The 72,089-nt window shown below is 43.3% G+C and overlaps 1 protein-coding gene across 11 annotated transcripts; it reads right to left on the reverse strand.

Annotated features, from left to right (window-relative positions):
- Nucleotides 1-449: 449 nt before the first annotated feature.
- LOC125449037 (gastrula zinc finger protein XlCGF71.1-like) lies at nt 450-34,312 on the reverse strand. 11 transcript variants are annotated; one of them, XR_009443141.1, is made up of 4 exons: nt 34,265-34,312; nt 26,320-26,479; nt 17,808-17,918; nt 5,015-7,776 (listed from the first exon to the last, which is right to left on the reverse strand). XR_009443141.1 is itself a non-coding variant. In XM_048524611.2 (3 exons), the coding sequence occupies exon 3, from the start codon at nt 1,282-1,284 to the stop codon at nt 580-582; it is 705 nt and encodes a 234-aa protein (XP_048380568.1). In that variant the 5' UTR covers nt 1,285-1,578; nt 26,320-26,479; nt 34,265-34,312; the 3' UTR covers nt 450-579. The 11 variants fall into 11 exon arrangements, 8 of the variants coding, with proteins under 8 accessions (XP_048380568.1, XP_048380571.1, XP_048380569.1 ...); XM_048524611.2 differs by lacking the exons at nt 5,015-7,776; nt 17,808-17,918 and adding an exon at nt 450-1,578; XM_048524614.2 differs by lacking the exons at nt 5,015-7,776; nt 17,808-17,918 and adding an exon at nt 450-1,578 and having other exon boundaries at nt 34,256-34,303.
- Between the last annotated feature and the right edge of the window lie 37,777 nt (nt 34,313-72,089).

The raw sequence follows: 72,089 nt of genomic DNA on the forward strand, positions 1-72,089 counted from the left end.
TGGGGCGGGGGGGGGGCGCGGTGAAAGGAGTTGCTGTAAGGAAAGACAGCTGCATAAGTTCTGTGTTGAAAGATCTGGTTTTAGCGAGTACTATAGTCACAACTCAAGGATGACACCAAGGTTATGAACAGAAATGTTCAGTGTCAGTTCTTAGGGAGAACAGAATTTATATAGTGACTCAAGCCAATAGCTTTAGTCATCCCCATTTTAATTGAAGGACATTTCTGTTCATCCAGTACTGAATGGGAGATAACCAGTTTGATAATTTAGTAGCAGTGGAGGAATGGAGTGGGATGGAGTGTGGAGGTAGAGGTGGGTGTTGTCGGTGTAGATGTGAAAACCTAATAGTGCTTTTGGAGGATGTCACCTCATGGCAGGATGCAGCTGAGAAAAAGGAGGGTCTAAGGGTAGATCCTTGACAGTCACCAATCTTATTAATGAACTGTATCTTTAACATAAAGCTGATTTATTTGCTTTTATCCAAACAAAAAAAAACACTGGACTGGAGTTTATGAACATCAGCAAAAACAGATCCCAGTGAGCATGCTTCAGTCTGAGATGTGATGACAGAAAATCCTATCACTGTAAATATTCATGAACTTGGCGGTGTCTCAGCAGAGCAGTTGAGTGAGTGAATCCCTTCCCACACTCTGAGCAAGTGAATGGTCTCTCTCCAGTGTGAACTTGCTGATGTGTCAGTAGGTTCGACGACTGAGTGAATCCCTTCCCACATTCAGGGCAGGTAAATGGCCTCTCCTGAGTGTGAACACGCTGATGTACAATGAGGTGAGATGACCACCTGAAGCCAGTCCCACAGTGACAGCACTTGAATGGTTTCTCGTCAGTGTGAACACGCTGATGGGACATCAGTTCACGGGAACTTTTATAGCACTTCATGCACTCTGGGCATTTAAAAGGTCTCTCGTCACTGTGAACTCGCTGGTGTTTCAGCAAATTGGATGAATCAGTGAATCGCTTTCCACATATGGAGCAGATGAATGGTCTCTCCCCAGTATGAACTCGCTGGTGTTTCAGCAAGTCAGATGATTGAGTAAACCCCTTCCCACACACTGAGCAGCTGAACAGTTTTTCTCCTGTCTGACTATATTGATGAGTTTCCAGCTCAGATGGGGCTCTGACTCCTTTGGCACATTCCCCACATTTTGATGTATTCTCATTGCCATGGCATTTGTGTCTCGATAGGTTGGATGACCCGGTGAAACCTTGTCCATGGGTACATGCATATGGTTCCTCTGCTCTGTGAACAGAGCTCTTGTCTTCCATATTTGAAAATCTGATGATTTCTAGTTATAATAATTTTACGACAGCTACTGACATGATGTTTGGTTTCAGCTGCCAACTCTAAGTCCAGCAGTTCTAACTGACCACACGATCAGCCAAAGACTTGTCTATACACCCGATAATGCGCCCTATTTCTCTTCACGGGGAATGGGAAGTTTTTCTTAGAAATGTTGAGAAACTTATTGTATTCAGGTTCTGACATCAAACTTCTTTCAGGTCCTTGGTGTGATGGTGGGTTAAATGTTCCCATGGTGGAAATCTTTCACTTCCAATCCCCTGAAAAATTAATGTTAAAACAGAGAGAAGGTATTGAGAGACAAACCAGAAAAATACAACAGCAAGTTGTGAAATGAAGCTGGATGAATATGGTCATTTGAGAGGCGGATGCTGGGGAAAGTGACCACGAAACTGGACTGTGTTTAAAAACTCAACAGATTGACTACTTTCCTTCAGGAAAAGGATCCTGCTGCCCAATCTGGACCCAAACAAAAAGGAAGCATGAGGAAAAAACAACAACACTGGCAGGTATAATAAAGAAAGCTCAAAGTATTTTACAAAGTATATTAGGAGTAAAAGGGTAACCAGGAAAGTACTGGGGCCCACGACTAACATAACTGGAAAATTGGAAATGGAGTTAGATGATTAGGTTTTATATTAATTTTTCAAGACGCATTCATAATAAGAAAGATGAAGTATGAGAAAAAAAATCAGGAAGGGGGCTAATATGCTCAAACAAATTGAAATTCAGAGGGAGGGTATATAGAGGTTTAAAGTACTTAGAATTGCATAAATCTCAGGCCCAGAGAAGATGTATCCTATTGCTGCAGAAGGCATGGAAGGAGATTGCAGAAATTCTCTCTAACACAAAAGATCCAGAGGAGTGGAGGACACAATACATGGTACTAGTGTTCCAAGACTGTTTGTAGGGATTAACCAGGGACTTGTAGTCCAGTGAGTCTAAACACCAATCACAAGGAAATAATTGGAAAAAAATTCTGTGGGAGAGAGTCATCTCCACTTGGAGAGGCAAGGCTAAACCAAGGATAGTCAGCATGGTAATATCAGGGGCAGGCCATGTCTAACAGGCTTAATTAGAATTTTCCAGGAGGTGACTCCATGTGTGGATAAGGATAATGCATTGGACGCCATCTACATTGACATCAGTAAGCCATTTGCAAGACCTCTCATGGCAGAATAGTTACAGAGTTATACAACACATAAACGACCCTTCGGTCCAACTTGTCCATGCTGACCAGACATCCTAAATGATTCTAGTCCTATTTGTTAGCATTTGGCCCATAATCCCTCTAAACCCTTCCTATACATGTACCCATTCAGATATCTTTTAATTGGTGTAATTGCACCCACCTCCACCACTTCCTCTGGCAGCTCATTTTATACACGCACCACCCTCTGTGTGAAAAAGGTGCCCTTCAAGTTCCTTTTGAATCTTTCTGCACTCAGATTAAACAAATCCTCTAGTTTTGGACTCCTCTACCCGGGGAAAAACATTTTGTTTATCCACCTCTGAACGTCCTTCACGTTTTTATAAGCTTCTGTAAGGTTATGCCTCAGCCTCCAAAACTCCCAAGGGAAAAAACCCCAACCTAGTCAGTCCCGCCCCACAGCTCAATCCCTCAAACCCTGGCAACATCCTTATAAATCTTTTCTGAACCCTTACATGTTTAACCACATCTTTCCTGTAGCAGGAAGACCAGAACTGAATACAGTAATCTGAAAGTAGCCTAACCAATGTGCTGTACAGCCACATGACATCCCAATTCCTATTCTCAATGCACTGACGAATAAAGGCAAGTGTGCCAAATGTCTTCTTCAAAACCCTAATCTATGAGAGATGCCACTTTCAAGGACCTTTGCACCTGCACCTCTTTGTTCAGCAATGCTCCCCAGGGCCCTACCGTTAACCGTACAAGTCTTGCTCTGATTTGCTCACCAAAATCAAGGGTGTGTGGGTTATAAGGGGATGGGTCTGGGTGGGATGCTCCAAGGGGCAGTGTGTACTTGTTGGGTCGAAGGGCCTGTTTCCACACTGTAGGGAATCCAATCTTTAAAAAAAAGCAACACCTCACATTTATCTGGGTTAAACTCCATCTCCATTCCTCAATCTATTCAAGAGAATAGTAAAACATTTTGTCATTATTTTAACAAAATCGTCAGTGCTAGAAGGCAGAGCATGATAGTCGAAGTTTGTTTCTGTAATTAGAAGCTTCTGTCCAGTGTCATATCAGTGTTTGGTCAGAGGTTCCTTGTTGTTTGTACGTATATTGATCTAGACATCAATACAGGAATTATGATCAGTAAATTAAGGATGACAAACAAATTATCTGCTGTGGTGATTAGTGAGGAGGAAAGCCTTAAAAGGCCAAAATAAGTTTATCCTTCCTTAGATATGACATTTAGACTTGAATGCTCCAGGGGTGGTCTCAGAGGGATTTTCAATATCTCCGTGCTTTCGCAGTCACACTCACACCTGAGATCCTTTCCAGAGGATAGACAAATCGTTATGATTCCGTGGGTCAAAGGCCAGTGATGTGTCCTTGTGAGTACAGTAACTGTGTCAGGTCTTGTTGTGATGTTTGTTTTGAGCTTCCCGTTTGTGAATCCTGCGAAAGGTGGTTACATTATATACATTGTCCGCCCGGCATAGAAATTGAAAAATCATTTCTGTAATTTCAATTTACGTTCAAGCCCTCGAGTTCTAAGCTACTGTCAAAGGAGTTTCCAAAAATCCCCCACTTTCAGCTCTGGATAGAAATTTAAAACGACAAAGCACAGTTTGAATTTATTCTGTGTATCAATCCTGTCCTGTCACTGTCTTCCCCACCCCAGATGTATAATACCCGAATAAAAATGGCGTTCCGAATAAGCCCCCCAAAAAGATGGCGGCGGTTCCCGGGACAGCTGTTGCCCAAGACCCGCGGCCTTTTACCATTTCCCTCAGCTGCGGTAACGGGAACATCGAATTCGAGTCGCGGCATACACCAGGCGCTTGTGAAAAGTCCCACTTCACGACGGCTCCAATTCTCCCCACTTACCGTCTCTTACTTTTCCTACATCCTGTAATCACGGCGATAAAGCGCTTGCGCGGAAGGGAGATCAATGTTGCAAACTAGCCCCACCCCCATTCAGTTCCGCTGGTCGTGTCTAGCTGTCCCCTCCCCTCCGATTGTGAGTCACAGAGTTCACTCAGAATGGAAAATGCCCTTTGGCCCATCGTGTGTGGGCTGTTCAAAGAAGTCTGCAGTACAGAAATAAAAGCTCTTCAGTTCATCGTATCTGCATTGGTCACAGAATTTTAACGCACTGACAAAAGCCTTTCAGCGTCTCTCTTGAGATCTTATATCATATGATTTGATTTTCACCTTTTTAATAGACAGTGGGGCGTATTTCTGTTTAATTTGATGGATTGTCAAGTGTACTTAAGTACAGCGAAGGCTTGGTTTGCGAACACTACAGGCAGATCATAGTCAGCAAAGGTACATATGGTGCTTGGACAGAGTGAGACACACAGGTTACACTGCACAGGAGGTGCGCGAAGCAAGATCAATATCATTAGAAGTTGGATAACTACTAACTCTCTAAGTCTAATAACTCTACCTTCTTTCTGGATTCTAAATTTGTAAGGACTACAACATAAATGTTGCAAATTTGGACCAGAAGCAGGTTTATTTCACACATTGAGATAGGAGTGATGATGACCTGCTAATTCACATTACCGAGATAGCAAAACTGCAGATGCTGGAGGCGGAGTCGACACAGCTTTGAGCTGGAGGAGCACAGGAGGACAGGCAGCATCACAGGAGTAGGCAAGTCGATGTTTCCGGTCAAGATCCTTAATCAGGACTGTCCACGTACTCCACACTGTATCAATTCACAACACAGACTTGCTCACAATCCCGCTATACTTAAAAATAACTAAGAAATTATCCATGTAGTGCACTTATGTTCTGAAACATTTGAGACACACTGTTTATTCCTGCCCTTGTTAAGGTGGAGTCCCGAAGTCCAAAGCTGCAAATGGCAGCCAAGAATTACTTTGCAGGGGTGATTGGCTATCCAGCAGTTCAGGAGTCATAAGCCGTTTCTTCTCTGTCAATATCCTTGAAACGTTGTCTGACGAATAGCTCAAAAATATAACTTCTATTTTGTGGTTTTGACAAAATAAAGTTGATAATTACATGCATGTTTGGGCGTGTTTTTTAAAATAGGCTCACAAGCATCACTTGTGCCCAAAGTCAATGTTTTGATATCATCGGTTAGTCAGTACGATCAGCAGTATTCAGGTCTTAACAAACTGATGTTTAAAAATTCTGTCATTTCAACTAAGTTAAGTTTCAAACAGGCAGTCTGTATTTGTGACTTTATTACACGATAGTTGAACATTCCACTCTAAGCAGGCAGTTTATGAAGTGTTGATTATCGAGTTGACATTGACTTTAGAAGAAGCTTCTGGCAGGTTGCTACTAAATCTGGTCACATTACTCTCGCAAGCAGCTTTATTGGTTTGGTCACAAGCTGTCACTAAACCTAGTTACTGGAATGTAGGAAAGGTAATTTAAAATTCCTTTGTGACAATGTATAACAGGAAAATCAAATGTTCGAAAAGTAACCCCCAAGGATCTTCACTACAAAATCTCCTCCAGCTTTTATGATATTGATTAATGACTACTCTCTGTTTCCTGCCAATCAGCCAATTCTACAATCAATGCTGCTACTATCGTTTTTTTTATTCCATGAGCTCTAACTTTGTTCACAAGGCTGCTGTGTGGCACACTATCAGAAATCATTTGAAAGTCAACGTACATCATATCAGCAGCATAGGGCGATCTCTGTTACTTCTTCAAAAACTCCATTAGTCTCCTTAAAGTTTTGTAAGCTATACTTAATTTGCTGGGAACTGTCCATGTGACTATTAACCTAAATTATTGTTTCTAAGTTTACCAACCACCAACACTAAAACTGATTTAACCATCGTACAATGTTTATAAATCTCCAGGTCTCTTGCACTTTTGCTAAGTGGAATGGCTGAAAAAATTTGACAATTGCCTCTGAAATTTCTACTCTCACTTCCTTCAGTGTCCTTCAATCCAACTTCTTTAGACCCAATGGCTCATTAACTTTAAAAACAGACATTTCTTATCTCTTCTATATCAATCACAAACAACTCCAATTGTCAAAAAAATTAACTGTTGTTACTTTACAAGTCGTTGATGTGTTGAAAGATAGGATAACTGAGGGAACCCAATCCCACACTGGGAACAGGTTACTGTTCTCGCCAGTGTGAACTTGCTAGTGTACATGGAGTTGAGATGATCACTTGAACCCAGACCTGCTGTGGAAACATCTAAAAGGTCTCTCATTAGTGTGAAAACATTGATGGCACATCAGATCCAGAACTTTCCACAGTTTGGACGTCGAAAAGGTCTCTCTTCAGTGTAAACATGCTGGTGACTCAGCTGGTCAATGAGACAATAAATTTCCCAAGCTCAACAGCTAACTGGTCTCTCCACTGTGGGGACTAGCTGGTGTGACAGCAGCATAACTGAGTGAATCCTTTTTCACAATCAGAGCAGGTGAAGGGTTTCTTCCCAGTGCAGACACGATGATGTTGAAATCATAGACTCCCTACAGTGCAAACTGAGCCCTATTGGCACATTGAGATGCTCTTTTGGGAGTCAGTGCAGACTCAATGTCTCCCTGTAGCTCCACATTTAACATAGCTAACCCACCAAGACTGCACATCTTTGGGCTGTGGGAAGACACTGGAGCACCTGGAGGAATCCCAGGCAGCCATGTGGAGAACGTGCAGATTCTTCACAGATGCTGTCCTGCGGCTGGAATACAACCTGGATCCCTGTGCGGGGAGGCAGCGGGGCTAAAAACTGTCACCCCACAGAACACTGGAACATTGTGGTGTTCCAGTGGGTGGGTTGACAGATTGAATCCCTTCCCACACTCAAAGCAAGTCAACGGCCTCTCCAGAGTATGAACTCACTGGTCTTTTAGCAGGCTGGGCAAGTGAATTAACCATTTAACACACTCAGAGCAGGTAAAACATCTCTCCTCAGTGTGAACACAGTGAAGTTCAGGCAGGTGGTTTCACTGAGTGAATCCTTTCCCACACTTGGAGCAGGCGAATGGCTTCTCCCAAGTGTGACTGCAACAATGCATTTCCAGCCTTGAAGGGGTGTAAATCCCTTCCCATGATCTCCATATTTCCCCGGATTCTCCCAGTGTGACTGCGCATGTTTCAATAGGCAAGATGATCAGGTGAAACCCCATCGACACACATGTACGGTTCGTTCCCACTGTGAACAGAGCTTTTTCCTTCCAGTTCAACATCTGATGATGTTCAGCTTTGATATATTAAACAACTTTGCCATATTTCGATGTGACGTTTGGTTTCAGTCTCCAGACTACAAAGTCGGTCCTTTTGGTATCCTTTGAAACAAACTTAAACAGAAAAAGTGAGTGAGATAGAAACAACAAAAAACATGAAAACAGGTTGCAAAGTTAAGCTGAATTAAACTGCAAATTGTGGGGCCAGCTCTTCGAAAGGGAAGATATGTAGGCAGATTATGGAAAGGCACAATAACAACAGGGTTGTCGTAGTAGGGGCCTTTAATTTCCCCAATCTTGACCGGGTCTCCCTTAGAGTGAGAGGCTCAGACAGGGTGGTATTTGTGAAGTACATCCAAAAGGGTATCTTGAATCAGCCTGTGGATCAACCAACTAGAGGAGGGGTCAGACTGGACCTTGTATTGGCTAATGAGCATTGCCAGATGATTGACATTTCAATGGGACAGTATTTTGTAAACAGTTTTAAGCTAGTTACGAATAGGGATAAGACAGGGCCTTGCGGGAGTGTATTAAATTAGAGAAGGGCAAATTATATCAGGATTAGGCAGCAGCAAGGGAGGTGCTGTTATTGGGCAAGTCCACATCTGACATGTGGAAATTGTTTAAAAATCTACTGATTGAAGTTTAGTACCAGCATGTACCAGTATGGAGGAATGCCAAGGATGACAAGGTAAGGGATCCTTAGATAACGAGAGAGATTGAGAATTTAGTTAAAAAGAAAAAAGAAGCATATGTCAGGTTCAGGAAGCTGCAATTGGACAGAGCCCATGAGGAATGTTAGGAAAGCGCGAAAGAACTCAAGTGAATTAGGAAAGCAAGAAGGGGCCATGAAATGACCTTGGCAAGTAGGCTTAAAGAGAATAATAAAGCAAACTTAAAAACACAAGGATAACAAAGGGAGAAAGTGGGACTACTCAAGGATAAAGGAGGGGACTTGTGCTTGGAGGCAGAGGATGTGGGTGAGATTCTACATGAGTACTTTGCATCGGTACTCATCCAGGAGAAGACAGGTGAGGACACCTGTAGGAGGACCTCCTGTAGAGGACAGTGAGACTAGTGTGGGGCATGCTAATTATGCTAGGGCACTTTGAAACCATAAAGTAGTGTGGGGTCTCTTGGGCAGCATTAAGGTGGATAACTCCCCAGGGCCCACTGGCATTTACCCAGGTTATTGAGAGGCAAGAGAGAAGATTTCTGGGGCCTTAAGCAAGATTTTTCTATCCTTGGTAGTCACCGAAAAGGTCTCAGAGGCCTAACATACTGATAATCCAGGAAACTATATTGTGGCGAATCTCACATCGGTGATTGGGAAGCTATTGGAGTGAAGTCTTAGGGATAGGATTTATATGCATTTGGAAAAGCATGGCCTAATCAGGGACAATTAGCATGGCTTTCTGAGGGGCAGGTCATGTCTTACTAACTTGATTGCATTTTTCGAGGAGGTGATGAAGGTGATCGATGAGTATCGAGGAATGTCTACATAGATCTTAGTAAGGCTTTAGACAAGGTCCCTCATGGTAGGCTCATCTAGAAGTTTAGGATGCTTGGAATCTATGGTACCTGGCTGTGTGGATTCAGAATTGCCGTGCCTCTAGAAGACAGAGGGTATGGTGGAAGAGAGTTGGTCTGGCTGCAGGCCCATGATTCGTGGCGTTCAGCAGGGATCCGTACTGGTGGTTATTTGTTTGTGATATATACAACTTGGATGAAAAAGAAGATGGGTGGGTTAGTAAGTTTGCAGATAATACAAAGATCGGTGGTGTTGTGGATAGTGTAGAAGACTGTCCAAAAGGTACATGGGATATAGATCAGTTGCAGATACAGATAGGCAAGTGGCAGATGGAGATTAATCCAGGTAAGAGTGGGGTGCTGCGCTTTGGGATATCAAATGTTAAGGAAAAGATGCAGTTAATGGCAGGACCTTGAACAGCACTGATGTACAGTGGGATCTTGAGGTTCAAGTCCATAGCTTCCTAAGTGGCCACACATGTAGGTAGGGTAGTAAAGAAGACATATGACATGCATGCCTTTATTGGTCAGGGAATTAAGTACAAGAGTCAGGATGTCATGTTGCAGCTCTATAAAACTTTGATTAAGCCACACTTTTTTTTTTAAAAGAGAATTGCATTCAATTCTGGTTGCCACATTTCAGGAAGGACATGGAGGCTTTGGAGGAGATGTTGCAGAGGAGTTTTACCAGGATGCTGCCTGGATACGAGGGTATGAGCTATAACGTGGACTAGAAAAACTCAGGTTGATTTCTCTGGAGTGGCAGAGGGTTGATCCAACTCTATAAAATTATGGGATGCAGAGATAGGGTTGACAGTCAGAATCCTTTTCCCTGAGTTGAAATTTATAATTCCGGGGGGCGTACATTAAGATGAGAGTGGGCGAGTTTAAAGGAGGTGTGAGGGGCATGTGGTTTTTGCAGAGAGTGGTAGAAATCTGGAATGTGCTACATGGGTTGGTGGTGGAGGCACCTACAGAAGAGACATTTAAGGGACTTGTGGACAAGCACATTAATCTGCAAGGAAAGGAGGGATATGGACAAAGGCAAGCAGAAACTATTCATTTAATTTGCCAACATGTTTGCCACATCATGGGCTGAAGTATCCATTCCTGAGCTGTACTCTTCTATGCTCTATAATCTAACAACCTAACTGGTTCACTAATTTACATCAGGGAATGGAACTTGCTACCCAGTCTGATCCTACACAAGACTCTGATTTGAATGGGAGAGATGTAGAGAGCGGGAAGAGGGAGGGTTTTATGCACCTACAACTTGATCAAAAAACTTACTACATGTAGCAACCAAAACTCCCAAAGTTAAGGCTCCCAACTCAACTTGGCTATTAGTCGAATTCTGGTGGAATTTAGCTATAATTCTAAAAGCAGCATCTGTCTCCAATATCCAGGGTATGATCCATGTGCAGTTTTGTCTTTCAAAGTTCTGCTAAAGAGAAGTTCTGGTATTGGATTCTTACACTTTTTTCTTCCTTTACGTCTATGATGTGATACTATTGATGGTTGTTTAGATTCAAACGATTGAATACTCTTCTGAAACTATCAAGTCTGCAACCTGCGTTCTTGTCAGAATTAGTTTGCCTGTCCCCTGTTGGATTTGACATTGACCGTCTGTTTGAAAATGTAGCTTTCCTGCAGTCAATTCCTTAAATTCTTCTGCCGGGTAATCAGTTGTCCTTGTGGTATAAGGTAGCCATTTGTCAAGCAGTTGTTAAAAAGTTTTATGAATGTAGCTTTGACTCCTTCTTCTCCCAGGCATAATAATTGCTTTCAATTCCTGTTTTAATTTCTCCTTGTTCTTTAATAGTTTATTCCAGACACAGCTATTGCTGCTTCTTTCCATTTGTAACAGTTTATCTTTGTTGATTGCTTCAATGCATGAAGAGTTGTTAAAGTTGTTGTGGTTGGTTTGCTCGCGGAGCTCGTTCATTGGTTCGTAGACATTTCATCACCCTGCTGGGTAACATCATCAGCGCCATCTCTGAAGCGCTGTTGTGTTTTCCTACTAGGAGGCTGCACTGATGATGCTACCCAGCAGAGTAATTAAGTGTCTACGAACTAACAAACCAGCTCGGCGAGCCAACGAACTACAGCATCCACAACCCGAGCTACAAATCTACTCAGGAACCTTGGTTAATAAAGTTCTGAAGTTTATAATATCACCAGCTCCAAGCCATATACTGTCGTGACTTGTCTGACATTCAATACAGGATAAACTGAAATTTCTTCCATTAAATATAATCTAGCTTGAGCCATTGATTTCTGTCTCCTCTCACTCGCTATGGACTACTTCAAGCAACTCTGAACCAGACTGTTCATAAGCCTGGTGAAATACTCCACCCCAATATGGGCTTCAAAAACAAACATATCCTCCTCATCATCATCAAGACTGCCTACATACTCCTCAATATCCACACTCAACTTCAGCCCAGTCACAGTTCATTTGCTGCTGAAATTCTCACATATTTATTACCTCTTGACTTAACTGTCTCAACACACTTCTAGCTGGCCTCGCACTTTCAACTTCCCTTTAATCTTGTGGTCATTGAATTTCATGCTGTCTGTGTGCAGACTCACACTAAGCTTTTAAAATTGTTCTTCCTATTTTCATTTCAGATCATGATTATCTGTTTCTATGAACTCTAGTCACAAAATCTTAAATATTTTGTCCTCAGAAAGTAATGGGGACTGTGCTGTTGAATTTATCAAGGCAGGATTAAATTTTTCTTTTGTAGACTTAGACATTAACTGATATGAAGGACAACAGACACAAAAGTGGGATAGAGACCACAACAAGATCAGGAATAATCTTATTGAAAGACAGAGCTGGTTTGATGGGCCAAATTGCCTGGCCCTGCTCAGAATTCTTTTGTTCCTATTTAACTGGAATTCAACTAATTCCAGCCTCTTCTCCGATCTCCAATTCATTAATACATGGATTATTGCTATTCTTTCATCTGTCAAGGCCATAAACGCTGGAATTTCCACCCAAAACTTTTCCTTCTCCCGACATCACATTCCTTCCTTAAAATATTTAGCAAAGAAACCTTTTGCATAGTTTTTTTTCCCAACTGCCTTAAAATCCGCTTCTGTTCCTGTGTCAAATGTTTCTTTATAATAAATCTGGGGATTGAGTTGTGATATTTTGTTACATGGACAGTGTATGACATGTATAAATTAGTAACATCGACCTAGACATAGCTGGAGTACACCTGTAATAAGAAACAGAGGAAGTTACACAATGGAAGTGAGATGATCAGAGCAGCAAGAGGTGAAACACAGCAAAGAATGGATGTGGATCTGAATCCACAGTCAAGAAGTCACACTTGCCTTAGACCATGAAATTTATCAAAGATAACAGACTACAGCACTAAAATTTGCATATTGCAGATAAATGGCCAAAAGTACACTGAACACTGAAACTTTTTAAATTTTAAAACCTCCCTCTGGAGACTGCAGCTGGAAAGATAACAGAAACAGCAGAGTCAGAGAAAAATCTCAGTTCTAGAAATCCTTGGGGAAAAGCTGATGTCACCATGCAATCGTCGGTACATGACGAAAGTACACAGTGAATGTTGGTCCCTTGGAGACTGAGGTGGGTGAGTAATAGTGGAGAAAAAAGAAATGACAGAGACACTAAATCAATATTTTGCCTGAGTTTCCACAGTGGGGGTTGATACTACTACTACTAAAAGGTAACGTGCATATTATAGAATGGAGAAATTTAGAAAAATCATCACCACGAGTGAAGAAGTGCTGATTTAAGGCAGTCAAGTAACCAGGACATCATGGCCTTTGGTCTAGGCTCTTAAAAGGAAGAAGAGTAGATCCATTGGTTATATTTTTTTCAAAATTCCCTGGCTATTGGAAAGGTTCAAGAGAATTGGAAAAATGTTAACATAACACCCTTATTCATTAAGGGGATGCAGCCAAAAGTAGACAGGTTAGTTTATCATGTGTCATTGGGAAATTTTTTGAATCCATTATTAACAAAATAATAACAGGAGACTTGGAAAATACAAATCCAATCCATCAGTGTCAGAATGGTTTTATGAAGGTTAAAATCATGTTTGACTAATTTACTACAGTTCCTTAAAAATATACCAAGCAAACTGGATAATGGGGTTTCTGGAGATGTGGTATAAGGGCTTCCACAAGGCATTTGATAAGGTGTCACTTAAAAGGTTAATGCACAAGATACGATTAGAAAGGGTAAGGGATAATTTATTAGTTTGTGTCGAAGATTGTGTAGAAATCTGGAACAAGAGGTCATGGTTGATCATCACACAATAAGAAATAGGAACAGGACAAAGCCATTCAGACCTTTGAGACTCCTCTGCCATTCAATAGGATCATTGATCCTGCATTGCTCATACCCGCTTTCTTGCATTTCACTCAAACCCTTGATTCACCTGCTGATCAACAATCTATTTCAGGGCTGCATGGTGGCTCAGTGGTTAGCACTGCTGCCTCACAACACCAAGGGCCGGAGTTCGATTCCAGCCTCTGGTGACTGTGTGTGTGGAGTTTGCACATTCTCCCTGTGTCTGCATGGGTTTCCTCCGGGTGCTCAGGTTTCCTCCCACAGTCCAGAGATATGCAGGCTAGGTGGATTGGCCATGCTCAATTGCCCGTAACGTTCAGGGATGTGGAGCTTAGGTGAGTTATAGAGCAATAGGTAGGTGTGAATGTCTTGAGCTGAAGGGCCTGTTTCTACACTGTATGATTCTATTTATCTCAGCCTTAAATATACAAAAGGACTCTACCCCTACAGAACTCTGCAGCAAGGAATTCCAGCCCTCTGAGAGACGACATTCCTCTTCATCTTAGTTTTAAATGGCCACCTCTTCCTTCCAAGATTATGTTTACACATAATCTTGGAATGTGGTGGGCATGTGGAATGCGCTGCCAGCAGTGGTAGTGGAGTCAGATACTTTAGAGACTTTTAAGCGACTCTTGCATAGGCACATGGAGAATAGTGAAATGTAGGGTATGCAGGGTAGTTTGATCTTAGTAGGATAACAGGTTGGCACAACATCGTGGGCCAAAGGGCCTGCACTGCTATATGTCCTTATGTCCTCTGATCCTTGACTCTCCCATGAGGGGAAACACCCTCTCAGCTTTTACCCTGTCAAGCCCCTTAAAAATGCAACATCTTGCAATGAGGTCACCTCTACTTCCTTTAAACTTCAATGAGTACAGTCCCCAACTTGTTCGACCTTTGCTCATAATGCAATTCCTCCATACAAGAGATCATCCAAGTGAACCTTCTCTGAATTGCGTCCATTGAGACAATATCTTTCCTTAAAACATCAAAACTGATCCCACTACTCAAATATGGTCTCATCAGTGTCTTGTACAGATGCAGCAAGACTTTCCTGTTTTTAATACTCCAACAATCTTGAAGTCCAACATTCCATTAATCTTCCTGATTACCTGCTGCACCTATGCTTTCACTCTGTTTCATGCACAAGTACTCCAAAGTTCATTTGCTGGAGCTTTTGGCAGTTACTTTTTTTTTTCCATTTAAATACTATTCAGTTCTTTTGTTTTGTCTTCCAAAATGAATAACTTCACATTTTCCCTCATTCTATTTGACAACTTTTTGCCCAGTCACTTAACCAATTAATATTTGTCTGCTCTCACAACCTGCCTTTCCATCCATTTTTCTGTCTGCAAATGTGTCAACAGTATATTCACTTCATTTCTCCTAGACATGAATATATATTGTAAATGCTTATAATCCCAGGACTGACCCCAATGGAATCCCACTTCTCACAGGTCATTAGGCTGAAAAAAAAAAGCTTCTCACCCCTTGCTGCTTCCTGCCCATTAGCCAATTCTCTATCTTTGCCAACATACTACCTTCAACACTATGAGCTCTTATCTTATAATTTAATCTTTTCTGAGGTATCGTGTTGAATGCCTTTTGGAAGTCTAAATATAACACATATGCTGGTTCTCCTCTATTCATTCTGATTGAGACTCCTTCTAAAACTCTAATAAATTGATCTGATATGATAGCCCTTTCATTAAGCCATGCTGACTCCTCTTGATTAAATTGATGTTCAAAATGTTCTGCTATTAATTCCTTAACAATTGATTCCAAAACGCTTCCAACAATAGACGTCAGGCTATAGTTAGCTGCTTTTTGCCTGCCTGCCTTTCTGAATAAGAAGATTCAGGTTAGGGCATAGCAGACTTAAAACAGATGAGGAGAAATTATCTCTGTCAAAATTTCACGAATCTGTGCAATTCACTACCCCAGAGTGTTTTAGATATTAGGACACTGAGCAAACTTATGGAGGAGTTCGACAGATTTTCAGTTTGTAATGAGTTGAAGGATTACGGAGCAGAAACAGGAAAGTGGAATCGATACTAATATGATCATTTGAATAGCAAAGCAGGATCAAGAGGCTAAATTTACCACTCGTGTTCTTGGATCTTATATTCCTTGCTGCAGTTACTGAGTCCAATTAATAATGTTTCACCAGAAAATCCTATATTCTGGAATGCTGATTTGTCAGTTCTGCTGCTCCCTTAACCAAGTCTCTGTAATGGCAACAATACGCATTACAACTCCATCTCGACTTTTTCCATCAATAGAGGGTCTAATAGCCAATGGGCCATAGATTTACGCTAAGATTGAGCAAACTAAGAGGACACTCGAGGAGACTGTTAGATAGTGGTGGGAGCCTGGAACTTGCTGCGCATAAAGGTGAATGTGACAGAACTTGCCATGTTGTGAAGCAGTATTTGGATATCCACTTGCACTGTCGTGGCTTCTGTGGCTAATGGCCAAGAGCTGAAAAATACCATTAGCACTGTCAGACCAGCCTGGTGATAATGGGCCAGAAGGTCTCCCACTGCTGCAAACATTTGACTGGAGAAACTGGGATCTTGTTGTGATTGATTTAGAAAAGGCAGATCAAGAAAAGCTGTTCAAATTAGCTGATCACAAAATGACACAACACATAGATTTGAGAATGTGATAAGATCTACAATAGGGATATGAGTTAGATATTTCAAATAATGAATACGATGTGACTCAGCCATCTGTGGTCGCGAACTCCACAGTTTGATCACTCCCTGAGAGAAGAACAGTTTCCTCATTTCAATCTTAAATGGCCTATCCTGCGTTCTAAAATTATTAGATTTGCTTCCCAACCAGTGGAAACATCCTCCCAGCATCTAGTCTGTCCAATCCGGTTATAAATGTATGTCTTTCAATCAAATCCCATCCCATTCTTCTGAACACACGAATACATGCTCACTTGAAGCAATCGCTACTCATACAAGAGTCCTGCCACCCTAAGTATCAGCCTAGCGAACTTTGCAAAACCATTACCACCACATCCACTTATTCTTCCATATCTATTCTACCAGCTACATCCTCAAATAAAATTCCAGTAGATTTGATTAACATGATTCCCTTTCATGCACCCATCTGACTTGGTCTCATCTCAATAATGCTTTCTAAGCGTTTGATACTATGTCTTTTACAATAATATCTAGCATTTTCTGCTGTTCAATCTCCAATCCTTTTTAAAGGATGGATTACATTTGCAACCCTCCAATCTGTTGGATTGGCATGAGAATTTGGGAGAATAATCAATATTTCAATATTTCTTAGCTTTTTTTTATTACTTTGGGATACGGATTATCAGGTCCTGGGGCTTTGTCATCCTATAATCTCATGGATTTCTCAAGGACTCTCTAAATTAATATTAATTTTCTTCAAATCCCCCCATCCCTAGATGCTTGTTCCCTAATATTTCTGTGTCCCATTTTGCGAAGACAAAGTCAAAATAATGTTAAATTTCTGCCATTTGTCTCCCGTTCTAATTCTCCCCATTTCTGTCTGAAGGGATCTACGTCTGTCTTTGTTGATCTTTTTCTCTTCACATATGTCCAACCCTCCCTCTCATCCCCATCTCCTTGACCTGATACAACCTGCCCATCTTCCCTCCCCACCTATTCACTCCTTCCAGCTCACTAGCCAATCCCCACCACTCACCTATCACCATCCCACCTACCCTCCCCAGCACCACCCCTCCCTCTCTCTATTTATTTCTGAGCTCCCTTCTACCACCCTCACCCCATTTCTGAAGAAGCCGCCGAAACATCAACTTTCCTGCTCTTCTGATGCTGCCTGGCCTGCTGTGTTCCTCCAGCTCCACGCTGCATTATCTCATACACTCATAGCTCCCTTTACTTAGATTTGGGACCCTAGTTTCAGAATATGCACTCTCCACCTTAATGATAGAATCAATCATTTTATGAATGCTCTTCCTCAACAGATTCAGCCTAAGAAGATTGTTAATTAATATGTCACACTGCAAAATATCCATTACAAGCCTCGGTCATAGATTCTTGAATGTATTGATCTAAACAAATTATTGTGTTCACGCTTTACTGGTCTGCAGTATTATTGCTAGTTTGATTTGTCCAATCTATAGGTAAATCAAATTTAGTCATGACTACTGTTTTGTCTCTAATCTAACGTCTTCTCTTTCACCTTTGCTGCACGGAAATCCTCCAAACATCCCCCCACCAATATTTTCTGCCCGAGTGGTAATGATACATAACTGAACACTTACAATAATGACAGTCAATAATAACCAAATCCTAGGGTTTTGGAGCAAATCTGGTATTGATTTTGAAGTGATGCTTTGTCGGTGTTTTCTAACTGTGAATCCACTTCCTACATCCTGCAAAAGATGTACATGAGAAATCTTTCATTGCAAGTCTAAGATAGAAATTCAGAAGAGACATTTAATTCTTTTGGTTTTGATTTGCTGCCTGTACATCCTTTGTTTCTAATCCCTGTTTTAAACAAAGTTTTACACTTTTTAATTTATTTTAAATTTGGCAAAATCCAAAATCGAATTGGAGATAAAGGGATTGCGGCTGACACAAGGTGTTTCCGAAGTGTCTCCATCCACCCATGCTCAGTCCATCACACTGTCTCAATAGGGTGGATAGTTGCTCCCCGTTTCCTTCGCTATCTCCAGACCAGACAATACCAACACCATCCTAGCTGACTTCCACATGTCCTCACTCACATCAATTCCTTTCAATATCACCAATTTTTTCACTAAATTAAAGGGTTCGTGGCACAGCAACATGTGGATTTGTAAATCCAAATCCTTGATTTCCAATCACTCCACGGTTTTACCGTCTCTAAATTCCATAACGTAAAAGTCATTTTCCATTGACAGAACAGACAAACCTCAAAGCCTAATGGTTTTCAAATCTTCTTGATTTCAGCGAATCTTTCAGATATTTATATAATGTTTCTTGTCCAGAAATCATTCTCACTTAACATCCTCTGAAAGGAGTTTACAAAAATCATCCTAGAACACAGAATAGTACAGCACAGGAACAGTTCCTTTAATCAGCCATGTCTGTGCAAACCATGAAGCTATTCTAAACTAATCCCATCTCCCCGCACATAGCCCATATTTCTCTACTCCCTGTTCATGTGTTTATTTAAATGCCTCCCAAACATTTCTATTGTACCTGCTTCTACCATCTGCTATGGCAGCATGTTCCAGGCACTTTCTGCGTAAAAATAAAACCTGCCTCACACGTCTCATATAGTCATAGCATTGTATAGGATGGAAACAGGCCCTTCGGTCCAATTCGTTCCACCTGCCTGCATAAAAACTGAAAGAACCACAGATGCAGTAAATCAGAAACAAAAACAGAAATTGCTTGAAAATCTTACCAGGTCTGTGGGGAGAAATCAGAGTTAAGGTTTCAGATCAAATTACCCTTCCTCAGAACTGATGATAGCTGGGAAAATGTCAGTTTATATGGAAAAGATAGGAGGAAAGGAGTAGATGATTGGTAGTGCTAGAGCCCCACAAGTTCAGAAGGTGTAACATCGTTTACTTCCTCCCTCTTCAATATCCAACGGCCCAAACTCACCTTCCCATGAAACAGCACTTTACTCGCACTTCATACATTTTAGACTACTGTATTCACTGCTTACAACGAGGTCTCTTCTACATTGGGGAAACGAAGCATAGATTGGGTGACTGCTTCACAGAACATCTACATGCTGTCTGCAAAAAAGACCTTGAGCTCCCAGTTGCCTGCAACTTCAAAACACCACCCTTTTCCCTGGTCAACATCTGTGTCTCAGGCTTGCTGCAGTCCTCCAGTGAAGCTCAGTGTAAGCTGGAAGAACAACACCTCATTTTCCACCAGGGGACCCTGCAGCCTTCTGGACCAAATATAGAGTTCAACAACTTTAGGGCTTGAACTCTCCCATGTCCCTTCCCCAACCACCACACACCAAGCCTTGTTACCACATAGTCTGCCATTACACACAACCCATTGTTAGCCACTAACATTCCCCACAAATAGGTATTCACATTCCCACCTGGATCATTTTCCACTTCTTTGTCTGTCCAACTGTTTTTGTCTCTTTGGGACCTCTATTCCCACCTATCATTTACTTTTTATCACACCCCAACCAATCTTCCACATATAAACCATCATTTTCCCAACTCCATCAGCTCTGAAAAAGAAGGGTCTAGACCTGAAACATCAAATTCCCTGCTTCTCTGATGCTGCCTGGCCTGCTGTGTTCATCCAGCTCGACACCTTACTATCTTATCACAATACCACAAGTGCAGTCTCACTAACGTCCTGTACGACTGCAACATAACTTCGTAGTTCAGTGTCCTGACTGACAAAAGCCCACGTGCCAAAAACTTTCTTCCCTGCCCGGTCTATTTGTGACTCCGCTTTAAGAGAACCCTACACCTGAACTCCAAGGTCCCTTCTTCCACTACACTACTTAATGCCCTACAATTTACCATGAAACTACTGCTTTGATTTGACTTTCCAAAATGCAACACTTCTCTTAGCTATATTAAACTTCATTTGTCATTTCTCGGCCCACTTCCCCAGCTGATCAAGATCCTGCTGCAATTTCTGATAACCTTCCTCACTGTCCACGATACCGTCTGTTTTAGTGTCAATCGCAAACTTACTAATCATGCCTTGTAGATTCTCATCCACATCATTGACAAAGATAACAAACAGCAATGGGCACAGCACCGACCCAGAGGCACAGGCCTCCAGTCTGACAAGCATCCTTCCACTATTACTGTCTGCATCCCACCATCAAGCCAATTGTGTTTCCAATTTACCAGCTGTCCCCAGATTCCATGTGATTTAACCTTCCAGAGCAACCTATCATGTGGAAACTTATAAATCCATGTAGACAACATCTACTGCACTGACCTCCTCAACCTTCCTGGTCACTTCAAAGAACTCTAACAAATTTGTGAGGCATGATCTCCCACATACAAAGCCATGCTGACTACTCCTAATCAAACCCTATCTTTCTAAATGCATGTATATCTTATCTCAGTCTTCCGAGACCTCACCCACGGTTTATGATGCAAATGTATCAGTTAGGGCCCCTACAATTTCACCTCTAGCCTTTCGCAAGTTTCTTGGATATGTCTGACGAGGACTAGATTTATCCACCTTCATACACCTCCTCTTCTACGATGTAGACTATCCCCAAGATATCGCCACTACCTTCCCCAACTTCCCAAGTCTTCATGTCTTCCTCAACACAAAGGAGAAATATGCACTTGAGAACCTCACCCATCTCTTGCAGTTCCACACATACATGTCCACTTTGGTCCTTAAGGGATCTTATTCTGTCTCTAGTTATTCTTTTTCCTTTAAAATACTTAAAGAATCTCATTAAATTCACCCTAATCTTCTCAGGCAAAGCTACGTTGTGTCCCCTTTTTGCCCTCCTAATGTCCTTCTTCAGTAAATTCCCGTATTCCCCATAAACCTCCAGGCATTCCCTTGATCCCAGCTGCCTTTTCCTGAACCATGCCTCCTTCTTCTGTCTGGTTAAAGCCTCAGTATCTCTTGTCATCTAGGGTTCCCTACTTCTGCCAGTCTCACAAGAACATATAGACCTTGAACGCTAGCTAACACACTTCTATAGGACTCCCACTTGCCAGAGGTCCCTTTGCCTGCAAACAAATGACTCCAAATCAACCCCTGCAAGGTCTTGTCTAATATCACCAAGATTCATCTAGTCCCAATTTAGAACTTGAACCTGCTGACTAGTTTTGTCCTTCTCCATAATTATTTTAAAATTAATAGAACTATGGTCTCTGGTTCCAAAGTGCTCCCCACTGTCACCTCAGTTACCTGTCCTGTTCTGTTTCCTAAGAGTAGGTCGAATTTTGTCCCTTACTAAGAAGGGCCCTCTTCCTGCTCCTCTGATGTTACTTGTCCTGCTGTGTTCATCCAGCTCTACACCTTGTCCCCTCTATATACTGCTTGAGGAAACTTTCTTGAACACATTTAACAAATTCTACTCCATCTAAGCCCTTAAAACTATGGTAGTCCCAGTCTGTATTAGGAAAATTAAAATCCCCCACCACGACAACCCTTTTTCTCCTGCAAGCCTCCTCAAGCTCCCTGCATATTTGTTCCTCTAATACCATTGACGATTTGGGAGCCTATAGTACAACCCCAATAACATCACCACCCACTTCTTATTTCTCAGCCCCACCCAAAAAGCCTCATTGGGTGATCCCTCAGTTATTTCATCTCTACTGCTACTGTGATACTTCTCTTAATCAAAAAATGCAACATCCCTTTCCCCTCTTTCCTCCACCTCTATCCCGCCTAAAGCGCCTGTACCTTGGCACATTAGGCTGCCAGTCTTATCCCTTCTTTAGCCAATATTCTGTGATGGCTGTAATATCCCAGCCCCACAAGCCTATCCACACCCTGAATTCATCGGCCTTACCTGCCATCCCTCTTGCATTGAAGTAAATGGAATTTAATCCAACAGGCATTCTTCATTTCCTGTCCTGTTCCAGCCTGACCTGTCTCTTTTCCTTGCTATTTTTGATTACTGTATCTCTTTCCAGCCTCACACTTCCCTCCCTGACATTCTAATTTAAACCTTTCCTTGCAGCACTAGCAAATCTGCCCACCACGATATTGGACCCCCTCCAGTCCAGGTGCAACCCATTCCTCTTGAACAGGTCACCTATGGTGAAGAAAAGATCCCAATGATCCAGGAATCTGAATCCCTGCCCCCTGCACCAATTCTTTAACCACACATTTATCTGCCACATATTCCTGTTCTTACACTCACAAACACATGGCACTGGAAGTGATCTGGAGATTATCACCATCGAGGTCCTGGTTTTTAACTTTTTTCCTAACACCCTATAAGCACTCTGCAGGACCTCATCCCTTTTTATATGATGTCACTTGTGCTAACATTCACAATGTCTTCTGGCTGCTCACCCTCCCTCTGTCAGGTTTGTTTTGGGAGACCCTCACAGGAGGATTGCCTGGAGAAAGTTTTTAACATACAGGGAATTCTAGATGGGTGTACCGGAGGACGTTAAAAATCCACACTGGGTCTGGAGAAGAGAGTGGGGCATCAGTAAGGTCCGAGGTTAGAGATTGGTTCTGTAGCAGGCAGTCATGTGGGGGTTCTAAGAGCTTGTCTGGGGGATCACTCAAAAATGTGGCTGGGTTAATAGTGGAGCAGGAAGAGATAAGGAATAAATCGCAGTGAGAACCTGGGAACAATGCAGTAATCCCTGAGCTACAGTGTCCAGGCGAGTGGAGTAGGAGGCAACCAGTCATTATAGTTCAAGTTTAAAAGGGCCTACTGTAAACCTGTCAGTTTCAGTATGACGTAAGTGTGTGTGTGTAAGTGATGTAGTAGACTGTGACAGTTATGTCCTTGATCTCTGAAGAATGGCAGCACATACACAAAGGAAGAAACAGGAAAGTGGGGTTGAAACCACAATGAGATCAGCCATGATCTTAGTGAATGGCAGTGCACATTTGTAAGGCTGAACAGCCTACTCCTGCTCTAAGTTCTATGTTCACTATTGAGGGACAGCAGGGCAGGGAGGGAGGGGGGGGGGGGTGCCAGTGAAAACCTGCAACACAATCACTGCCGTGACAGAGCTGTACGGTACAAAGGAAAGTAATCAATTCAACAGCTGACAAATCAGCCAAACACAGTAGAAATGCTATAGCACGTAGTGGGGGGTCAGGATTGGCTGGCTTTAATCACGTGGCTTCCTTGTAGCCCTGGTGTGTGCAGAAGCAGCAGACAAGAGTAGGATGACTGTCCACGTACAGGCAGTAAACAGTGAACACTGGGATGGGGCAGGGGATTCAGTTCAGAATAGGAGCATTCTCTCCCTCACCTTGAGGACTTAAGGGGAGCACCAAGGAGTCTAGACTGATCCATGGCAGCGATGATGCTAGTGGTAGTGAGGCAGATCCACACACAGGGTAGGACAGCTTCTATACCCACTCCACATGATGATTGCTATCAGTTAGGAGGAAGGGCAACAGGATTAGAACACAGGAGGAATCTCTGCTCTGTCATGTCTCATTTGCACAGTGTCACAATATCCCATTTGCCAAACTGAACCAGGGAGGCAGTATGGGCACTAACATTGCAATGGTGTCCTGAACTTAGAGAGAGAGGCAGGAGGGGGAAGAAAACTCTAGTTGGTTTTAAAAAAGTTACCAAGTATGTGTACATCACCAGTCAACAACTAGTCAAGAATTATTGTGTAAATTGACCAAATTATACACGCTGAAAAATTAACCAGATTTACCACACACAAAAATCAGAAATTCTTAACAAAAATGTTAATGTTTCGGGTCCAGCGACCCTTCCTCAGAACTGAAATGAATGAATGGATGATGGGCCCTCGGACCCAGCAGAGCCACAGCTGTGGGAGAAACTGCAGCCGGCAGTTTCAAGAGGTATCAATTACCTGGATAAGTGGTTTGAATTCCAAAACAATGGCACGTGCCATTGACGGAAAGGCGCTCTCCTGCCTTAAAGCAGGGAGGGGGGGTGGTTAATTTCACGGTGCTGGATATCTCAAATGGTTTCTGGTCTGTCACTGTTCAGCAGGACCAGTACAAATTTGCATTTGCTTTTAAAGGACAATAGTACACGTGGAGTTGTCTGCCACAGGGTTTCCATAATAGCCCCAGCATTTTCCACCAGTGTATGGCAGACTGTTTAAAAGATTTCAGTGAGCTACAAAGGCTTGTACAGTACGTGGACAGCATCCTGTTGTTCACAGACAATAGCGAGGAACATGGCCCCCTACTGAGTGAGTTGTTACAACTCCTGTGCAAGAGCGGGTTGAAGGTAACCCCTAAGAAGGCACTGATAGGGTTGAGGGAGGTCAAGTTCCTGGGACTGACCCTGAGGGCTGGAGAGCGCAGCAGAGATGCAGCACAGGCTAAAGAGGTCTTGCGGGGTGGCTTGATACAGTGGAATAGTGCCCAGGACGTAATCTATAAAATCTTCTGGGTTAGTCTTTCGATCAGGGGCCCTTGACATAATTAAACACGTCTCTTGTGGCTTCCAAGGGGTATAGACCTGCATTGTATTTTGACCCCCTTGTGTTGGGTTCAGGTGAGGGACCATGTGATTACAAAATTGTCGTGATTTTTCTTACAGGGGTCCTTCTTTAGGGGATAGTTATCAGAGGGTCTCCTCCAAACTCTGTCCTTAGATTCACTATGCTCTGCCTGTGAATCGGGACTAGCATACACTTCGAACCTTGTAGAATCGCTAGGAAACATTAAATAGGTGCTAGAGGGTCGAGTGAACTGCACCCTGGACTTATGTTTCCCCAGGCTTCTCGCATGGGTTTTAGAAGAATCCTGCTGTCCGTCCTTGTGTTCAGTAACGGTCTGTTCTGTATACTGTTTCCTGTTTGTCTGTTTAGTTTTAGACCTGGTACAACAGGAGATAGGGTCTGTACAAGCCATGGGTTTGTCAGGAGATCCATGTGGGCTGCCTACTGAAGGGCTTGGAGATTCTACAGCAGGAGGTTTGGTTTGGTCAGCATACGGTGGCGGTGATAGGGCTACGGGCGATTGCTGGGACTGATGGCAGTGTTGGGGTGTCTGCAGACGTAGGTTGGCCAAGGACGGGTAGGGTTGTGGAGGGGCTAGTGGTCCCAATGGGGCAGAGGGGTGTCTTTCCCAGTCCTCCTCATCGTGTTCATCTGTGTCATGAATTTGGAGCAACATCGGCATGCCAGATGCTTCAGGAGGTACCTCCGATTTTTTGTTTTCTGTCACTCTAGTCCCTGTTCTTTGTCTTGTTGTTCTCTCTCCTGCCTTTCTCGTTTAACTCTTTCCCTTTCTTTCATTTCATGATCCTCACACTGCAGTTTTAAGATTTCAAGTTTTTGGTTTCCCCTCATTATCACAGGCACTGATCCCTCTCCTACATGCATTATCCACCCAACGGGCCAGTTTTGATTTTTCAGTCAGCTCCTCAGCTCTCTTTCTCCAGATTGACATTAACCCTTTCCATCTGTGCCCACATGGCGTGTCCATAGTGCCTCTTCTGCGTTAGTACATAGATCTATATCCCACATTCCCCGCAATGGCCAATTCTCATTTCCCAATTTTTTGTTCAGGCATGCCAACAGACGTCTGTACTGTACTGTACTTCATTTTCGGGATCATCCCGGCATAACCGATATAAAGGGGGTCTGACACCCGACTTATCCAGCGCTTCCACTTAATACTAGTTTCTATACACCAGTGTCCTTAGGCTCAACACCCACTTCAGGGTCCTGACTGTCTTGTGGGGGATTTCCCCTCTTAACAACTGGTCTAAGGCAGGGTGGTTGAGACAGACAGGCACTGTAACTAATCTATACCTAGGTCTGAACACTTACTAACCCCCTCCCTTTTCCCAATTGCCCAACTCAAGGAGTCAACCCCGGCCACTGGGGGACTCGAACCTCCAGGATTTTTTTTCTTTTTTTTAAGTTATTGACTCAGAGACTCTAACCTCCCAGATGTTTTCCAGTTACCTGACCTAGGGACTCTAACCTCCTGGATTTTTCCCCCCACTTTACCTGACCAGGGACTCTAACGTCCCGGATTTCTTTACTAGCCTGGGGACTCGAACCTCCAGGCATTAGGACTTAGCAGTGTTCAAGACTGTGAGTCATCTCGGCGTTCCATCAGTACAGAGCCACGCAGCGACGAGGGTGGCAGGTTAGTGAGAGAGACCAAGGTGAATCGTACCTTGCGGGCCCGTGCATCTCACTCCACCAACACTCACACGATCACTTATTCAGGCCTCCATGTAAGACTGCTGTACACGTTGGAACCCTGCTCATTGCACCAAATGTCAGGTTCGTTATTGGAGACCCTCACAGACTTGGTGCAAGAACAAGACATTGACCTGTTTAGAAAAACACAAATCCTTTTATTACAAAGCAAGTACAAGCTGTGGAGAATCACTGTACTTAATCCGGCACAAAGTGCAGAGCCTCGTAAGTATTTCTCCCCGAGCAGTGGACAGTCCCCGCTTTTTATACTTCACTAAGTGCATAATACATAAAACAATTTTACATCTCATAATGGCATGATACATGAAACAATTACTACAACAGACAAAGACAGGATGCAAAACAATTATTTCATCAAGAAGATAAAAGACCAGGATATAGTTAGCGAGTTTTGAGAAGATTTGTAGCGCAGGTTGAGGTTCTGGATGTGAGTTTGCTCGCTGAGCTGGAAGGTTAGTTTTCAGACATTTCGTCACCATTCTAGGTAACATCAGTGAGCCTCCGACGAAGCACTGGTGTTATGTCCTGCTTTCTATTTATCTGGTTAGGGCTCCTTGGGTCGGTGATGCCATTTCCTGTGTTGGTGATGTCATTTCCTGTTCTTTTTCTCAGGCGATGGTAGATTGGCTCCAAATCAATGTGTTTGTTGATGGAGTTCCGGTTGGACTGCCATGCTTCTCGGAATTCTCGTGCGTGTCTCTGTTTGGCTTGTCCTAGGATGGATGTGTCCCCCAATCAAAGTGGTGTCCTTCCTCATCTGTATGTAAGGATATGAGTGATAGTGGGTCATGTCGTTTTGTGGCTAGTTGATGTTCATGTGTCCTGGTGGCTAGCTTTCTGCCTGTTTGTCCAATGTAGTGTTTGTCACAGTTCTTGCAAGGTATTTTGTAGATGACGCTCGTTTTGCTTGTTGTCTGTATAGGGTCTTTTAAGTTCATTAGCTGCTGTTTTAGTGTGTTGGTGGGTTTGTGGGCTACCCCGATGCCAAGAGGTCCGAGTAGTCTGGCAGTCATTTTGGAAATGTCTTTGATGTAGGGGAGAGTGGTTATGGTTTCTGGGGCCGTTTTGTCTGTTTGTTTGGGTTTGTTGCTGAGGAATCGGCGGACTGTGTTCATAGGGTACCCATTCTTTTTGAATACACTGTATACGTGATTTTCTTCTGCTCTTTGTAGTTCCTCTGTGCTGCAGTGTGTGGTGGCTCGTTGGAATAATGATCTCATGCAGCTTAGTTTGTGGGTGTTGGGATGGTTGCTCCTGTAGTTCAGTATTTGGTCCGTATGTGTTGTTTTCCTGTAGACGCTGGTTTGAAGTTCCATATTGGCTGTTCGCTCCACTGTGACATCTAGGAATGGCAGTTTGTCGTTGTTTTCCTCCTCTTTTGTGAATGTTATGCCAGTAAGGGTATTATTGACGGTCTTGAAGAACCTTCAAAATACCTTGCAAGAACTGTGACAAACACTACATTGGACAAACAGGCAGAAAGCTAGCCACCAGGATACATGAACATCAACTAGCCACAAAACGACATGACCCACTATCACTCATATCCTTACATACAGATGAGGAAGGACACCACTTTGATTGGGACAACACATCCATCCTAGGACAAGCCAAACAGAGACACGCACGAGAATTCCTAGAAGCACGGCATTCCAACCGGAATTCCATCAACAAACACATTGATTTGGAGCCAATCTACCATCCCCTGAGAAAAAGAACAGGAAATGACATCACCAAAGGAAATGACATCACCAACCCAAGGAGCCCTAACCAGATAAATAGAAAGCGGGACATAACACCAGTGCTTCGTCAGAGGCTCACTGATGCTGTTACCTAGAATGGTAATGAAATGTCTGACTGGGCCCAGCTGGCGCCTTCCCCAACTGGTCAGGGGGCCAACGGGGACAGTGCGGGGTGTTTTCTTTGCTTTTTTTTCCTTTAGTTGGCGTATGTACCCCCTGGGTAACCCGGAGCGGCTTGCATGACTGGGTAGGTGTGTAAATATGTTTTATTTTTTGTACATCTTATGAATAAAGTATATTTTTTCAAATAAAAAAAGTAACGAAATGTCTGAAAACTAACCTTCCAGCTCAGCGAGCAAACTCATCCAGAACCAGGATATAGTATCGATCGTTCATGAAGTGACTGCTAATGGCAGGAGGCAATTTCAATTTGTTAACGTGACAGAATGTAACTTCAAGTTGCCGATGTGTCTGGCTTGAACAAAGTCAGTGCCCTGGCCCCTTTGTCGGAGACAGAAGTTACATACTTCAGAAGTCTAGACAACAAAGTGTGGAGCTGGATGAACACAGCAGGAATAGCAACTCACATTCCACTTGGAAACCCTGCAGCCCAATGGTATCAATGCAGACTTCACAAGCTTCAAAATCTCCCCTTCCCCCACAGCATCCCAAAACCAGGCCAGCTCGTCCCCTCCCCCCACTGCATCACAAAACCAGCCCAGCTTGTCCCCGACTCCCTAACCTGTTCTTCCTCTCACCTATCCCCTCCTCCCACCTCAAGCCGCACATCCATTTCCTACTACTAACCTCATCCCACCTCCTTGACCTGTCCGTCCTCCCTACCTCCCCACCTACACACTCCTCTCCACCTTCGGTCCGCCTCCCCCTCTCTCCCTATTTATTTCAGAACCCTTGCCCCATCCCCCTCTCTGATGAAGGGTCTAGGCCCGAAACATCAGCTTTTGTGCTCCTAAGATGCTGCTTGGCCTGCTGTGTTCATCCAGCTCCACACTTTGTTATCTTGGATTCTCCAGCATCTGCAGTTCCCATTATCTCTACTTCAGAAGTCTCACACCTTTACAATTATTCCTCACTAAACCTTATTTGAGACAGTTTAACTAATTCTATTCAGTCAGGAAGCTTAAGGCAGGGTCTGCATACCGATGTGTAGGAAGATAAGGAGTTCTGAAGTCTTACACCTAATTCCTAGCTGGGCAGGAAGTTTTAAGGCAGTGCCTGCATAGCTATGTGTAGGCAGATAAAGGACATTAAAGTATAGAAATCAATGGGATGTTATTCCAATAACATCTCACCTCTTGAGAATGTTCTACAGCCGTTCTGAGACATCCAGGACCCTGACACTCAGGAAGCAATACCCCATCCTGGATTCCCTAATGCAGCCGTGGAATCTCCCATCTTTCCCCCTAACAATTGAGTCTCCTATGAATAAGGTCCTGTTTACCTTTGCCCCTTCCTGGTGTGCCCCATAGCCAGTCGTAGTGCTATGGACCTGGTCACTGCTGCTTTCCCCGATTGGTCACCCACTCCCTCCAACGGTATCCAAAATGATATATTTGTTTTCAGGGGAACGGCCAACGGAGATTCCTGCACTACCTTTGCCTTTCTTGGTGACCACCCAGCTACTGTCTGCCTGCACTTTAGGTGTGACCACCTCACTAAAACTCTTGTCACTCAGCATCACGAATGACCCAGCTCCAGCTCCCTAACATGGTCTCCAAGGGGCTGTAGCTTAGTGCACGTCCCATAGGTCTCGTGATCAAGGACGATTGGAAGAGGCCCTCAGCTCCCACATCCTGCTAGAGGAGCATGTCACTGCCCATACTACCATATCAAATGCTCTGAGAAGAAAGTTAAAACGACTTTACCTAAATTTATCTGTACATTTTGCTGAGCCATTGCTCACCAAAGCCTCTCGTGCCAACGCCTTACTTCTCACTACTACCAATAAATTTTCAATAGCAGGTCTCTCTCCCGCATATTTTTTTCTGGTTTGAGGAGGAGGAGGAGTGAGGGAGGGAAAGACTGCATTGATTTAATGTTTGGGCTTTAAGTACTCCTTGATACCAGGCCCACACAATCCACCCCTTAGGTCACTGCTTCCAGGCTCTACCGTAGGCACTAAAGTGATGCCGCTTCCTCTCAGAAGCCCTCTGCTGGCTGTTCTTACTCCTGCTGATCACAGGGGCTGCTGACAGACAATCCATCCTCAGTGCAGGTAACTGGTTTATACATTACAGCCTGGACGCAAAGTGTTGTCTCTCCCTCTCATTTGCCCTTTTCTGGGCCTGAAATGTTCAGTCTGATTTCTCACCAAAGATGCTGCCAGACCTGCTGAGACTGTCCAGCATGTTCCCACCTGCCTGCACTTGGCCCAAATGTCTCCAAACATTTCTTATTCATGAATTTATCCAAATGTCCTTTAAATGCTGTAACCGCATCCGCCACTTCTTCTTGAAGTTCATTCTACACAAGAACCCTTTGCTGTATAGAAAGAAAAATTACCCTTGGGTCTTTTTCAAATTTCTCTCCTCTCACCTTAAAATTGCCCTGTAGTTTTGAAATCACCCAACCTAGGGAAAAGAAAACTGCCATTCACCTTATCTGCAGTCCTCTCACATTAAACTTATGCCTCATTGTATTTGACTTCCACCCTGAGAAAAAAAACCCACTGACTATCCACCTGATCCATGCCTCTAAATTTTAATTGCCCCTATCATGTTGCCACTCAGCCTCTAATGCTGTAGCAAAAATAATCCCATAGTCCAAACTCTCCTTATAGCTAGTACACTCCAAACCAGACAACATTCTGGTAAAAGGAAGGCTGACATTTCGGGCCTAGACCCTTCTTCAGAAAATTCAGAAAACATTCATCAAGCATGATTTCCCTTTAGTGAATCCATGCTCACTGGGACCAATTCTGTTGCCACTTTCCAAATGTTCATACTTAAATGACAGACTCAAGTATTTTCCTACCACCGATGTCAAGCTAACTGGCTTATAATTCCCCATTTTCTCTCTCCCTCCTTTTTTAAAATCAGTGGAGTTACATTAGCTACCCTCAAGTCCATGGGAACTCTTCCAGAATCTGCGGAATGCTGAAAACAATCACCAATGCATTTCTAGGGCCACTTCCTTAAGTACTCTGGATGCAGAGCAGCAGGATTTTAATCCCATCAATTTCCCCAATACCATTTCCTGACTAATAAGGATTTTCTTCAGAACCTCCTTCATGCATGACCCACTGTCCCCTAGCGTTTCATTAGTGAAGACAGATCCAAAGTGTTTGTTCAACTGGTCTGCTGTCTCTTTGTTGTCTATTATGAACTCACCTGATTCTAACTGCAAAGGACCTACATTTGTCTTCAGCATTTTTTCTCTTCATATATCCACAGAACTTTTTGTAGTCTGTTCTCCGCAAGTTTGCTTTTATATTATATCTCTCCTTTCCAAATTAAACCTTTTACCCTCCACTGCTGAATATTAAATTTCTCCCAGTCCTCAGGTTTGCTGCATTTTCTGGCCAATTTATATGCCACCTTCTTTGGCTTTAACACTATCCCCGATTTCCCTTTTACCCATGGCTAGAACATATGGTTGAGCCTTGTCGAAGTTCATCCATGTGTTCTTTAAATGTCTGCCATCACCTATCCACGTTCAACCTCTTAAATATCTTTGGCCATATTATCCAGGCCAATGCATGCCTCATACCATCAAAGTTCAGCTGCTCTTGGGAGGGTCTGTATGGACTTGATGGGCCGAATGGCCTGCTTCCACACTGTAGAGATTATATTATTGTATGATTTGGAGCACTGTACGCAGTTCTGGTTAACATGCTATGGGAAGGTTGTGCAGGCTTTGGAGCAATTGCAGAAGAAGTTTACCAGAATGGTTCAGAGATGGTAGGAACTGCAGATCCTGGAGAATCTGAAATAACAAATAACAAGCTGGATGAACACAGCAGGCCAAGCAGCATCAGAGGAGCAGGAAGGCTGAGGTTTCAGGGTGTGACCAGTAGTGAAGACAATGGCAAATCAGTAAATATTCTGTATCTGGACTTTCAAAAGACTTTTGACAAGGTTCTATACAGGAGATTAGTAAAGAAAATTAAAGCTCATGATATCAGAGGTAAAGTATTGACATGGATAGAAAACTGATTGACAGACAGGAAGCAGAAAGTCAGAAAAAGTGAATCTTTTTCAGGCATGCAGTGACCAGTGGGGTACTGTCAGGTTCAGTGCTGGGACCTCAGCTGTTCACGATATACATTAACAATGTGGACAAAGCAATTAAATGCAATATCTGCAAATCTACAGGTGACATGAAGCTGAATGGCAGTGTGTGCTGTGAGGAGGATGCTAACAGGCTGCAAGGTAACTTGGACAGTCAGGCTGAGTGGGCAAATACAATGTAATGTGGATAAATGTGAGGTTACCCACTTTGGTTGCAAAAAACAGAAAGGCAGATTATTATCCGAATGGCGACAGTTTAGGAGAAGGTGAGGTGCAATGAGACCTGGGTATCATGATGGAACAGTCACTGAAGGTTGGCATATAGGTGCAGCAGACTGTGAGGAAAGCTAATGGCATTTGTTGTTTATTAATCATTCACAGGATGAGGGTGTCACTGGCCAGACCAGCAATTATTGCCCAGAGGGCAGTTAAGAGTCAACCACATTGCTGAGAATCTGGAGTCACACGTAGGCCAGACCAGGTAGGATGGTAGTTTCCTTCCTTAAAGGACATGAGTGAAACAGGTGTGTTTTTCTGACAATCAGCAACAAGTTCACGGTCACCATTAGACTCTGTATTCCAGATATTATTTTTATTGAATTCAATTTCCACAACCTGCCAGGATTTGAAACCTGGTCTCCAGAACATTATCTGGGTCTCTGGATTAGTAGTATAGCAATAATACCACTCAGCCTCGCCTTCCAGGCAGATTGGCCTTCGTAGCGAGGGGATTTGAGTATGGGAGGAAGGATGTTACACTAACTTATACAGGGCTTGGGTGAGGCCACACCTTGAATATTGTGTGCGGTTTTGTTCTGAGGAAGCGCAGTCTTGCTATTGAAGGAGTCCAGCAGTCTGATTCCTGGGAATGGAAGGACTGATGCAGGAGGGAAGACTGGATTGATTAGGCTTATATTTGCTGATTTAGGAAAATAAGAGGAGGAATCGTATGGAAAGATATAAAATCCTGACAGGATTGAACTGGTTAGATGTGGGAATAATGTTCCAGATATTGGGAAAGTCCAAAACTAGAGGTCATAGTCTAGGAATAAGGGGTAAAATATTTAGGACTGAGATTAGAAAGAATTTCTTCACTCAGATAGTTATGAACCTGCAGAATTCTCTCCCACAGGAACCTGTTAAGAGAGCTGGACGTGGCCCTTGCGGCTAAAGGGATCGAGGGGTATGGGGAGAGGGTGAGGACAGAATGCCGAGATTACACGATCGTATTGAATTCTGCTGCAGGCTTGAGGGCTGAACGACCGACTTCTACGCCAATTTTCTATGTTTCTCCCCAGACGCAATCCTGCCACACCACTCCCACCAACCCCCAACCTGCGTTTCTCATCGGCAAACCACCCAGCCTGCATATCACTGGACACTATGGGTGATTAAGCACGGCCAATCCACCTAACCTTTGGACTGCGGGAGGAAACCGGAGCAAACCGACAGGGAAAGCGTGTAAACTCCAGATAGACAATCACCCGAGGGTGGAATCGAACCCAGATCACTGGCGCTGCCAGGTAGCAGTACTAACCACTAAGCCACCGCGCCGACTTATCGCTACTTATCCAGTGACATAAACTGAGAAGAAACAAACATTTCTCTTGGTCTGAATTTGCTCTGTGCAAACGGCGCCTTATCACACTCTGGCAAAAGAAGGCTGCACATGCACAAGCCCCTGACAAAGCTGATGCGTCCCGCGAGCCCTTACCCTAATAAAGATGGCGGTGGCAAGGGAGTCCAATCGTCATCGCCTGAGGCACCTTTTTAATTTTGCTGCAAACGCGAGGCGAGAGGTTTCCAATTCATTTTTGGCGGGCTGCATCGTGTGTTCATAAAGCCTCACAGTCCCCGCTATCCGCGGTCTGTCCCTCATCAGTGCAACTACACCCACCTCACTCACCGTAGTAATGTACCCACGATGTCCGTGCAGGCAGCCGGTTGCCCCTCACTGGCTACGATTGGTTAATGGAGCGGCCAATCACGGTGGGTGATCCTAACCCCGCCTCCTATCGATGCGAGTGACCCATCAATCTCTCAGGATCCTTTGTGATGTAAAGTTCTGGCCAATGGACATTGTAAGTCCTAAATGCCTTACCACCACCTAATTCTAATCTCACTTTACAGTTCTTGGCCCGGAGCCCTGTTCTACTTACAAATCTGCAAGCTTATACATCATAAGACCATTAGATACGGAATCGTGAAGGGCAGAAAAGGACCTTCGGCCATCAAGTCTGCTCCACACTGCATCTGACCTTTAATCTAATCCCATTTAGCAGTCTAGACCCATAACCTTGAATGTTATGATGTACCAAGCGCTCATCCAAGTACGTTTTAAAGCAATATCACATCATCTCTACAATGACTATAGAGGACATTCAGGGTATTAGATATCATGGACCCTCCAAAGAGCATCCCACTCACATGTCCCATCCTATCACCGTAACCCCACATTTAACATGTCAACCCACGTAGCCTGCACAAACTTGGAGTGTGGAAAGAAATCAGAGGATCTGCTGGAATCACCACACAAACATAGGGAGAAAGTGTAAAGCCCACACAGACAGTTCCCTAAGGCTGAGAATCGAACCCAACTACTAGGTATGGCCAATAACATCAATGGCACACAAATGCCAGGCAATGACCATCGACAATAAGAGACAACCTAATATGCACCCTTTGACATTTAATGTTATTATTATTGAATCCTTCGTTAGGAACCTCTTGGGGTGTTACCAATAAACAGAAAAAAAAGTGATGAAGAGGATTAATGAAGGCAGAGCAGTGGACATTGTCGATATGAACTTCAGTAAAACATTTCACAAGGCTCAGCATTGACTATCTAACAATGCTAGATCACATGGAATAGAGGGAAAACTACACATTTGGATACAAAATTAGCTTGAAGGTAGTTGGCAGAGGGCCATGGTATAGGGTTGCTTTCCAGACTGGAAGTCTTTGACCAGCAGTATGCCATAAAGATCAGTGCTTGGTCTACTGCTTTTTGTCTTTCATATAAATGATATGAATGTGAATATAGGAGGTATGGTTAATAAGTTTGCAGATGACATCAAAATTGATAGTGTAGCGGACAGTGAAGACACTTACCTCAGAGTACAACGGGACTTGATCTGATGGGCTGAAGGGCCGATGAGCTGAAGAATGGCCGATGGAATTTAATCTATATAAATATGAGGTGCTACATTTTGGTACGGAAAATCAGGGCCTGGGAAGCGTTGCCAAACACATAAGCCTTGGAATGCAGAATTGCAGGTAGATAGGTTAATGAAGAAGGTATTTGGTACATTTGTCTTTATTGGCTAGTGCATTGAGTATAGGAGATGGGAGGTCATGTTGCAGCTAAAAATTACATTAATTAGGCCTCCTTTGGAATACTCCATTCATTTCTGGTCTCACTGCTATAGGCAAAATGTTGTGAAATTTTAAATTGTTTTGAAAAGATTTGCAAGGATGTTGCCGGAGTTGAAGGGTTCCAGCTATAGAGAGAGGCTGAACAGGCTAGGGCTATTTTGCCTGGAGCATCAGAGACTGAAGGGTGATCTTACAGAAGTTTATAAAATCTTGAAGGGCATGAATAGTCAAGATCTTTTTCTCAGGGTAGGGGATTCCAAAACTTGAGGGCATAGGTTTAGGATGAGAGGGGAAAGATTTAAAATAGACCTAAGGGACAATGTTTTCACACAGAGGGTGGTCAGTGTATGTTACAAGCTGCCAGACGAAAAGATGAAGCCTGGCACAATTACAATATTTAAAAGGCATATGACTGGGTACATGACTAGGAATGGTATAGACAGATATGGGGGAATTGCTGACAAGTGGGACCAGATTAATTTAAGATAACTGGTTGGCATCGACAAGTTGGACTGTGGTGACTGTATATCTCTATAGCTCCATGTGAGGCAAATTGCGTTTACCACTTTCCCAGGCAGCAATTGCAGACCATCACCATCCTCCAAGTAAAACTAGTTTTCCTCATATTCCCCTGAACATTCTGCCCCTCACCTTGTGCCTGTGTCCCCTTGTGACTGACCATTCAACTCACAGCAACAGCTGTTCCTTGTCCTCTCTGTCCATGCCCCTCATCAACATGTACACTTCAATCAGATTGCCCCTCAGTCTTCACTACTCCAACAAAAACAGCCAAAACAAATCAAATCTACAATCATAACATAAATATTTCATCCCAAGACAAACACTCCAAGATTCCTTTGTTCCATAGAACATCCTAGTGTCTTGCCATTCATTTATACTTCTTTATCAAATTACTCCTTCCAAAGTATATCACTTCATATTTTTCAGAATTAAATTTTATGTGCACTTATGTGCCCATTTGACCATACTGTTTATTTCTTTTTGTAGCATTCAAGCACATTACTACTGCACATTACCAAGGCATTCAACCTTAATCTTAACTACCTGAACAATCTTTGTGTCATCTGCAAATGTACAAATCCAACTCCTCATATAGTCATCTGTGTGATTTATAAAAATGTTGAAAAAGTAATAGAGGACCCAACAGATATCTCTTTGGCCAGCCATTGGCTTCCAGTCATTAAAGTGGCCTTTTGGGGCCATACTCTGTCTGCAATAACTGAGTCAATTTTGAATGCACTCTACCTCATATTTCATATGCTTTTGCCTTCTTGGTGGGTAACCTATGTGGGACCTACTCAAAAGTTTTGCTTAAACCCATTTGAACTAGATGAAATATTGTCTTATTTTACACATCTCCTCATTTCCTCAAATGTCAATCAAATTTGTTAGTCGTGACCTCATTCTGACAAGCCGTGCTGACTATCCTGGCCAATCCTTGCTTCTCCAAATGAAGACAAATGCTCTCTGTCAGAATTTTCTGCAATAGTCTCCCTTTTACTGATGTAAGAATCAGTGGTCAGTAGTTGTCTGGCTTATTTCTACTGTCCTTTATAAATATCAGAGTCATATTAGTTGTTCTCCAGTCCTCTGCCACATCCAGAAAGATATTATAAATTTATCAGTGCCTCTGCAATCTCCACCCTTGCTCCCACAGCAGACTGTGACACGATTCACCTGGACCTGGAGGTTTAACCACTTTTAAGCCTGTCAACAACTTCAAAACCTTACCCTTCCCTGATTCAATCTGTTCAAGCAGCTTTCAGTCTCTCCCACTAGCTTCCATACCTTCATCCACATTTTCTTGGTAGAAGACCAAGTTTCTCATGTCAAGAAGACATGTTTCTCAAGTCAACTGTGCTGTTTTCAACCTGTAGCCCTTCATCCCTTTAATAATTAAGAATCTTTCTATCTCTGCCCTAAATACACTCAATGACTTGGCCATCACAGCCTTCTGTAGCAATAAATCCTACAGATTCACCACCATGTGACTGAAGAAAATTCTTCTTCAGCTTAGTTCTAAAGCATTGTCCTTTCACTCTGAATTTGTGCCTCAGGGAGTGCGTCTCTCCTTTCAGTGGATATGTTTTTTCCACTTCCACTTTACCCAGGCCTCTCAGTATTCTATAAGTTTTAATGAGAACTTCCTTATCTTTCTAACCTCCTTTGAGTTAAAATTCAGAATCCTCATATGACAAGCCCTTCACCCCCTGGATTATTCCTGCGAACATCATCTGGAACCCAACAGGCCTCTGAAACAGGAACTAAAACTGCTGACAATATTCCAAACGCAACCTGACTAGCGATTTATACAGCCTCACCAGTACATCCCTGTTCTTGCATTCTACCCGTACCAAAATGAATTTTAGCATTGCATTGGCCTTCCTAACTGCCAAATGAAGTTGCATATTAACCTTAAGAGAATCCTGAAAGAGGGCTCCTAAGTTCTTTCATGCTGCAGATTTAGCAAGCCGTTCAAAAATAATCTATGCCTCTATTTCTCCTCCAAAAGTGGAAAAACTGACACTTTTCCATATTGAATTCCATATGCCACTTATCTGCCCACTCTTCTAGCCTGCCCAACTCCTGCAGCCTTGCCACCTCAACAGCTTAAATATTTCTCCTGCTTTGTGTGTCAGTAAGTTTCAGGCCTTCTCTTTATATGAAACTGGATGTAAAGCAAAGTGCAGTGATTGAAATGAGGTTGGTCAGGGGACATCATGGGGTATGTGCCCCCTGATTGGGGCTGCTATCCTGGGTCAATCAGGGAGAGCTGGCTGGCAGATACGACAAAGAGTCTCAGGGATTCTCCTCACTCCAGCGGCCGGCTCTGAGCTATCTAGTCAGAGTCCATATACTGTGCACCAGTAAATAAGGGTTGATTTGGTGGCAGGTTAGCAGCCTCTATGGAGTTATTTCAAAAGTCACAAGACTGAAAGTGACCTAGTGCAGCAGAACAGATTCTCCTCACAATGGAGATCGGCAATATTGGTTTATGTCTGCTTTTTAAGCAGGAGCACCTGTATGGGAACTTTGACACCACAAAAAGTGATTTGGACAATGGAACACAAGAAACACAATTGGGAGGGATTGAACATCCATGGGGAGATCCCAATAGATTTCAAATTCCTCCTTTTCACCACTCAGTCACATCTATAGCACCCGCAACGTTATTAATATTGCAGACACATCTGTGATTGTACACGGCAACAGTAACTCAAAACAGACTCACTGCCCTGCCTTTTCGTGCTCGCCATGCACTGTTTATTTGTATTGTCAATGTTTCCTCAGGGATTCTATTTGAAATAGGTGTTTTGATTGGGAGTTAGTGACTGATTTATTAAATGGCACAGCAGGCTTAAGACAATACCCACTCCTTTGACTATAAATTGTTGCCGCGATATTAACAGCAAAAACATACAGCGGCTGTTATTAGGAGAAAATAAAATACATGACCGAAGAGCAACTACAGTTAGTTTTACAGTGAGCAACAGAGACATTTGGAGTGTACAGGGATAACAAGGGGGAGAGCTGGATGAACACAGCAGGCCAAGCAGCTTCAAAGGAGCAGGAAGGCTGACGTTTTCGGCCCAGAGCCTTCATCAAAAATGGGAGGAGGGGAACAGGGTTCTGAAATAAATAGGGAGGGGGGAGGCGGATCGAAGATGGGTAGAGGAGAAGATAGATGGAGAGGAGACAGACAAGTTAAAGGGGCGGGGATGGAGCCAGTAGAGGTGAGTGTAGGTGGGGAGGTAGGGAGGGTATAGGTCAGTCCAGGAAGGACAGACAGGTCAAGGGGGAGGGATAAAGTTAGTAGGTAGGAAATTGGGGTGGGGCTTGAGGTGGGAGGAGGGGTTAGGTGAGAGGAAGAACAGGAAAGGGAGGCAGGGACAGGCTGGGCTGGTTTTGGGATGTGGTGGGGGGAGGAGAGATTTTGAAGTTTGTGAAATTCACATTGATAGCATTGGGCTGCAGGATTCCCAAGCGGAATATGAGCTGCTGTTCCTGCAATCTTCGGGTGGCATCATTGTGGCACTGCAGGAGGCCCAGGATGGACATGTCATCTGAGGAATGGGAGGGGGAGTTGAAATGGTTTGCCACTGGGAGGTGCAGTTGTTTACTGCGAACCGAGCGTAGGCATTCTGCAAAGCAGTCCCCGCTTGATTTCCCCAATGTAGAGGTAGCCACAACGGGTACAGCCGATGCAGTGTACCACATTGGCAGATGTGCAGGTGAACATCTGCTTGATGTGGAAAGTCTTCTTGGGGCCTGGGATGGGGGTGAGGGAGGAGGTGTGGGGCAGTGTAGCACTTCCTGCAGTTGCAGGGTGAAGTGCTGGGTCTGGTGGGGCTGGAGGGGAGTGTGGAGCGGACAAGGGAGCCGCAAAGAGAGTGGTCCCTCCGGAAAACAAACAAGGGTGGGGACGGAAAAATGTCCTCGGTGGTGGGGTCGGATTGCAGATGGTGGAAGTGTCGGAGGATGATGCGTTCAATCCGGATCTTGATGGAGTGGTACATGAGGATGAGAGGCAGGCATAGCTTGGGCCCATGCAGGTGCCCATGGCCACTCCCTTTGACTGTCGGAAGTGGGAGTGATTGAAAGAGAAGTTAGGAACAAAAACAAAGTTGCTGGAAAAGCTCAGCAGGTCTAGCAGCATCTGTGGAGGAGAAAACAGAGTTAACATTTCGGATCCGATAACCTTCCTCAGAACTGAGTGGATGAGGGTGCCAGTGGAGGGGGACTGGTCAGGCCTGACAGATGTTATTGGGATAACATCCCATTGATTTCTATACTTGTATAAATCAATGTCCTTTATCTGCCGACACATAGGTATGCAGGCGTTGCCTTAAAACTTCCTGCCCAGCTAGGAATTAGGTGTAAGACTTTGTAACTCCTTATCTTCCTCCACATCGGTATGCAGACACTGCCTTAAGCTTCCTGACTGAATAGAATTAGTGTTAAACTGTCTCAAATGAGGTTAAGTGAGGAACATTTGTAAAGGTGTGAGACTTGTGAAGTATGTAACTTCTGTCACTGACAAAGGGGCCAGGGCACTGACTTTGTTCAAGCCAGACACATCGGCAACTTGAAATTACAATCTGTCTCGTTAACAACTTGAAATCGCCTCCTGCCATGAGCAGTCAATTCACGATCGATCGATATTATATCCTGGTCTTATGTTCTTGATGTAACAATTGTTTTGTATCCTGTCTTTGTCTGTTGTAGTAATTGTTGCATGTATCATGTCATTGTGAGATGTGAAATTGTTTTCTGTATTATGCACTTAATAAAGTATAAAAAGCGGGGACTGTCCGCTGCTCGGGGAGAATTACTTACGAGGCTCTGCACTCTGTGCCGGGTTAAGTACAGTGATTCTACACAGCTTGTACCTGCTTTTAATAAAAGGATTTGTGTTTTTTCTAAATGGGTCAGTGTCTTGTTATTGCATCAGGTCCATGAGGGTCTCCGAAAACGAACCTGACACCTGCAGGCCATGTAGAATGGAAAATGCAGGTGTACAGGGACTTGACGTCCATAGTAAAAATGAGGTGTTGGGGACCGGGGAGTTGGAAGCTCTGGAGGAGCTGGAGGGTGTGGGCTGTGTCATAGATGTAGGTAGGGAGTTCCTGGACCAAGGGGGAGAAATGGAGTCGAGATAGGTGGAGACCAGTTGGGTGGGGAAGGAGCAGGTGGAGACAACGGGTCGACCAGGGCAGCCAGGTTTGTGGATTTTGGAAAGGAGATAGAAGTGGGAGGAGTGGGGTTGGGGACCGATGAAGTTGGAGGCTGTGAGTGGGAGGTTACTTGAGAAGATAAGGTTGTGGATGGTGTGGGAGATGATGGTTTGGTGCTCAGGGGTGGGTTCATGATCCAGGGGGTGGTCAGAGATGGTGTTGGAGAGCTGGTGCCTGGCCTCAGCAATGTAGAGGTCCGTGAACCATACTACAACCGTGCATCCCTTGACCGCGGGATTTTATGGTGAGGTTGGGATTGGAGCGGAGGGAGCGGTGGGCTGCACGTTCTGCAGGAGAGAGGTTGGAGTGGGTGAGAGGGGTGGAGAGGTTGAGTCAATTGATGCCTCGAAGGCAGTTGGAGATGAAAAGGTCAAGGGAGGGTCGGAGGCCTTGGGTTGGTGTCCAGAAGGAGGGCGTGTGTTGGAGGTGGGAGTAGGGGTCAGTAGAGGGAGGGTTCACGGTTAAAGTAGTAAGCGTGGAGGCGGAGGTGGCAGAAATCTGCTCATTGTCCGAATGTGACCTGTATTCATTGATGAGTGGGTGGAGAGGGACAAAGGTGAGCCCTTTACTGAAGACTGACCATTCATCCTCAGTAATGGTGAAGGCTTGGCAGGGCTCGGTGTTTCTGTCTCCTCTGGAGCTGCTCGCTCTGGAGGTTGTGCGCGGAACAATGTCGGCGTCGGCTGTTGGCGGACTTGAGTCGGTGGTGGTGGGCCCAGTTACGTTGGTGCGAGCGGTGGGTGGGGTTGTGTCGGCAGTGATGGCCCCAGTTGCGTCGGTGTCAGCGGTGGGCGGGGTTGTGTTGGCATCAGCGATGGGTGGGTTGCGTCGGTGTCGGCAGTGGGCGGGGTTGTGTTGGCATCAGCGATGGGTGGGTTGCGTCAGTGTCAGCGGTGGGCGGGGTTGCTTTGGCATCAGCGATGGGTGGTTGCGTCGGTGTCAGCGGTGGGCGGGGTTGCGTTGGCATCAGCGATGGGTGGGTTGCATCAGTGTCAGCGGTGGGCGGGGTTGCGTTGGCATCAGCGATGGGTGGGTTGCGTTGGTGTCAGCGGTGGGCGGGGTTGCGTTGGCATCAGCGACGGGTGGGTTGCGTCGGTGTCAGCGGTGGGCGGGGCTGCGTCAGTGTCAGCGGTGGGCGGGGCTGCGTTGGCATCAGCGATGGGTGGGTTGCGTCGGTGTCAGCGGTGGGCGGGGTTGCGTTGGCATCAGCGATGGGTGGGTTGCGTTGGTGTCAGCGGTGGGCGGGGTTGCGTCGGTGTCAGCGGTGGGCGGGGTTGCGTTGGCATCAGCGATGGGTGGGTTGCGTCGGTGTCAGCGGTGGGCGGGGTTGCATTGGTGGTGGACGGAGTTGCATCTGTGTCCATGATGGGCGGAGTGGTGTCGGCGGTGGGTGGAGCGATGTAGGCGGTGGCAGCAGCGGTGACAGTAGTGTCTGTGGTGTTGGTTTCGGAAGTGGAGATGGTGGCTTCAGCAGCGCTGGCGTTTGCTGTCCCGGACGTGATGTGCCCGGCAGTGACGGATATGACGTCGTCTGTGGGTTCTCCGACAGTGGCCTCATGGCCAATGGCGGCGGGCACATTGTGGGGAAGGTCTTGGTGTACGGCTGGTGATTTGGGAGCTGGAGGAAGCCCATTTTGGGTGGTGGGCCCCAGTAAGTTTACTATACTTACGTTTTTTCCGTGTCCAATAAAGCTGAGTAGAATTGTGAGTTCAGATTGTGGATCCTGTGAACAATAAAAAACAGAAGAGGTCCTTTGCAGGTCGGGGGAGAGGGAGGCTCTGAGCTCGGGCAGGCCTGATTGTAGTGCCAGGAGATGCTGGCATATTGCTGCGAATCTGTGTTTCAGGAGTCACAGGGAGAAATGCTTCTGAAGGGTCTCAAAGCTCTGAACGTAGATATTGTCACAGTTGGGGTCAAATTAGGAAGGCTTGAACGTGGACTGTAATCCATTGGTGATGATCTGGTTCCATAGGCAGGTACTAAGAAAGGCGATGTGCCTGTAGTACCTGGAAATGGTCGAGCAGCTTCAAGGCTGAAGAGATTAAAAGAGAGTTGCAGTGGGAGAGAGATCCCCTAAGGTTTGTCCAGATGGTGGAGGGTTACTTCTTCAGGGTAGGCATTCTCAGAAGAAGTTTCACAGTTGGGTTAAAATTGAATCAGAGATAATAGGAACTGCAGATGCTCGAGAATCCGAGATAACAAGGTTAGAGCTGAATGAACACAGCAGGCCAAGCAGCATCATAGGAGCAGGAAGGCTGACGTTTCGGGGTGAGACTCTTCATCAGAAATGGGAGAGCGGAAGGGGTTTCTAAAATAAATAGGGAGAGAGGGGGAGGCAGATAGAACATGGATAGAGGAGATGATAGGTGGAGAGGAGACAGACAGGCCAAAGAGGCGGGGATGGAGCCAGCAAAGGTGAGTGTAAGTGGGGAGCTAGGGAGGAGATAGGTCAATCCAGGAAAGATGGACAGATCCAGGCAGGGGATGAGGTTAGTAGGTTGGAAATGGGGGTGCGGCTTGAGGTGGGAGGAAGGGATAGGTGAGAACAAGAACAGGTTAGGGATGCAGGGACGAGCTGGGCTGCTTTTGTGATGTGGTAAGGGGATGAGAGATTTTCAAGCTTGTAAAGTCCACGTTGATACCATTGGGCTGCAGGGTTTCCAAGCGGAATATGAGTTGCTGTTCCTGCAACCTTCGGGTGGCATCGTTGTGGCACTGCAGGAGGCCCAGGATGGACATGTCATCTGACGAATGGGAGGGGGAGTTGAAATGGTTCGGGACTGGGAGGTGCAGTTGTTTAGCGTACAGGAGCGATTTAAAAATAAAACAGGAACCACTGCGAGCAGTCATGGAGAGGGAATCTAGCAGAGGGAGATGAAAGCAACAAAATGCGCCATTTATCAGTCTAAACAGAAGCACATTATTCCCCAAGCAGTAGTTGTAAAGGGGTAAGAAGGCAACAAGGAGCAGATAAGAAGGTGTGAAGCTGGATGAACACAGCAGGCCAAGCAGCATCAGAGGAGCAGGAAGACTGCCATTTCGGGCCTAGACCCTTCTTCAGGGACCTTAGCACAGGGAATGACAGTGTTACAGAGGTGCTGTGAAACAGCTCAAAGGATCAATAATAGTTTGGGAGAATAAACATATATCTCTTTTTTTTTATTCATGGAATGAATGAGGGTATTTATTCCCATCCCTAACTACCCAGAGGGCAGTTACGAGTCAACCACATTGCTGTTAGTCTGGAGTCACATGTAGGCCAGGCCAGGTAAGGATGGCAGTTTTATTCCCTCAAGGACATTTGTCAACCAGTTGGGTTTTGTCTTGACAATCGACTCCGCACTCACTGCCATCATTATACTTAGTTCCAGACATTAACCAAGTTCAAATTCCACCATCTGCTGTGGATCAGCAGTCCAGGAATAATACCGCTAGGCCATCACCTATTCCTAGAAGCCCTGTGCTGTGGAGGCAGGCCATTTGAGCTATCAGGTCCACACCCACCTGCCAAAAAGCATCCACCCCATCATTCACAATGTGTGGGTGATCTCTGCTTTGCATAGACCTAGATATTCTGTATCCCTGTGTGCAATGTAATTACACAGCGATATTGCATGGTGATATCACCCGCAGTGAGTTCTTAATGAGTATTTTGCGTTGGTAGAATCATAATGAGTACTTTGCTTCCGTATTCACTAAGGAGAGGGACATGATGGATGTTGAGGTTAGGGCTCCATGTTTTATTACACAAGGTCAAGTCAGTATAACGAGGGGCAATGTGTTGGGTATTCTAAAAGGTAGTAGGGTGAAGTCCCCTGGTCTGGATGGGATCTATCCCAGGTTACTGAGGGAAGCAAGAAAGGAAAACCTGGGGCCTTAACAGTTATCTTTGCTGCATTCTTGAGCACGGGTGAGGTCCTGAAGGACTGGAGAATTGCTAATGTTGTCCCCTTGTTTAAAAAGGGTAACAAGAATAATCCAGGTAATTTTAGACCGGTGAGCCTGACATCAGTGGTAGGGAAACTGCTGGAGAAGATGCTGAGGGATAGGATCTATTTATATTTTGAAGAAAATGGGCTTATTAGTGATAGCGTGGTTTTGAGCAGGGAATGTCATGTCTTACCAACTTGACAGAATTCTTTGAGGAAGAGACAAAGTTGATAGATGACGGAAGAGCTGTGGATATCGTATACATGGACTCCAGTAAGGTGTTTGAAAAGGTTCCCTATGGTAGGCTGATGGAGAAAGTGAAGTCACATGGGGTCCAGGGTATACTAGCTAGATGGGTAGAGTCCTGGCTGTGCAAGAGGAGACAGAGAGTTGCAGTGGAAGGGAGTTTCTCAAAATGGAGAACTGTGACCAGTGGTGTTTCACAGGGACCACTGTTGTTTGTGACGTACATAAATGATCTGGAGAAAGGTATAGATGGTGCGATTAGCAAGTTTGCAGATGACACTAAGGTTGGTGGAGTAACAGATAGTGAAGGGGGCTGTTGGAGAATGCAGCAGAATATAGATAAATTGGAGAGTTAGGCAGAGAAATGGCAGATGGAATTCACTCCAGGCAAATGCGAGGTGATGCATTTTGGAAGAGCCAATTCAAGAGCGAACTCTATGGTAAATGGAAAAGCCCTGGGGAAAATTGAAGCACAGACAGATCTGGGTGTTTGGGTCCATTGTACCCTGAAGGTGGCAATGCAGATGGATGGAGTGGTCAAGAAGGCATATGGCATGCTTTCATTCATCAGAGGGGTTTTAAGTACAAGAGTTGGTAGGTCATGTTATGGTTGTATAGACCTTGGTTTGGCCACATTTGGAATACTGCGCACAGTTCTGGTTGCAACATTACCAAAAGGATGTTGCTTGCTTTGGAGAGGGGGCAGAGGAGGTTCACCAGGATGTTGCTTGCTATGGAGGGCACTAGCTATGAAGAGAGGTTGAATAGATCAGGGTTATTTACATTAGATAGATGGAGGTTGGGGGGGACCTGATTGAGGTCGTACTAAGACATGAGAGGCATCGACAGGGTGGATAGCAAGAAGTTTTTATCCCCCAGAGTGGAGAACTCAATTAGTCGGGGTCACAATTTCGAGATGAGAGGGGAAAATTTTAAGGGAGATACCAATGGTAAGTTCTTTACGCAGAGGATGGTGGGTGCCTCAAATGTGTTACTAATGGAGGTGGTAGAGGTGGGCATGATAGCATTATCTAAGATGTATCTAGACAGACACATGAATGAGCAGGGAGCAGAGGGATACAGATCCTTGGAAACTAGGTGACAGGTTTAGAAAGAGGATCTGGATTGGCGCAGGCTTGGAGGGCCGAAGGGCCTGTTCCTTTGTATAATTTTCTTTGTTCTTTTTGTTCTTTGTTCTGTACCTGGATTTCCTCAACTGGGAGATTTCGCTCTGACTGCAGTATTTCTGATGTCTTTTCAGCTACAGGCTCCAGTAGGACGTTTCCGAATTTAAAACAGTCAGATTGTTTCACAAATGTCTGTTTGTGATAATTTCTCTTGTATAGAAATTTCCTAAGTTACCTGTGCCCTGTTAATTGTGAAGTTCTGTAGCTTTGAAACTGTTGTTCCTTTATTGTGGATCTGAGTCCATGATCCTCCACCACTTGCTTCATCTCTGCCCTCCTCCCAGCCATCGAATACTTACCCTGTCTCTAGTAATAGATGTCTTTTATCTCTGTTTAGTATTTTACTCTTAGTTGTGCCAACAGTGTCTAAATGAGGCTTTTACTTCTGCCCATCCCCTGTCAATTTTCCACTCAAGGACATCCCAGATGTCCTCCTTCTACAAGGACCCCGTCCATTAATCAAAAATGCCCTCAACTGCAACTCTTGCATTTCCTGCACTTCTGCCCTCAAAAGCCTCCATCCAACAAAAATAAAAGCAGAGACCCTGATCCTTACAAAGCACCCCACCAATCTCCGCAGCTTGGCATTATCCTCCACTATTTCCACCACCTACAATCTGATCCCACCATCAAAGCAATATTTCCCTCCCCATCTCTATCTGCCTTTCATGGGGAACACTTACTCCATGATTCCCTCATCCACTGCACACTGCCCACCAACCCCATCCCATTGGCACCTTTCCCTGCTGCCACAGGAGGTGCTGCACATACCCCTACACCTCCCCTCTTATCTTCATCTGAGGCCCAAGGCAAACTTTATATATTTGACATGGGTTCACCTGTTCATCCTGCAACCTGGTCTATGGCATCAGTTGCTCTTGATGTGGCCTCCTCTACATCAGTGAGCAGAGGCTCGAAGACCGATTGCAGAGCATCTGCACTCTCTTCATCACAAATGACAACACCTTTTGGTCACAAACCATTTTAAATCTCCCTCCCAGTCCCTTGGAGACATGTCCATCCTGTGCTACACATGATGCTACACGCAAACTGAAGTAGCACATTTCACCTCAGGAGCCTGCAGCCAGATTGCCTAAACATAGAATTCACCAGTTTCGAAATCTCCCCACCCCATGCCTCCTCCAATGTCCACCCCACCCCCATTCTCATCTAGGCCTCCTTGATTTGACACTACCTGCCCTTCTCCTTCCCCACCTATCCGCCCCAACGTTCCCACTGACCAATGCAAGAGTTGCAGTTGAGGGCATTTTTGATTAATGGACGGGGCCCTTGAAGAAGGAGGACATCTGGGATGTCCTTGAGTGGAAAATTGACAGGGGATGGGCAAAAGTAAAAGCCTCATTTAGACCCAGTACTCGTACCTGAATCGACAAATTGCCCCACCCCTCTTCGCTCTTTTTTATTTCCCAGTTTCCTTTCACCCTCCCCAGTCCTGATGAAGGGTCTGGACCCCAACTATCGATTCCACTACTAGTCTGATGCTGCCTGACCTACGGTGTTCCTCCAACTCCATACTCTACCTAGTCTGACTCCAGCATCTGCAGTTTTTGCTACCCCGCTGTCTATGTGCTGCTCTCTTAGTGGTTTTATCTTTTCTGTGGATCTGTCAGAGTCAGGAATAATTTATCTTCCACTATGTACTCCATTTCCATTGCAAGTCTGAGCTCGTATTGATCCTCAAATTTGATATTGTGAATCATTCCATACAATCTAAACTTTTCACTGATTTTATCTCTCCATTTGACCAGTGTAGAGTCTGTGGACCTTAGGGCTATTTTTTTCTCTGTGCCCTTGTCTGTCTCCAGAGTATGACCGTGCCTGCCCTCCAGAGTATCACCAACATTTTCTCTTTTTATTTCAGGCAGCTAGCAAGTGTAATTATTGTATCGCAAGTGTTTCTCAGAACCAAGTCTAGAAACACAGACCGTCTAAGTAAGAGATGTCTTACACATTGTGTTCGGTCCCTGGCCTTAATTTCTAGAGTAAGTGAATCATCGAGTTGTGACAATACATTGTGCCTCGGTTGGCTTTCTTTACAAGCACATCAGCCAATAGCACTTCACTCTGCTGCCCTTTCACTAACAAGATTACCAAATATTGCAAAACACCTAGTTATCTGTGGAGAAATGCATGTTTGGCCTTCTTGAATGCTATAAGTCTACGTGATGAAGATAGAGAATCACATGGTGTAATAAGCACACAGTAAGGCCATTGGGTTGTTTGCACCAACTGTCTAATTAATGTTATGGCTTATTGCTGTCTGCCTGCTTTTAACCTATATCTCTGCAGATTATTTACCTTTGAATAACCTCTAATGCCAGACTGAATGTTTTAGTTTAACCTACCTTCACTGCACGCCCAGGTAGTCTAATCCAGACATCAATCACTGTTTGCATGGAGATAGTAAGAACAGCAGATGCCGGAATCAGAGATATCACAGTATAGAGCTACAGAAACACAGCAGGCCAGGCACTGTCAGAGGAGCAGGAAAGTTGATGTTTCAGGTCAGGACCATTCTTCAGAAATGGGGAGGGGGTAGGGAGCTCTGAAATATATGGAGGAAGGGTGGGTCTTGGGAAGGTAGGTAGGATGGTGATAGGCGAGTTCAGGTAGGGAGTGGCAGGGATTGGTCAGTGAGATGGGTAGCCTGGATAGGTGGGAGAGAAGATAAACAGTTTGTATCAGGTCAAGGAGGCAGGGATGAGAGGAAGGGATGGCCATAGGATGGGGCCGGGCATGGGAAGATTTTGAAACTGGTCAAATCATGTTTAGGCCACTGGGCTGTAAACTCCGAAAGTGGAATATGTGGTGTTGCTTGTTCAGTTTGTAGGTAGCGTCATTGTAGCACTGGAAGAGGCCCCCATTGGACATGTCACCCAGGCAGTGGGAGGGGGAGTTTAAATGGCTTGCGTTCACAAGTTTTTGTCATGAACAGAGCACAGATGTTCTACAAAACAGTATCTGAGCCTTTGTTTGGTCTCACCAATGCAGAGGAGGCCACATCAGGAATCGCAGATACAGTAGACCGGGTTAACAGATGTGCAGGTAAACTGTCCAATATGGAAGACATGTTTTGTGCCTTGATTGGAGGTGAGGGGAGGGTATAGGGGCAGGTGTAGCACTTCCTGCAGATGCAGGAAAAGGCACTGGGATGGTAAGGTTAGTGAGGAGTGTGGAGCAGACGAGGGAGTCGTGCGGAAACTGGTCCCTATGAAAGGCAGATAGAGGTGGGGAGTGAAATATATCTTTGGTTGTGGGGCCGGATTGTAGGTGGCTGAAGTGGCAGAGAATGATACATTGGATGCAAAGGTTGCTGGGATGAATTGTGAGGGCAAGGGGGATTCTCTTTTTATTTTTGTTGATGGGAGGGGACGTCAGGGCAGAGGTGTGGGAAGTGCAAGATATGTGGTTGAGGGCATTTTCAACGTCTGAAGTGGGGTAATTGTAGTCCTTGAAATAGATGGCCATCTGGGATGTGTGAGAGTGGAATGCCCTATCTTGGGAGCAGATGCGGTGGAGGCCAGGGAATTGGGAGTAGGAGATCACTTTCTTGCAGGAAGCTGGGTGAGAGGAGGTTTAGTCTAGGCAGTTGTGGGAGTCAGTGGGCTTGAAATAAGTGTCAGTTTTGAGGCGGTCATCAGAAATGCAGACAGAGAGGTGCAGGACGGAAAGGGGGGTTTCAGAGATGGCCCAAGTGAATTTGAGGATGGGGTGAAAGGTGTTAGTAAAGTTGATGAGCTGTTCAGGCTTGTTGTTGGAGTATGAGCCAGCACTGATACCGTAACTGATGTAGCGGAGGAAGATATGGGGGATAGCGCCAGCATACCAGAGGAAGAGGAACTGTTCCACATATCCTATGAAGGGTCCAGCAAAGCTTGGGCCCATGCAGGTGTCCGTGGCCACCTCTTTAGCCTGTAGGAAGTGGGATCCAGTTTGTGGGTGGTGTCGTTGTGATAATGGAGGATGGCCTGGGAGTAGGAGGAGGAGTTAAAATGGTTTGCAACTGTAAGGTTTTGTTGATTGTCATGAACTGAGCACAGCTGTTCTACAAAACAGTCGCCAAGCCTTCGCTTGGTCTATTCAATGTAGAGGAGGCCACTTCGGGAGCAACGGATGCAGTACACCACATTGATGGATATGATGGTGAATCCCTGTCTGATGTGTTTTCCTGCAGACTAAGAGGGTAGCCATGGGCACCCGCATGGGCCCAAGCCATTCCTGCCTCTTCAAATGATACGTTGAACAGTGCATCTGCCACTGCTATTCTGACATTAGACCCCACCTCTTCCTCTGCTGCATTGATGACTCATCGACAGGACACTTGACGGGTCTCTGGATGAACTAATCTGGAAAAGAAATAACCTTCACAAGTGTTCATGGTTGAAAACCCATACCATATGGCAATTCAACAGCTCTCCTTTTAAGAAATAATTGCAATGAATTTTTAAACTGAAAATGGCTATTTTGATAGCATTCTTGGGATAAAATATATATGTGGGAGTTTTCACCATGCATTATTTCATAGGTGGACGGATTAATATGTACATAAATGCATTCCAGCGCATTTTTCTTCAAACACAGGACATTATAGTCATCAGTTTGATCATTCCTTACTGCCTATGGGATGTCCTTGGGATGATAATACTGAGTTGCCTTCTTTAACTTATGCAGTCCTTTTTTGGTGCAGGTAGACTCACAATACTGTTGGGAGATGAGATCTGTGATTTGCACCCAGTGACTCTGAAGGAAGAGCTACATTTTCCAAACAGGGTGGTGAATAGCTTGGAAATGAAGTTGCTGATGCTATGTTCCCCATTTGTCTACTGGCCTTTTCCTTCCAGGTGTAGTAGTCGAGGACTTGAAAGGTGCTGTTAAAAGGAGCCTTTATAAATATCTTTGTGTATCTTATAGATGGTACCCACATTATTGGTGTTGGTGGGAGTGAACATTTGTTAATTTATGCCAGACAACTAGGCTACATTTTCTGCATTGCATCCTCAGGCAAGTCAACGGGCAGATGGGTCTGCTTCCAGATCAACATCTCTTGGTGCTTGGACGTGATGACCCTGGGGAGTTACTGCTCCCCGGACCAGAGTATCTAACAGTGAAATGTAGCCTCTTCTACCTGCCATGGGACCAGGAGACAGTGTCAGACTAGAGTCCCACACTGACTGTACAAATACATGTCAATTGTGGCAAGTCTTACAAGATATAGTGGGCCGTGAAGCAAAATCGAGTAGAATCACTAACAACAATGCATCCTTACCTGACGGGCTCAATGAGTTTGAATGCATTGAACTGAAGTTCAATGAAATGACGCCACCTGCCATGACAGCCTCGGATAGCCCTATACCCAAAATTACTGCCACAAGGTCAGATCAGCCTTCTTGAGGATGAACCCACAGAAAGCAAGTGGTCTGAATGGAGTCCCCATTCAAAACCTGCATGGAGCAGCCAGCGAGAGTATTTGCAGAAATCTTTAACTTCTTCTTACTACAATATGAGGTTCATATCATCCTGGTGCCAAAGGAAAATCCTACCACATGCCTTAAAGGACTACAGTCCAGTGGCTCTGATGTCCAACGTTATGAAGTGTTTCGGGAGATTAGTAATAGCACACATCAACTCCAGCCTCCAAGACTGCCATCTCACTGGCCCTAAACTCAGCCCTGGAACATCTGGACAATAAGGACACCTATGTCAAATTCCTACTTATTGACTTTAGCTCCACCTTCAGCGCCATGTCTCAAAAAAAATCAAATTCAATCTCCGAGACCTGGGACTCTGCTCCCCTTTGCGAGTGGATGCATGAAGTCCTGATCCACAGGCCGCAATCCGTTAGGATTGGTGACAGCACCTCCTCCCCAGTAATCCTCAGTACCAGTAGCTAGTAAGACTGCATACTCACCCTTTTATTATACTCTTTACACACTGACGATTTTGTTGCCAAATGCAGGTCTCACTCCATTTGCAAGTTTGCTGATGACATTACTGCAGCTGGTCGGATCTCAAACAACGACGAAATACGGTAAAGAAAGGAAATAGGCAGCTCAGTGGCATAGGATAAGAGTCATTCAGCATGGAAACAGACCCTTCGGTCCAACTTGTTTATGGCAACCAAGTTGGCATGGTGTAAAGACAACAATCGTTCCCTCAATGTCAGCAAGATGAAGGAGCAGGGCATCGACTTCAGGAAGCGGAATGGAGCACACGGCCCTGTCTGAATCAATGGTACTGAGTTGGAGATCATGGAGTGCTTCAAGCTCCTCTGACTAAATATCACGAACGATCTATTCTGGTCTATCAAGTAAGACACTACAGCAAAAACAGCGGATCAACGCCTTTACTATCTTAGAACGTTAAGGAAATTCGGCATGTGACTCCTCAATTTTTGTAGATGCACCATTAGTACGGAAACTGCTTTGCCTAAGATCGTAAGAAATTACAGGGAGTTTTGAGCGCAGACCTGATCATCTTAAACGCCACCGCTCTTTTATTAAATCTGTCTACAATTGCCGCTGCATCGGGAAGAGAACCAACAGTATTAAAGGCCTCTCCCACCCCCGTTTTACTCTCCCCCTACCTCTTCCATCGGGCAGGAGATACAAAAAGTTTGAAAGCACGTACCAACGGCTTTGCCCTCGCTGTTATCAGATTTATGAACATGTTTTTTTCACGTATTACATTTGATTTTTCTCGCCACTTTCTTTGTATTAACACTGCATTCTGAATTATGTTCTGTTATCTTGATCTAATTCTGTAAGTTATGTTTATCTGGTTAGTACGCGAGCCATATCCTTTCCAATTATCCTTTTATTTCTTTTTTTTTGTAAATGCACCAATTTTTTGTTTTCGCGTAGATTTCTAGTGATTTTGACATCACATTGGACTATCTCTACAAATGGAAGCAAAACAGGATGCTAGAAATCTGAAAGAAGAGGAAAAAGTTGGAAATACTCGGTAGTTTTGAAAATAAATTATGGAGAGAAAAAGCTAAAGCTTTAACTTCTACAGAACTATTTATTATCCATATAAATACACTGGCTGTAGGGAGTCAAAGGCGAAAGCCCCGGCAAGCGGGGCCCTCAGCGTCTGACTCCTTAAACCCCTTCCCCCATCCACAAGGCGCAAGTCGACAGCGCGATGTCTTCCTGTCCCTCAGTTAGAAAAAATATACTCCCACCACCCCCACCCCCACGCCCAATTTGTTATTGACCCTGGGACTAAGCGAAACAACTGCTCTCTATTCACTGTCGCCATGGCCCTCACAATAATATTCTGTTACCCTGATGTAGTTATCTAGGGTATGATTTGCCTGGTTAACACGGAATATAGCAACTTTCACTGTACTTCTCTACATGCGACAATACTAAATCAAATCGTCGATGTGCTCAATCTTCGGGAGTGTTTCGGCTGCTGCACTCAGCCAGTGGGGAGTTTTTCATCGCGCAGTCGACTTGCGCCTTGTGAGTGGGGGAAGGGGTTTAAGGAGTCAGACGCTGAGGGCCCCGCTGCCGGGGCTTTCGCCTTTGACTTGCCCTACAGCCAGTGTATTTATATGGATAATAAATATTTCTGTAGAAGTTAAAGCTTTAGCTTTTTCTCTCCATAATTTATTTTCAAAACTACCGAGTATTTCCAACTTCTCTTTTCTTTCAGATTTCCAGCATCCTGTTTTGCTTCCATTTGTAGAGATAGTCGAATGTGATGTCAAAATAACGAGAAATCTGCGCAAAAAAATCTTTTGGTGCATTTACAAGAAAGAAATAAAGGGGTCATTGGAAAGGAGGTGGATCGCTTTGAACTTTAGACAGATGTAAGTACAATGATATTCCATCAGTAATATTATTATGGAATGTATTCTTTCCCTGGATTTGGCCTCTCCGTTGAGCTGCACTGAAAGATTCTTTTGCTACCAAAGCATGAACCAGAGATTAAACTTCATGGCACATCAATGAACAAGGCAAATTCACACCTCTCAGATTGACCAGGGGAGAACAGCATTGCTTCAGCTATGAATTCGAAACCCAGACTATACATTTTAATAAGGAAAAACAATTAAGACATTTTATGATGGAGATAAATCAGAGTTAACTCTTCGTGTCCAGTTCTGAGGAAGGGACACTGGACCCGAAACGTTAACTCTGATTTATCTCCACTGATGCTGCCAGGCCTTTCGAATTTCTCCAGCAATTACTGTGCTTGTTTCTGATAGCATCCGCAGTTCTTGGGTTTTTTTTAAAGACATTTTGTAGTCCCTAGACGTAATGTGTTCAAGTCATGGTTAACGATCTCATTCCATTAAAACATGCTGAGCTGCAGCTGTTCTAATGAGTGTTTTTTGTAATAAGCATGGTATTTGCTGTAAAGTGTTTAAACCATCTAATTGAATCCCTGGAGCCTGTGATTATTTATAAGTGTGGCAAAATACAGCGTAATGTGGAATGTGCTTAAAACTTTTGGTTAAAATGCACATATCACCAAAAGGTCTGCTGTTTTCCATTTACTATCCTTTGCTTGCGGCAATTGGGATTCCAGGTAAAGTGTTGTACTGTTAGCTGACTCGTTCGTTTGTTGCATTATGCCTCATTTTACAATCATTAGCCCATTTTTCCAGCACGGATACCTTGCCTGTAATTTAAAACATTCCGATTCTCTTGAACGGTGCATCTATTCATTTTATCAGACACAATTTCTCTTACCTTACAGATCCTATTTTTTAAAACAAACTTTCCATTGATTTCTTGTATGCAACAGTATAATAATTTATTTAACTTGCAATTTATTTCAGTTGCTGACATTTATTTTCATTATTATTCGTTGTTCTTCTCGTCTTCCACAATATAATTTCTCGGTTCCAAGGTGAGTTTCTTTCAGATAAAACTTATCTGCTTTAACTCTATATGTTTACTTTATACCTGCACTCCTTAGCTTTGACGAATCGCTGTCTGGTCATAGTGCGGAACGGGGCCATTCGGCCCAACTCGTGTGTATCCGCTATCCAGGTAAACAATTCAACTGGCCCATTTCTGTCGCATTCTCTCTGCAAACCTGCATAATATTCAGTAAAGATAAGTCTAATTCAATTTTGAACATTACATTTGTCTTGTCATCAGGCAGTATATTCTGAACCTTAGCACGCAGCTGCGTTCAAACTGTATTTTTGTTTCTATGGTTTTCGTTTCTTTTCCAATTGTTGCAACTTTCTGTCCTCTCGTTCTTGATAACTTCACTAGTGGGACCAATTGTTCATGTCTACTCTCTTCAGGCATTATAATGATTTCGTAAAAATTATGATAGTGTAAAAGTTGAAATGTCACAACATTGCTGAAGTTACTATGATTGAGTTCTCACCTCGGTATCACAGTATGAGCCGATTTCTGCTATATTTTAGGTGTTTACACTGTGGCTGAATTAACAGGTCGCTGTTCGGCGTAATTGCAAATTTAGCCTGCTTTTGGCCGTAATCAGTATATGTGGATTGTTGCTTTGTCATTTTTGATGTAAAAGTCGAACAGTTATGGTGTTGAATTTGTTTTGGAGGCGAATTATCACTTTGCAATGACGGTGCAAGTCTGAAATTTTTTAAAAACATGGAAAGTTGCAGAATAATTCCCCAAAATAACGATTGTGTGTAGGGTTTAAAGCAATGAGCACATCCGATTCAATCTAATGAAGGAAATTAATGAAAAATATTGTAAACACAGAGTTACTGACAAATACAATATATCGGTACTCAGTCGTTGAATAATTGGAATCAACATCTAGTTCGAATAGCGCAGCAGTTCTGTTCATTGGCTGCATAAATTCAAATCTCCTCTTTCCAATTTAATCCTAATTCAGTGACATTAACAACTGCTAATTTCAGCTGAAACTAAGATTTCATGGACGTAACAGTCAGAGTTTTGAAACAAGTGCCTACTGCACAGAAGTGACTCCTTGTCCCGACAGTAAATTGCTGCATTTTAAGAAACGTTCCCTGAACGACAGGCAAACAGACAGAGAGGTTTATAAAATAATGAGGTATTGATAAAGTTAATGGTAGTTGGCTTTTCCCTAGGATTTCAAGACTAGGGAACACATTTTTAAGGTGAAAGGAGAGAAATGTTTAAAAAAGACGTCAGACGAGGTTTTGCACACAGATGGTGGTTCGCATGTGCAATGAACATCCCGAGGAAGTGCTGGATGTTTGCACAACTACAATGTTTAAAAGATATTTGGGTCGATACATGTGAATAGGAAAGGGTTGGAGGGAAATGGGCTAGGAGCAGGTAGATGGGACCAGTTTAGTCTGGGATTATTTTTAGCATAGACTGCTTAGACCGAAGGATTTGTTTTCATGCTGGATGGATCTTTGACACTATGAGCTAATCGTCTGCGGAGTTGCAGTGGTTCGGGTAATTATCGTGGTTGTCAGATGGTTTTTGAGGAAATAAATAAGACGAAGGAAATCTTGTATGTCACATTTGTTAACACCAATTTTTTTTCCATTAAATTCTGTTGGAACGTGCTCACTTGTTCAAACAATTATTTGTATGTAACATACAAAAGCGGAAATTGCTTCGGGAACTTCCTTAGGTCTAGCACCATCTGTGGAGACAAAATAACTCTCTCTTCTTGTCGTACATGCTGCCACAAAAAACGAACTTGCTGGAAAAACTCAGCAGGTCGGGCAGCATTTGTGGAAGGATATCAAAGTTAATGTTTCAAGTCTGGTGACCTTTCCTCAGAAAAGATGCTGTCAGGCCGTTTGCGTTTCTGTAGAAATTTTTGCTTTTGTGTGATTCAAATCACTAACATCTGCAGTTCCTTGTATTAATTTAATAATTTGTACCGGCTCATCTTCTAACTTTAACGATGCAATGTCTGATCTCAAAAGACCTCACGTGTCGTTGTCTCGAGCGTGTGTAATTTCTTTGCATATGCAATATTTCACCAGTTTATTTCTGTGCTTGTTTCAATGTGCCTTTAACACTGTTTTCTCTATTATATTACATTACACAATTGATTGCCCCTTTGTCATTGGTGTAACATAATGATTTTCTTAAGACTAACAGATACTCCTGAGGCAAGTGTGAGACGTTTCAAACTCATAAACAGATCACAAGTATATGGACTTCATACAGAGTCCTTTTTAAAATATTTTGATAAAAGTCAGGCTATTAAGTTTCTTGCACCCACACTCTGAGACATAATAATCACCACTTCCTCACTTTATTCCTTCTGTTACAGCTAATTTGGCAGTGATAGTGATCCTTTACCGAAGAAGATGTGGACTCTCTGGATGTATCATTTACTACGTTGTGTCCATGTCGATAGCAGATCTATTGGTCATCATTGTTACTGTCATTATAAATCGAATTTCTGGTATTTATTTCCCATTCAGTTTCCTATCCATTACTCCAATATGCAGTGTCCGTGTGGTCCTAATTTATGCCGTCATCGACAGCTCTGCCTGGTTAACGGTAGCTTTCACCTTTGATCGATTTGTGGCCATTTGTTGCAACAAGCTGAAAATTAGATACTGTACAGAGAATATAGCAACGTGGGTTATAGGAAGTGTTTGCACATTGAGCTGTCTAAAAAATGTGTTCTTGTATTTTATATTTGAACCTTTGTATATAATTGATAACGTACCCTGGTTCTGCGTTATAAAACAGCTATTTAGTACAACACCAGCATGGACGGCATATGATTTGATTAGGTCTATTTTAGCTCCCTGTCTCCCATTCGTTCTAATTTTACTGCTTAACGTTCTGACTGTCAGGCACATTCTAGAAGCCAATAGAACCCGTAGGAGACTCCGGAAGCATGGTAGCGGAGAGAATCAGAGTGACCCAGAGATGGAGAAGCGGAAAAAATCCATCGTTTTACTTTTTGGCATTTCAGGTAGTTTTACTCTGCTGTATTCGGTACTTTTTATAACAGTACTATATTCAAGAATTGCAAAAGTTGCTTATTATTCACGTTCTGAATACGGTGAATCATCTTTTATCCTGGAGGAAAGCGGGTATATGCTTCAGTTTCTGAGTTCCTGCATCAATCCATTTATCTACGCTGGAACACAGAATAAATTCAGAGCCGAGTTGAAGGATGGGGCCAAATATCTTCTGAGGTTAATTGCTAAACCGTGAAAATACTCAACTCTTTGAGAATATGAAAACAAACGTATAAAATTTAGCCCACGTATGCCGTCTATCTGCCCTGTCACTCGTGACCTCAATTTCAAAGTTCATTCAATCTGTTTGGACGCTTGCCAAATGCGTATGTAATGGTTCATTAATTGATTTTCAACGCTACATTGTGAAGTAAAACAGCAGCTTGTAAACTTTCTTCTGTTTTCGTTCAAGTCTAAACATGCACCAGTTGTTTTTTTGTTTGTAATCAGTAGGTGAGGGATCGTGTAGGCCCAAGCTATGCTCTCATGGGTTGTTCATTAATCTAACAAGGTCAGAAAACTTGATGCGTGCCTATTGTTATTCTGTGACCATCGACCTGGCTTCACTAATAACCTGGACTGTCCTCCTTGCTCCCTGAATTTGTGCATTTCTTCTTGGAGCTTTGTCAGATATTCGCATTGCTCCCGAGCAATCAAACCTCTTTCACAGCTCCACCATGTGGTGCCCATGTGATTGTACCAGAGTTTGTCTGAAACAGAACGTGGCTATTTTCTCACATTCTGTTCAAAGTATTAATGATGACAAATATCAATACCACTGTCAGAATTTCTGCATCTGCTCTGTGTCACGCTGTGAGCAGTCATGAATTAGATGCGCCGGTGCTCCCATAGGACAGCATTTTCGTTAATGAAGGTTGTAAACAATTATTACGTTGTTTCTCAAGTTGAGTTGGGACGCCTTTTCGTAGCTCCCCCCTCCCGCCCCCCCCGGTTAATCTTGCTGATTACCTCTGTGATAGGTTGAGTGTTGAGAGGGCAATATGCTTAATGACAGATCATGACCTGGAAATTGAAGATATCCACACGTGAGCATTTTGTTCTCAGTTTCGCGGAGAGTTTCTTCAGCTCAAAGATAGCCCATTCTCCTCCTCAGGGCTCTCCAAAGGCAGTTGCCACTCTTCTCATCTGTCCATTTCCTAACCCTCTTCAGTTTTGGGCATGAGAATTACTAAACAAAGCATCTTGTCTCTTTTTAATCTTTTGTTTTCATCTTTTATTTACTGCATAAGTATGGTAAATGGAAATTGGAAAAGCCCTGGAGAAAATTGATGCAGAGAGAGATCTGGGTGTTCAGGTCCATTGTACCCTTAAGGTGGCAATGCAGGTGGATAGAGTGGTGAAGAAGGCATATGGCATGCTTTCATTCATTTGGGACGATATTGAGTACAAGAGTTGGCCGGTCATATTACAGTTTATAGGACTTTGGTTCGACCACATTTGGAATACTGCGTACAGTTCTGGTTGCCACATTACAAAAAGGATGTGAATGCTTTGGAGACCATACAGAGGAGGTTCACCAGGATGTTACCTGGTATGGAGGGCGCTAGCTATGCAGACAGCTTGAGTAGATTAGGATTATTTACATTAGAAAGATGGTTTTTTCATCGATTCACCAGTAAACTGGTCACTTGAAGTTGTGTAACTTCTTCCTTTTTAACTATTATCACTAAATTTAACGGAATAATTTCAATATTTTGTTATCACAAAGCATTTGTTTTTCTGGCATAATTTGAAAGCTCCAATATCATCATTTGTCACATATCACATTGTTACTTCCTTATTTTTCTTGTATAATTTATCCAGATGATAGCATATAATTTTTGTCTTTAACTTTGTAATTTAACCCTGCCATCTCTTGACTTGTGCTGTTCCTCCTTCTAGTTGTGCAGTTTGTACAATAAGCAGTTAACATCTCATTATGTAAAAATGATTATTTTTTCTACTGTTACTGGAGACGCCTTAACATGATATTATCAGAGCTTGCTGCTGAATGACTAAAATGGTATAAAGAAGCGTGTTTATGTTGTCATATACTGAATGACCGTGGCAGAGATAGTTCATACCATCGTTTCAGTTATCAAATTGTGACTACTGTCCACAGGTAGAACTGTTGTGCAATTGATTCTGACAGTGATGGAAAAAGTCTCAAACAATGACTGAACAGGTTTAATAATATTTCCCTATGGAATTGAACGAATGGATTTATTGAAGCAACATGATTCACCACCAAACCCTTGAAATATATATCAACAAAATCAGATTTACTATTTAATTGATTGGTATTTGTCACAAGCTGATAGAGCACATTCTCTAGGCTTGGCTTATTTTACTTGGATCTCCACTTCAATATACAATTTGCAGCTTTTTTTGGCCTGCACATAAAGTCACAGATTGTTTCCAATTTTGCTGCTTTCTGCACATTGACTCAATCGCTTCATTCTGTGGAAACCTACATGTGTAAGGACAAAGCTCTTGATCTGAATGTCCAAAATGGCATAGGTATACATTTGTTTTCCAACAAGGTATATCAGCAGTGGGGCAATGCAGCCTTTCAGGAGAGAACTCCAACTGAAACCTCATCACATGCCAACAGAGCAAATTATTTGATCTAAAAGAACCCACTCAATAGTGAGAGATGGATAATTATTATTTCAATGTAAGTACACCTTGCTACCAAGCCATAAGTTAACAATTATATCAAAATCAATATGATACTCAGAATGTAAAAATTTGGATTCCATATAAAAATGCATTCCTGAACTATATTTTCCATTTGCTGATTCTTAGCATAACATGATGACAAAGTTAGAAAAAAAAAACTAAGTAATACATTTAAATCTTTCACATTTTGCTTCTGGTGCATTGGAGACAGCTGACAGTTCAACCGACTTGCAAAACGATCATTAAAATCAAAATCAGAAATTGCTGGAAAATGTTAGCAGTTCAGACCTTGAAGAGAAAGAAGAGATAACATTTTGGATCCAGTGATCCTTCTTTAGAACTGATAGTAGCTAGAAAATGGTTGCCATCGATAAGAGATAATGGGAGGTGATGAGGGAAGTAGTTGACTGTCGGTGGAGATGTAGTCCAGAGACAGAAAACCCATTGCACAGACAAAGGCGTGAGTAACGGTCAGGCTGGGAGAATGAATAGCTGGTAATGGGGATCATGAATGGCTGACAAAGGCTGGTAAATGTTAACAGTCCATGTGATGACAAGACCTGGTGCATGGAGCTCGAATAAAGGCAAGGAAGATTCCTGATCATTCCCCACTTTTCCAGATGTTTATTCTTCCTGCCTCTAAGAACATCTTTCTAATAAATTCCCCACTCCAGATACAAAACGAAAAACTCTGGAAAAGCTCAGGAGGTCTGGAAACATCTGTGGAGAGAAAGCAAAGTTAAGGTTCCACCTCTGAACAAGAGTCACTTCCAGTATCCACAGTACTTTGTTTCACTTTTTTTCCATTTAGTCTGTACCATTGACATCAGACTAACTGGTATGTAATTACCTGGAGTATCTACGCTACACTGTTTGACCAAAGAAAACACGTCAGCTATCTTCCAGTCATCTGGCACTTTACTTGTGGTTAGCGATGAATTTAATATCGCTGCCAATACCCAGAAATCTCTTTTCTTGCCATAGAGGCTTGGAATACATCTCTTCAGACCCTGAGGATTTATGTGCCATTATGTCTGCTAGTCAGCACGGTTTTGTGAAGGGTAGGTCGTGCCTCACAAACCTTATTGAATTCTTTTGAGAAGGTGACCAAACAGGTAGATGAGAGTAAACCGGTTGATGTGGCGTATATGGATTTCAGCAAGGCGTTTGATAAGGTTCCCCACAGGAAGCTATTGTACAAAATGCGGAAGAATGGGATTGTGGGAGATATAGCAGTATTGATTGGAAATTGGCTTGCTGAAAGAAGACAGAGGGTGGTAGTTGATGGGAAATGCTCATCCTGGAGACCAGTTACTCGTGATGTACCACAAGGGTCGGTGTTGGGTCCACTGCTGTTTGTCATTTTTATAAATGACCTGGATGAGGGCGTAGAAGGATGGGTTAGTAAATTTGCAGACGACACTAAGGTCGGTGGAGTTGTGGATAGTGACGAAGGATGCTGTAGGTTGCAGAGAGACATAGATAAGCTGCAGAACTGGGCTGAGAGGTGGTAAATGGAGTTTAATGCAGACAAGTGTGAGGTGATGCACTTTGGTAGGAGTAACCGGAAGGCAAAGTACAGGGCTAATGATAAAATTTTTGGTAGTGTAGATGAGCAGAGAGATCTCAGTGTCCATGTACACAGATCCTTGAAAGTTGCCACCCAGGTTGACAGGGCTGTTAAGAAGGCATACTGTGTTTTAGCTTTTATTAATAGAGGGATCGATTTCCAGAACCAAGAGGTTATGCTGCAGCTGTACAAAACTCTGGTGCGGCCGCACTTGGAGTATTGCGTACAGTTCTGGTCACCATATTACAAGAAGGATGTGGAATCTTTGGAAAGGGTGCAGAGGAGATTTACTAGGATGTTGCCTGGTCTGGACAGAAGGTCTTACGAGGACAGGCTGAGGGACTTGAGGCTGTTTTCATTAGAGAGGAGAAGGTTGAGAGGTGACTTAATTGAAACATAAAATAATCAGAGGGTTGGATTGGGTGGATAGGGAGACCCTGTTTCCTAAGATGGTGATGGCGAGCACGAGGGGGCATAGCTTTAAATTGAGGGGTGAAAGATATAGGACAAATGTCAGAGGTGGTTTCTTTACTCAGAGTAGTATGGGAATGGAATGTTTTGCCTGCAACGGTAGTAGATTCGCCAACTTTAGGTACATTTAAGTCGTCATTGGACAAGCATATGGACGTAGATGGAATAGTGTAGGTTAGATGGGCTTGAGATCGGTATGACAGGTCGGCACAACATCGAGGGCCGAAGGGCCTGTACTGTGCTGTTATGTTCTATGTTAAACCTTTTTTCTTTAACAAGCTTAATATGTTCTGGACTACATCTCCAGCTCTATATCAGGGAGGCCAAGCGTAGATTCAGAGGCCAGTTCAAAAGCTCTGCATTTTTGCCAGACATGACTTCCTGCACACAAATCCATACTGACTATCCCTAATCCGACCTTAACTATCCTAACGGTGGTTGATCCTGTCCCTCATTATCCTTTCCAGTAAGTTGCCTACCACTGATGTCAGGCTCACTGGCCTGAAGTTCCCTGGCTTTATCTTTGCTACTGTTCTTAAACAATGGAACAACATTAGTCACCCTCCAGTCTTCTGGAACTTCACCAGTGGCTAAAGATGAAATCTGCAAGGGCCTTCTAGCCTCCCACAACCTCTGAGGATGGACTTGATCAGGCCTAGGAGATTTGTCTACCTTGATGCATGTTAAGGCTTCTTACACCTCGTCTCTGGTGATATGCATGCCGTACGTTAAAGTGATTTATTTGCTTTAAACCACGATGCCACCTCATGTGATTGTGAAAGAACAGTTAAGTCTGCCTTTAAATATTAAGACAGAGATTTGTAATTGTCATAACATCTGTATCATTGACTGAAATGATGGAAAATTCTCATGGAATATTTCAATTCGAGAGATGAATGCGTGGCTGGAAGATTGGCGTGCGTGATGTCGGTTACAACCTATGGGGCACCAGTACAGAATTGTGTAAATTGAGAATCGTACGCTTAGGACGGCCTCCAAATCAAACAGGCTGGGGTAGGATTTTACACATCGCACAACTAGCAAAATAGCAGTGAATGTTAAATCGAATAATGTGAAAAACAGTCACATTTTGGGATGCTATGGAAGTTTGAGGATGAAAGAGGAGACACGAGGAAAATGTATTAATCTAGAGATGAACAAACAGATCACGAGGACAGTAAAACAATAGTACTGAATGAACAAAGTGTGAAGCTGGATGAACACAGCAGGCCAAGCAGCATCTTAGGAGCACAAAAGCTGACGTTTCAGGCCTAGACCCTTCATCAGATCAGTCTAGGCCCGAAACATCAGCTTTTGTGCTCCTGAGATGCTGCTTGGCCTGCTATGTTCATCCAGCTTCACACTTTGTTATCTTGAATTCTCCAGCATCTGCAGTTCCCATTATCTGTAGTACTGAATGAACAGCCTGGAGGTCACAAAGATCTTGAAAGGATATAACTAAAGGCACTGTATCTGTGTGCGTCGGGTATTCCAAACAAAGCAGATGATCAGAGAGTTGAAGCAGAAATAAATATTGCAATATTATTGCCGTTAAGAAGGCATGACGGCCAGGTGATGTGGGCTGGGAAATGAACATTTACAGTTGAAAGACATTTCGGAAGGATAGTAAGTAAAAAAAAATGTAAATGAAGGGGTGTTTCTGTTTATTGATAATTATATCAGTACAGTACGTGTGGTAAACTAAGTACATTAAACAAGGACATGGAAACAGTCTCCAGGGAGATAATAAATAAAAAGGGCATTAAGTATTTTTGTTTAAAATGGAGATTGTCAGAGACGCACCATGATAATTGCGACAAATTGTAATCTGAATATAGATTAGAAGAGTCAGGTTTGCAATCGAAGTATAAATAAGTTCATTTATTCTATCTGAGAGATTCTATTCAGAATCTTACTCTTCTGGGGCTAAGTACGGAGTAGACCAGACCGGATCTGGCTGATGATGTCATAGTAAAGGCGCCCATAAGTAAAAGCGGAAAATAGAATGATTTGGGAGATAGCAATAACTGCAGATGCTGGAATCAGCGGCAACCCAATGTGGATCTCTGTGGAAGAACACAGCAAGTCAGGTAGCATCAGAGAAGTGGGAAAGTCGACGCTTCGGACCGGGATCATTCTTCAGTTCTGAAGAAGGGTCCCAACCCGAAGCGTTGACTTTCACTCATACTGCCTGCTGCTGTGTTCCTCTGGTTCCACAAAAATAAAAATGATTCGGAGTGATTCAGAAATTATTACCTCAACATTCTACGAGCAATGTTGAGGGAATGAAAGTAAAGCTGAAATGAGTGAAAAGCTGAAGTGAAAAGAGCAATTAAAGTTGAAGCTTAGTTCAATATAAATGCAGTGATGGACTTCTGAAGAGTTATTCTAGAAAGCATGAAAATAAAATTCCAATGGGCAGACCTATCATTTTGTGTTTAAATGGAATTGTTTAAGACAGTATCAAACTGGAGACAAAAAAATGCAATTGTGCGAAGAAGAGGCTGAAGTTTGCGCAGATTATCACAGGGAAAGGGCCTCTATGTAAAGTAGAAGTTGCAATATGGTGAATGTTGATCTGTAAAATGCTAGTCTGGAAAACTGATAATGGAAAAAACTATCATTGATAAAGAGATTTTAAAAGGTTAGCGAGTTACATTGGATCTGTCAGTAGTATAGAGGATACAATGACATTCCAGAAACTGACTTAAATCAGGGGAAAATAAGGGCTAAAGGAATAATGCAGATAAATTGCAATCGCCAAAGGAATTGGATTAAAACATTTGTTTCACCTGTGACTGTCAAGACAACAGATTAGATTAGATTCCTTACAGTGTGGAAACAGACCCTTTGGCCCAACAAACCCACACTGCCCCTTTGAAGAATCCCACCCAGACCCATCCCCCTATAACTCTCACACCCCTGAACACTACGGGCAATTTAACATGGCCACCTAGCCTGCACATCTTTGGACTGTGGGAGGAAACCAGAGCACCCAGAGGAAACCCACGCAGACACGGGGAGAATGTGCAAACTCCGCACAGGCAGTCACCCGAGGCTGGAATTGAACCTGGGTCCTTGGTGCTGAGAAACTGCAATGCTAACCACTGAGCCACCGTGCTGCCCCAGATCTGCGTGAACTTTACCCCAGAGTCTAAAATAACGTCAAAATTGAGCTTCAACTTTAACTCCTCAATTTATATAGCAAAAATTACTTTCTTTCCCTTGACATTGCTCGTAGCAAGTGTGATGCATTGAGTTAGGCTCCATTAGATTGGAAACAGGAAATACATCTCATTCATTCTAAAAAAAAAGACAACACAGGCATTGGGAAAACTCAGGCCAATCAGATTAGCATCTGTCATGGTGATAATGTTAGAATATACTGATAAATCGTTTATAGTGGGGTACTTGGACACATTTAAGACACTGAGTCCACATGGCTTTCTGTAAAGGATATCACTTTTAACAAAAGCACAAACAATTCACAAAAGAGTTCAGAAAGGAGAAATGTGCTGTTGCTCAAGTGAAATGATGGTTGTGTTGCATTTATAGTTACAACAGACATTTATAAAGGCATTTTTAAAAAAAGTTACTGCAAACAATAGTGGGGAATTGTCATATATGTGTACGCATAAATGAATGGCTTGTAACAGAAACAAAAAGCTGGCATATATGGTTCTATGTTGATAGCCAAGTTGTAATTACAATTGTCCTACCACAATCATTTCTGAGGCCTCAACATTTTAAAAGAAGTATGAGATTTAAATGCTTCGAATAGAAGGACTGCAGACATGGATGGGAACTTTGCTTCTGTTACATCACTGGTAGTAATGTAAGTTGAGTAGAAGGCATAAAAGTCCAAGAAAGGGATATAGACAGATTACGTCAGTGGAGGAAAAGAAATCAGAATTTGAAAAGTCGTGGTTATATTAAACTTTAACAGAATGTGAAGAGCCTATCCTGTTTTTCTTTTCAGCTGAAGTTACAGTCTTGTTTCGCTTGACTCACAAGTTCTTAAAGAGGCTGCTCTAGAAAGGACAAAAAAAAATTGCTCCAATTGTACAAAACCCTGGTTAGATTAAACTAGAGGACTGTGCATAGATTTGTTATGGTACTTTTTGAAGGATCAATATTTATCTTTGAAAGTGCACCGTGTGGACCTAGCAGAATATCAGTTCTAACGTGGAAGAGGACGTTCAACCTTACTGAAACTTAAATCCATCTAAAACTCTGCTGCTAAAATCTTGAGTTGTAACAAGTCATATTCTAAATATTAGAGTGTGGAAAGGACATAATTAACCTGCAAAATGTCACAGATAATGTTAAGTGAATGGACAATGATCTGGCAAAATTGGTACAATGTAGGAAATTGTGAAATTGCCTGGTTTGGCAAAATGAATAAAAGGTATTATATTACCTAAACAGTGAAAGATTGTAGTGTTCTGGGGAGCAGAGAGATCTGGGTGTTCTAATGAATGAACCACATAAGGTTATTATGCAGGTTCAGCAAGTAATCAGGAAAGTTTACAGACTGTTCTATTATATTGTGAAGGGAATTGAAGAGAAGAATAGGGAGTTTATGTTTCAGTTGCAAAATACATTGGTGAAACTGCATCTGGAGTTCTGTATGCAGTATTAACAGAAGGATCGTAATGTTTTCGATGCAATTTATAAGAGGTTTAGTAGACTACTATCTTGTATGAGTGGGATGTTTCATGAGGAAAAGCTAGGCAGGGTAGGTGTGCATCCTCTGGAGTTTTAAAGAGTCAGAAGAATCGTAATTGAAATATACAAGATACTGAGACAGCTTGAAAAAAATCGATTTGGAAAGGAACTTCTCTCCTGTGAGGGTGTCTAGAAATGTGTTCATAGTTATAAAAATAAGGGGCACTCAGTTAATGCAGGGATGATAGAATCTTTTTATTTCTCGCGGAGATAGATTCTTAATTAACTACAGAATTAACGATTATTGAGGATATGCAGGAATGTAGAGTTAAGGTTGAAATCAGATTGACCATAATCTAATTGAATGGCAGAGAAGGTTTGAAGGACCAAATCATCTTATTGTGCTCCTTCTTATGTGTATATTTACTCTGCTTGCTGACTAACATTGACTCCAGTCAAGTAATGTTTCGATTATAAACCTTTTATCACTGTGCTCACTCCCCTCAAATTTATTGACCCTTCCTATTTCTGTGACCGTCTGAAGACCACAAGCTTTGTGATTCTTCATTCCCTACCACATTAACAAGGCAGACTGTAGTTGGCTAACATTTGCTCTTTGCAAAATCATTAAACTTATTTCAATGTTATTCATAAGTGAAGTCTACAAAACTACTTACATTTGTCATGTCTCAAAACCTTCCCCTTGTGAAATTAATGTGATAGGTACTTTATGTCAGAAAATGCAAATTCTGGAGCAAACATGCTGACAGTAATCAGCTTGAGTTTACCTGTGCACAGTAAAATCGACAGTGCTGAAAGTGTCTTGATAACTAATTGTATAAAATAAGGAAATGAGCTCTGTACTCACTGAGTGTAAGAGTACTGCTAGGGAGAGATTTTAAAACAGTCTTGAGTCTTATGTTCAACAGCACAAATCGATCTATATTCAGAACTCTTTCCCGTGCTGCTTTGTTAAAGGTCTCTGGAGGCAAACTCCAAGACATTCTGACTCTCCCAATCGGGAATGTGCAGTTGTACATTCTGTGTTATAGCAGTTACATGCAATATTGATGTCAGCACATGCCGTCTCCCTTCTGACACACACACGTCCAATCATGTAACTGCATGGTCAATGAGAGACAACTCAAACATGGATAATCCTAGATCTTCCCATGATCTCATGATGTTCGGCAGACATTCAAATCATCTATCCTTTCACAATACATTTTACTAACAGTTGAAGCCATTATTCAATCCTCTCTATTAGCAGGCCTCCCTGATATCAGGAAAGGAGTTTCTCCCTACTATCTAAAATTGACTGTCCATAGAAATTTAGTTAAATCCCCTAATACTATTTTGTTGATTTGTATTTATAATTTCAACGTACCCACATAGGTTTATTCAATATATAGTGGCAATTACCTCAGAAGTCACGATTATTGTGCGATCAGACTCTTGTCAAGGGTACTCCATGTCAAGATTGTCTCTGTGCCTAGACTAGAATTTAATTAAATTCTCTGGTGTACAACATACTAAAATTGAAGAACTATTGTATGAATATATATCTGTGTGTGTGTGTGTGTGTGTGTGTGTGTGTGTGTACACATATCTGTAATTATGATTACCCAAAGATTCTTAGCTAGATTGATTTGAGTTTTTCTCTCATCGATTCCAAATTAAATAGTGAACTTTAAAAAAATTACAAGAAGTTTTCCATCTGAACTTTCCCTATAAGAAATGGCTCAGTGTCCACATTTGTGCTCCTTCTACTAAGATTTCTATCAGGTTCTATCTGGTTGCCAAGTGTATGAAAATCATGACTCTGACTGTGTAAACAACTTTTTACAATGCACAGAGATAGTGGGATCTGCACATGCTGGACAATCTGAGGTAACAAGGTATAGAGCTGGATGAACACAGCAGGCCAAACAGCATCAGAGGAGCAGGAAGGCAGACGTTTCAGAATGTCAGCCTTCCTGCTCCTCTGATGCTGCTTGGCCTGCTGTGTTCATCCAGCTCTACATGTTGCTATCTCTTTAACAACGAACAATTCTCTTCAGCCATTTTAGTCTACTAATAGCATAGGCAAACATGTTGTGTTATCTTCAACTGTGGGTAGCTCTAACACATGTTGACCTAAATCTGTCCATGTTGCATATAACCACCGTGGGCGTAACTGGACTTGAAGCACATTTTTTTGTTAACTGTTTTGGGCTACCACATCAACCTGACATTAAGCTAAACAATTCTATGGTGTCTTTACTGAATTTTTGAAATGGGTGAGTTCACCCTGTAATTAACTAATTTTAATTAACTAATTAAACTAATTCAACAGCGGGATGAGAACCTGAATTGTAGCTCCAGTGTACGGGAAGTTGAGAGTAGCGAGGTCATGAATAAGGTTTCAAGGTCTCAGGGGTGTACTGGCAGGCAGGAAAGTGGTTTGAAGTGTGTCTACCTCAACGCCAGGAGCATTCAGAATTAGGTGGGTGAATTTGCAGCATGGGTTGGTACCTGGGACTTCGATGTTGTGGCCATTTTGAAGACATGGACAGAGCAGGGACAAGAATGGTTGTTGCAGGTTCCAGGGTTTAGATGTTTCAAAAGGTGAAGGGAAGGTGGTAAAAGAGGGGAGCTATGGCATTATTAGTCAAGGACAGTATTATGGTGGTAGAAAGGACGCTTGATGAGGACTCATCTACTGAGGTAGTATGGGCTGAGGTTAGAAACGGGAAAGGAGAGGTCATCTGTCAGGAGTTTTCTATAGGCCTGTGAAAAGTACCAGAGATGTAGAGGAAAGGATGGCAAAGATGATTCTGGATCGGAGCAAAAGTAACAAGGTAGTTGTTGTGGGGAACTTTAACTTTCCAAATATTGACTGGAAATGCTATAGTTTGAGTACTTTAGATGGGTCAGTTTTTGTGCAATGTGTGCAGGAGGGTTTTCTGACACAGTATGTAGATAGGCCAACAAGGGGCAAAGCCACATTGGATTTGGTACTGGGTAATGAGCCTGGCTAGGTGTTAGATTTGGAGGTAGGTGAGCACTTTGATGGTGACCACAATTCAGTTACGTTTACTTTGGTGATGGAAAGAGATAGGTATATACCACAGGGCAAGAGTTATAGCTGGGGGAAAGGCAATTAGGCAAGATTGAGGATGCATAGGATGAGGAAGAAAACTGCAGAGACTGGGCACAATTGAAATGTGGAGCTTGTTCAAGGATCAGCTACAGCTTGTCCTTTGATAAGTATGTACCTGTCAGACAGAGAGGAAGTGGTCGAGTGAGGGAACCGTGGTTTACTAAAGAATTTGAATCTCTTGGAGGTTTATGTTGAGATGAGGCATGGAGGCTCAGTTAGGGCACTTGAGAGTTACAAGTTAGCCAAGAAAGACCAAAAGAGAGAGCTAAGAAGAGCCAGGAGGGGACGTGAGAAGTCGTTGGCAGGTAGGATCAAGGAAAACCCTAAAGCTTTCTATAGGTAAGTCAGGAATAAAAGAATGACTAGAGTAAGATTAGGGCCAGTCAAAGACAGTAGTGGGAAGTTGTGTGTGGAGTCCAAAGAGATAGGAGAGGTGCTAAATGAATATTTTTCGTCAGTGTCTTTTACCTGTTTGAACAATGTTGTCGAGGAGAATACTGAGATACAGACTATTAGACTAGATGGGATTGAGGTTCATAAGGAGGAGGTGTTAGCAATTCTGGAAAATGTGAAAATAGATAAGTCCCCTGGGCAGATGGGATCTATCCTAGGATTCTCTGGGAAGCTATGGAGGAGGTTGCACAGCCTTTGGCTTTGATCTTTATGTCATCATTGTCTACAGGAATAGTGCCAAAAGACTGGAGGATGGCAAATGTTGTCCCCTTGTTCAAGAAGAAGAGTAGA

Source organism: Stegostoma tigrinum, chromosome 43 (assembly GCF_030684315.1).
Source record: "Stegostoma tigrinum isolate sSteTig4 chromosome 43, sSteTig4.hap1, whole genome shotgun sequence".
NCBI lineage: Eukaryota > Metazoa > Chordata > Chondrichthyes > Orectolobiformes > Stegostomatidae > Stegostoma > Stegostoma tigrinum.

Excerpts from the sequence above, each read along its gene's own strand:
- LOC125449037 (XM_048524611.2), bottom strand. The coding sequence starts at position 1,284 with ATGGAAGACAAGAGCTCTGTTCACAGAGCAGAGGAACCATATGCATGT.